The sequence below is a fragment of the Rhea pennata genome, chromosome 1 (assembly GCF_028389875.1).
Source record: "Rhea pennata isolate bPtePen1 chromosome 1, bPtePen1.pri, whole genome shotgun sequence".
NCBI lineage: Eukaryota > Metazoa > Chordata > Aves > Rheiformes > Rheidae > Rhea > Rhea pennata.
In genome coordinates this window covers 36,131,879-36,203,967 of record NC_084663.1, presented here as the reverse complement: position 1 = coordinate 36,203,967, position 72,089 = coordinate 36,131,879, and the positions used below count along the sequence as shown (strand labels likewise).

The 72,089-nt window shown below is 37.1% G+C and overlaps 1 protein-coding gene across 1 annotated transcript; it reads left to right on the top strand.

Moving 5' to 3' along the window:
* Positions 1–16,582: 16,582 nt before the first annotated feature.
* On the top strand, positions 16,583–69,013 carry TAFA2 (TAFA chemokine like family member 2). Its single transcript, XM_062566977.1, has 4 exons — positions 16,583–16,691; positions 45,489–45,641; positions 46,675–46,799; positions 69,002–69,013. The coding sequence occupies exons 1-4, from the start codon at positions 16,586–16,588 to the stop codon at positions 69,011–69,013; spliced, it is 396 nt and encodes a 131-aa protein (XP_062422961.1). The 5' UTR covers positions 16,583–16,585.
* The last annotated feature ends 3,076 nt before the right edge of the window (positions 69,014–72,089 follow it).

Genomic DNA, 72,089 nt, shown 5'->3' with positions numbered 1-72,089 from the left:
CTTTTCTGTGATGAAATTTAGCTAGATGATTCTTTTGCTCATGAGCTGTGAGACAGGCAGTTGCTTTCTACTGATTCTTCTATTGATAGAAAAATATTACTTCTGGAAATGTCAATTTGAAATGTTTCTAATCATTCTGATACTTTGATTTCTTGCTATGCATTATTAAACATGTAGTTAGGTTTTTTTTTGTACTTTTATTTACAGTAGAGCAATAAACCCCTTTTTTAGTACTTGAATGTTGCGAACGTTTAAGTTGTATCTCTAAACTTTGCTTTAGCTGTAGCAAACTAATTTTTATTTCTAAAGATACCCTAGAACTGGAATGCCTTCAACTGGAGAACCTGTAAAACTGCTCTAACTCAGAAACAGATTGTGACCAATAGCTGAACATGAAGTAAAACTGCATTTTATTTCTAAAACTCAACTGTTTCACAATGTAGATACCATATGCTGCAATATGTCTAGCCATTCACATGATTGCAAGCTAGCTGAAACTAAAGCACAGCTTCTGTGACAATATTTTATAATCACTTTTTCTGTGTAGATTTCAAGTGATGTATTTTTCGTAAATAGTCTTTAAGTTTTGTGTCACATATACTTGAAAATAACTTTGGAGTAATAAGAGTTATCATGTTTTGTATTCATGTATCAGAATAACATTTAAATACAATATTTAATATACAAAATGTTCTCAGGAATAAAATAAAATAGCTCAAATTTTGATAACACAATAAAATAAGTTACCTAAGGATAATTCAGTGGACTTCTATCAAGGATGCATTGAAGATTAGAGACAAGCTAGCCTTTATAAGGAATGATGCAATGGAATGATGCAATATGAAAAAATAATACAGGAGGAACACAGGAAGTTCCACATGAATATAAGGAAAAACTTCTTTACTATGAGGGTGACAGAGCACTGGCACAGGTTGCCCAGAGAGGTTGTGGATTCTCCTTCTCTGGAGATACTCAAAACCTGCCTGGGTACAATACTGTGCAACACGCTGTAGGTGACCCTACTTCAGCAGGGAGGTTGGACTAGATGATCTCCAGAGGTCCCTTCCAACCTCAAACCATTCCGTGACTCTATGATTCTGTGAATGCTAAGTTTGTGACATTTAGATGATGCTCTAAAAAAAATTTTAGCTTTATGATTTTTATGATTGACAGCCTACTACTAGGTTGTTGACCATATAAATTCTGTGAGTAGGGTGGCAAACCTAGAACACAGAAGCTGCCATGGAGAACAGGAGAGTTTCAGACTTTATTCATTAAACTGTTATACTAAATTGAATTGGGCTATGTAGAATTTTTGTCCTATAGGCACTTCTTGCTTCTTAATTTTTTTCTGTTACTGCAGTTGGAGATAAATACTTAAAATATCCTGAACTTTGATTGTACCAAAATACCATAATGTGGAAATGCTGAAGTGGTTTCAGGTTATCAGTCTCTATACTTGCCTCACCCCCTAGAGACTGTTTCCTGTGCTTCCATTGTCCCTCTCTTAAGGACTTTTTCTTCCAATAAGCATTATAGTTTTTTCCATGGGACTAAGCAGTCCTGATGCTGTGTTAGGATTCCACATCTGACTGCTGAAGCCCCTAGGGTAATGCACTGGCACAGACACACTGGTACACTACACTGGTACTACCACACACTGAGGGAGACACAGATGCATACTGGGGAAAGGGGAAAAGGAGAAAGGGCTAAAAAGATGAGGGTCTGTGGAAGCTCGAGATCACCCTGCAATGTCCTTTTGCTATAAAATAATTTTCATTCGATAAAACAGAAATAAAAATAATTATTTTCTTTTTTGTTGTTGATTAAATACATTTTTGTTTTGGTGCAATTTTTGTTTTCATAGAATAAAACATTTCACCCAAAACAAGCATTTTATTCCTTTTGCAAAGAGTATAAAATAGGAAAGCAACAGGCTATTCTTAGTTCTCTCAAAAAAAAATTAAAAAAAAAGAAAAAGAAAAGAAAAGAGAATAAACAGCTGCTCTGGTACAAAAGTTCTTCAAGATACAGGTCACCTGAGTTTAGATGTCTCTTGTAGCTGAAGGAATTTGTGCGTGCAATGCAGGTGTGAATGACTTGGTCCAAAGATTTTCACCTGATGCTTTTTCTATTTTTTATCAAACATAAACATGCTGGGAAAGAGTGACTGCAGTCTGGTGGGTGGGAGATTTACCTAGAATGTGTATTTTTGGTATGCTGCAATGAATAATGAAGAATTCAAGGGGCAGCATTTACTGGAGAAACTGGGAGTGCTCTTTATCCAAACAGACTGCAAGCTGATTGGGATAGTCTTTTGGGAGATGAAGGTTAATATTCCTTCAGGTAGATGATGTGACCTAAACCAGTATTCTCCATGTTCCAGATGGGTGACTTAAGTCTTGTCTTTAAATTAGAATTCTGTTGTCATGTCTTTCATTTTGTACATTTAGCTTACTTCTAATGAGCAAAATTATATTTTCTCAGAAAGTAAACTATAGAACTTTTCTCCTTCTATAAAGAAATAAATTCCACTTTCCTTTTAATACAATTCAGGAGCTTAAAATAAGAGTTAGCTTTTTTTTAGTTGGTTTGGGCTGAAGTTCCTTTCTGGATTTGAACTTTGCCAGAATGTTGTGGTTCTTTGATCTCAAGTTTTAATTTGGGCTCATTTTTATTGTTATCTTCTACTTTTCAGATCATTAGTGCATGTATACCTATAGACGTCACTCAAGCTAGAAGGTAACATTAATAAAACTTAGCATATAGCATTTTCATTTTTTAAATAGGCTTTGGCAACAATCACGTTTAGAGGAACATGGCAAAATAAAAAAAAAAATATACTGAGAACTAGAAAAGAACTTTTTCTGGTGTGGAAGCATCTTCTGATACTGCTTGCGGATGTGTATTTCTGAACTGCAGCAATTGTCAGAAACCTTCTGTTTATCTTTTGCCTCACATAAAAGGTTTTCGTTATAGCTAGATAAAGAATTGATATTTGATGAGCTTAGTCTGCCTGAGAGAATATTGCCAATACTTAGTAGTTTATGGGAGCAATACATTTTTGGTGAGTTGCTTTCCCACTACAGGCTGTTGTTTGTTCACATATGTGAACAAACATATTCTTTGTGCATCTTGCAGTTAATGAGATGATGAATGGTTTGAGATGACTGGTAACCTCTCAGGTCATAGCGCACAACTTAGGTTCACCAGCTCCATTAGTTCTTAGGTGAAATCCAATGAAAGTACAAGATTGGAAAATGATACCAGTCTCATTTAGTTGTGCAAAGAAGTGTCCTTAAGACGCTTATTTTCTTTCAGCTGGATTATGTTCCTTCCTGTTTTACTAAAGAAACCTGAATTGCCACCTTCAAAAATAATACATTAAACTGGGTGTACAAAGGCAGCCCAGCTACCACTGAAAGTACTGGAAGAAAATAACATTACAATTTCATGACTCTTATTTTTCAAGTTTAAATTATAGAAATATGTCCATGTGAATTCATTGTTGTTCCTGCCATTCACAGGAGCTTGAGCATAAAGCTGTAAAGCCATAAAGCCATAGCATTTGATTTGGACAGTGAAAACTATTGCTCTGTGATTCCAAGAGAAATGGAAGGAGCAACTTCCATTCTTCTATTAAAAAGGAAAAAAAAACAGTGAAAGAAACAGTCTTATTCAAATTAATAAAGAAATCTCAGTTAAAATCCTGTTTCAGGTAACAAACATTCACAATTATATTTTAAGTGACTGTAGTGATCACATTATATTCTGAACTTCTGAACTTTAATTTACTAGTAAAAAATCGTCTTCCTTTTTTTTTTTTTCAAAATGGCTGATAGATCTGATTTATAAGGATATATTTATTTTCTCTTATCTTGATTATTCCATTTATTTTAATGGTTTTTCATTTAAGGTACGTATAAGCATTTAAGGTCTGTGATAAGCACTTTTCATAGTTCAGGCTGCAATTTTGAATTCACTTGTGGGCTAACATGCCTTGACCTTAAAATACCAATTCCACATTTTTCTGTGAAATTTTGAAGATACAAAGATAAATGAGGGAAATATTCCCCTTTCCAGCATTTATGATTTATTTTATACAAATTCTTTCTATCCCCAGCTGGGCATTCAGGTTAATTAGACATGAACGACAATGATATAAGTGAATTTATCATAATTAATATAGCTATTCAGAATAAATTTCCATGCAGCATATGCAGATAATTTGAATAAAGAAGTATAAATTAAAAATATTGCTTCCACTGATTATCTTCAACCCCCAAATTTGGCAATACTTGCCAAATATGACTGTCCAGAACTATAGGTTCATCTTTCTCAACTTGTCAAAAATTTAAAATAATCTGTGAAAATAAACCCTGTTGTTTTGCAGCCTTTATAAATCACATTTTTCTGCAACTACAAAGTATAATTAAAATCACAGTTCTTATCTAATTATTGAGTTTTAGAGCTTTCAGAGAAACACTAAATATCAAAGGAATCAAGAAATCGCTGAGGGAAAGCTGCACGTGCTTTACTGTACAATAGGTTACTGAAAGGGAGGCCCATTGAGAGCAATCACAGCTAGAAATTATGCAAGAAAATATACAACATGCAAGCATCCTTCATTGCACCAGAGTCATAACAACAGTTGTCACCTTTTACTGGCACAGACTGTGGAAAATGGAAGGTGGATAGCTGTTACTGTGAAACAAAAAGGATTAATTGACACGGAAGGAAATACACTTGTTGGCTTCGATTGTGCTTTGGTTCTTGTCAAGTGAAAAAGACTGCAGTGATTTCTCAGAATTGTAACAACATATAATGAACTGCTGATGTTAGGGTCATGCATGTAGTTTCCTATGAGTCTGGAAAACACGTAATCCTTTCCTTTGGCGGTGAAAGCAGTATCTATAACTGTGCCATGACTGAAAAGGTATGAAAATATCATCGCATCAGTTTTTTCCTGCTATGTAATATATACAAATATTATACCTGTCTGTGTTCTAATAAATTTAAATACTCCCTGATTAAAATTAGACCTTGATTTCACAACAGCACCATTCTAAGCCTTTCTATCTTACTCTTTTTCTTTAGAAATTTGGATAATTTGCTGCTGCTTTGCATTTTTGTCTCTTCCTGTGTCATGCTAGCTAATTACTGTTCTTATTGAAAGACCCTCCTCAAGTCTTGTGCATTTAGGGAATAATACTCTCTCTTTGTATAGGAGAAACATGGAAATCCTTTATATAGATGGCAGTAGAAGAATTCTAGTAGTCTCTAGGACACTCATATGGTACCAAATTTAGATTGTTACTGACAGCAAAATAGGCTTTATTTGGCTTAGATCCTAGACAGTACCAATTAATTATTATACACTGAAGACTGAAAAAATCAAAAATAGCTCTATTTAATTATAAATACTGCAAACATTAGCTATAACCCTCTTCTTTTGAAACTAAATGCATAGAATCCTTGTGTCTAGCATTAGCCTTTTTAGTGCAATCATCACAAAAGTGTAGTGACATAACCCTCTTTGATAACAAAATACAAATGAAAGTAAATAATATTTTTGTTGCACTAAGCATGAATATGAATGCAAATGAAGAATTTGTTGGAACTAGTTAATCCTGCTGTAAATATAGTAACATCAGAGGATTTTCTCAGCCAAAGCTGTATTAAGGAACAACAACAAAAAAACCTTAGGTCAGATTTAATTTATTCTAATAAACTTCCAATTCAAGGACAGTTTGCATTGCTAGACTGGAGTAAAAGAATTTTAATCTAATTATGAACATGAGACTTTTTTTTGCTCTTGGGCTCAGCCCTCGTCTCAGGTCCGGTCTATAGGGTGCCACGGGGGCTCCCCGGGGCCGGCAGCAGTGGGGGCAGGATCCGTCCCGCCCCGGCACCGCCGCGGATCGGGACCAGGACCGGGGCCGGGTCCGCCCCGCCCGCAGCCGCCCGGCAGCGCTGCCCGCCGCGGCCGCCGGAGGAGCCGCCCGTGAGCTGCACCGGAGCCCCGCGGCCAAACCCCCGCGGGCGGGATATCCCCAGCGCCCATACGTCTTCTTGAAGGACTGTAATTTGTTAGGCTCTCCGTGGGGAACCTCTGCTCCCTGGCGACTCCTGGCCTGTGGTTCTGTGCTGTTCACCGGGATGTGTGGACCTGCACCTCCTGAGCCATGGTTTTGGGAGACACTGCGCTCCGGGAAAACCTGTCGGTAATACAGTGCCTGGGAAAGGCAGGCACGGAGCCAGGAAAGTATCCAGTTTCTGCCACTTTTACAATGAATTGCACTTTCCTTTTGACGATAGAGTTGCTTGTAGATTAGGCAGTGCTCAGCGTGAAAAAGGACAGCAAAGCTCTTGTCTTTAATTTTCTGTATTGAAAGACAAGGGATTTGCTGTGTTACAAAAGGAACAGTTTGCTGAGTAATTTAAAGTTATTTATTCTGTTCTTTATGTTCTGAACTAGGAGGATGTGCTGCAAGTAGCTGCTCCTTGATTTTGGCAAGCAAGCTGCCCTTCCCTTTGCTGTGGTGTCATATTAGGAATAGTGGCCCTAAAATGCAGATTGGCAGATCTAGGTTCCACTTCTGAGGACCTCATGAGTGACATACAAGTCCCTTTTCACCTGCCTTTGATGTGTACTGAAAATGCCTTTGAATTTAATTGTGACCAAAAAAGCAGCCTCTCTAGGTATAAAATACTGATAATAATTATCTCCTTCCTCATGAGACTGCAAAGCTGTGTCTACATCAGCAAATAGTTTGTTCCTACAGAAGCAATGTTGGTGCACAGTATATTCATTTGGTGGAGAAGGACGTTATTTTACACTATCTCCAGTCTTGTTCCTAGAACTAAACATCCTTGAGCAGTTAAGATGCATTGGGTCTCCTCTTGGAGCTCATCTTCAGGTTTATTTTCATACAAAAGGAATTCCGTTCATGTGCTCCAGAATATGTTCCATGATGTGAACCAAAGCACAGTAAATGGAGACAACTGGGAAATTGTTTCAAGAGTATAGTCTCGATCCAGACTTAAATGCTGACATAGATAGACTCCTAAGAGTCTCTGATCCAGGGCACCAGAGAAACATTATTATATTTATTGATTTGTGTTTTCATTCACATACCTTCTGCTGTTGTGTCACACTCACAAACCCCAAGCTACCTGTCATATAGCAGGAAGATGGGTAGAGACTTCTAGAAAGCACGGGTTAGGACTGGCTTTGAACTCCTGGCCATATTAAAAAATCATTGCAAGGCTGACATGATACATGCCAAAGTGTGTGCACTGTTGCTGGTGATACATTTCCCTGGATGAAATTTAGGACTACATGGCCAATTAATCTCTTACATAGGTGCTGGTACCCTTCAAAAAAGGTATTTGAAAGGAGGCTGGAAAATGTATTGTTTTCTTTTTTTCTTCCAGGGAGAATGCCATTTAGATATTTCTGCTATCCTTAAGCAAATCCTGATCTGACCTGAATTCAGTCCTAGCAAGCCACAGCAGGAATACTCTGAAGCTTTTTCAGTATCAACTGTTAATTAATATTTTCATCATTGTTTCATAACACTGATGAGGAAACAGAGATTGAGAGGAGAGTGCAAAATTGTGTGGCATGTAGAATAGTTCTCAAGACGGCATCAATTATTATAGTCTGTGTCACAGGTTAGGCAACATATCAGCACCGGACAGCCCACTATTTGGTAAAATCCTGTGCACGGATGGAATACTTATCTACCAGTAAGTTAAGAATTCAGATTTTCCTTGTGTGCCCGTGTGGGCACACCTCTGTCAAGTACAAGGCTCTGTATCTGCGGAGATGGCCTGATTTCATGTTCTGCTTCGCCACTAGTAGTTTAAGGTTGTTTGTGCAACCTGGCTTGTTTTCTATATCATCGCCCAGGCTGAAAGAACCCTTTCCCTATGCACTGGCCCCACAGTGGAGATTTTCATTATGTATTAAATCCACCATATGATATTTCGAAGGAGCCTGGCCCACCTTTGTCCCGGTCTGTTTTCTCTGAAAGTGATGCCTGTGGTGGTTGTGATGAACGAGTAGGTGTTAGGTCTTGCCATTAACAGGCAGCGTGTGTTCCAGTTGTGCTTCCACTGGGTTTGCTCCTTGTCAGCAGCTCTCGTGTCTTCCTAGTGCATTATGTGCGCTCTTAGGGTTATTTTGGTCACCACACAAGTTGGCTTCCCATTTTTCTGTGATTTTTGGTTTACACCTAAAACCTTATCTTAAAGTGTGGCCCCAAATGTGTAGGAATCAGGTATATAACATAGACTGGGCTCAGACAAACCTATTATTTGTTGGAACTGCTACTCTATTGCCAAATATAATTGTCATGAAAATAGCTGAGGGGAACTTAGTCTGAGTCTTGCTTCTCTGCTCATCCACAGAGATCTATCTCAGTGTTTCTTGTCTGAAAAACTCTTTGGAATACCAAAATTTAAATTGGGAAGTTCAAACCTAAAACTGTAGTGGTAGTGATCTGAGCAGTTCATATGGACAGACTACACTTCAGTGTGGCAAGATCATGTAATATAACCAAAGTAGTACATCCACATTCTTGCATACAGGTAGGATTGCCCAAATTAGTCCTCTAATATTCCTTGAAACACATTCTGTTTAGGATGGTAATCATTTGAAATGGATTTAGTAATAACAGAAATTTAATTCCATGAATTTACATACGTGAATACTTCAAATTTGGACTCAAATCCTTCTGTTTGTTTTCTTTTAAAACATCTAAAAATGTTTAATTAATTCTTGGAAGCACATAGTTTTTGTTTTCTATGTGTCCCCACCCCACCCCCCCCGAGGAATACAAGACTCCTTCATATCCTGATAATTTGTTTTCCATGGCTTTCATGAATATGATTGACCAGAATTGTACAGATAATTCTAGGTGACAGTTTAAGAAACTATACAATAGTTCTTTCCTGTCTTTTCAGATTAATTTATCTACAGGACTTACCTTTTTCACAGCCATGTCATATCACATTCATACTGATGGATCTCTAGTAATCAGAGTATAACCAAGTTACTCTTTACAACAGTTATTTCAAAAGATGAATTCCCAACTTGTTGCAGAAATATGATTAATCTCTGATACATCTTTTCAGTATTACTTGCTGTTATCGCACCTGGAACCACCTTTCAGTCTTGTAGTAATCCACAGTCTCCAGCTTAATGTATAAGTTCTGGAGTGGCACTGTAGGAAAAGCTTTATCTAAATCCAGACAAATTATATCTACTTCATTTCCTTGTCTAGAAAATCAGTTACCTTACCAAAAAAGCTGTCAAGTTAGTCTGGCACAATATACCATTGGAAAAACTGTACTACGTTTTATCCCGTGTTCTATTTACTTCTCTGTCTTTAATTTATCTTTTTCTTCAAAGATTGCTCTAAAGTGTTACAAACTAAAGGGTTTAAGGGGCTTAAGCTTGCCCAGATCATTTTTGTCCTTGCTTTAAATATGGGCACTTCAGCTGCCGCTCACAACTAATATTTGATACTCCCTCTGCCTTGATAGATTAGGAAGCTTATCTTTGCCACTGTAATGGCATTTATGGAATCACACTATACTTAGTGATTCAGGTCTCAATGAGACATTTTCTTCAAAGCCCATTGAACTGTTATCCCTGTTATTCTTTTTTTTTCCTTTCTGTTAAACTTTTGATAAGTTAGTAAGATATGAATGAAGAAATTTAAATAACCATCTGCAAAAGGATCACATGTAAGATATGAGCAAATACTACTACCGTGATGATTAAATGAATTGATAGTACCCCCTACAACTTAAAATCCCTTAAGCACAGGAGTACAGAAAGAAAGATTTCAAAGTGGCATAATAATATCAGAGGAAGTTATGTGAATTGGAGCCTAAGTTCTTTCTACTACTGAACTCCTAATCATGAGATTAAATATTTTACAAGTGTCTAGAACATCACTGGGCAAGATAAATATGCTAGAATTTTTTTGATTTTTAAATATTTTGTAATGCTTTATGTTAGGCACTTAAAAGCACACAGAAAAACCTGTATGTACAGGTCTGATGCTAGATTATTACTTTTAATTTTATACTTACATTTTCATAAATTCATAAAAGTACAGAATCTAATCCCCCATAAAAAGTTCTGATGTTTTCTTTTTGTGTTTTTGGTGATCTATCAGCATCAAAGTTCATCAGAAGAACACATTTTGGCCAGTCCTGATGAACTGACGAAGAAAGAAATTGTATATATACACAGTTAAATGTGTCTGTATTGTTTGAGCTGAAGCTGGCTAGGAGGATAGTGCACTTCTTGTTTACTCCTTCTGTGTTTTTTTTATTCCCTTCAGTTAGGTGTTGTATCTGAAAATTAATGAAGGTGAAAATTGCAGTCAATTGTGTCTACAAAGAATTGGTATTAATCTGGAAGCAAGGGAGATTAACACTGATAGTGGTTTAGAGGGAAAGCCATTCACCAGTACCATCTGAGTTTTCAAGGCAGTATCATCACAACTCTACCCTTTGGAAGAAAAAAAACATTTTGCCTAGAATCCCAGTAAAACATCTACAGATTTTAGCTGTGAGGCTGTATGAAGCTAGGTGCCTAAAGCATTTTATACTCTAGCAGTTTAAGAGCCGGGCTTATCAGATATTTGGAACAATAATATATATGTAAATTTTGCATCCAGCAGTGTGAGATACAGTAGGCATACGCAATTAACTGTATGTGCTTCTATCTGTAGTATATAAAGAAAAAGGTTTTTGTTTCTTGCATATTTTCATATATTTGTTTCTTTAAATTTTTTACATACTTGAGATATTTCCCTTTTCTAAAATTGTCTCTTCTTATAAAAGTTCACTCTCTAATATATTTTCAGGAAAATCCATGTTGCGTACATTGATCTCTGTTTAGGAAAGTTTGTGCTTAACTAAGTATGTTTGAAGTCACACTGACTCCAATAAAAGATAAGTGTGGTCTTGCGTGATAATCATATGCATAAGTACAGTCTTGAGGAAGGACTTGATGTCTTGAGTCTTCATGCAGTAACCTTTTAAAAACCCTCCTTATGGCATTGACCCTAAAATTCTGCATCCTGTGCCCACTGGTACACCGCTACTTTCAGTAGAAATGACAATATTACCCGTATTGATCTGCCAACAATCTTTCAATTATTTCTGACTATTTCCTGATAGCACATCTCAGCTTCCTGGTGCTACTTACTCTGCTATTAGAGAATCCAAACTGGTAAATGACAATTTTTTGAAAAAAAAGCCACCACTTTTGCTTTGCCATATAGAGATTTCCTGTGTGACTCCTATGCAAGACCTGTGTGTTTTACTAGGCTAAATGCCCATTTTCTTTCTTTTCTTACCCATCTAGATCAAACAAAGCAGCTTCTGAGAACAGGTCTGTATTTTTCCCCCAGCTTCGTTTCAGAACCAGAAGGCACTTTGTGTCTGCTACAGGCCGTGATGTATGAAGCAGAAAGAAGATTGATTTTCACAAGCTACCTTGCACCTGAAGTAATGAGAGTGGCAAATTACTTGTTCACTGAGCAAACATGACAGGAATGTCATAGAGGGAATTTATATATATGCAAACACATAAGGGTCACATAGGTGTTACTTTTACAAAGTGACCTTATCCACCAGAGGGGCACTTTTAAATCTGCATTAGCTTACACCGGAAAGGCTAAATAAAGCTGCAAATACCTGCATTGCCTGGGATGTAAAAACTAAGACAACTAATATATAATGTAAGAATCAACACAGCACAGAACATAATTTAGATAGCTGCATTATTTTCTGTACAAGGGACGGTCTGAAGTGATTGCTACTACTGATTTAGGGTTTCCCTCAAGTCAAAAATAATGTACCTATTGTAAAAAGAAAAGAAAGAGAAATTGATACTAATTTTCTATCATAAATTTTTGTGTTTCTTAAACATTTAGTAAGGATTCAGCAGAGAAATAGGCATATACATCTCTGTGAATATGTGCATTCACAGGATATATGTGTTTGCAGAAGGCAAATGGATCTTACTGACACTGAAAGTTTCTAAATATGTAAAGCAGGAACAAATGAATTCTAAAAAGGTTCACAGAGGCTGATGTTTGTTTAAAAAAAAAGGAAAAACAAAGAAAAATAACTATTTAACTCCTAGGAAACCAATGAGAATTTTATTTATATTTAAGCCCTTAAAAGAACAAAGGAAGCTATTATTTTTTTTACATTCTTTTCTTTCCTTCAACAGTAAAGATTACGTGTGGTTATGCTTCACTTAAAATAGGGCAGCAAGGCAATTTAATACTGATCACACAACATAAGGTAATTCCCATGTGATTCTCCTCTCTTTCTAAACTGTTGGGAAGGTGGCTGTTCTCAAGCGCAGCAGCACAGGGGGAGGAAAGTAGAAGCTGGGAAGCTCCTGCGACAGAGGCTCCTGCATCGTTGCAGCGAATATTGAGCGTGCACATCTGCATGTGCCAGGTTTAGTGCTGAATAGCTGGGCCCCTCCGCTGCTGGGAGGGCGCAGGAGGGCTATGAAGCAGCGATGGAGAGAGCTTGCACACACCTATTAGTATATTCATAGTTTGCTTTCCAGGAGCCACTGGGGACAGGGAGAAGCATTTCTGCTGACACACCAATCTGTGAAGCTTCTCTGCAGCATCAGATGTATTTTCTCCCTGAGAAAAAAAATCTTTTTTTTTTTTTTTTTTTTTTTTTAGCTATTTTTCTCTCTAATCTCGAAAATAGTGTAGCCCGTGATCCAAGAACACTGACGGGCTCATGGAGAACATGATAGTAGAAAGGAAAGTTCTGGAGCAAAAGCACTGAATTTGATGAATTTATTCACTGTGTGATGGTGTAAGTGAAGAGCTGGAAAAGCAGCGCAGTCGTCTCACTCAGCCACCACCTTCTTGGATTATGCTGCTGTCTTTTGTTTCATTTTGAATGTGTGCCTGAAACCACAGAAGAAGCTACCTTTCCTTTTCCTGTCCCCTAAGCACATTGAAAAATGAACTCAGACATGGCAGTCTCTCATTTCCTTGTTTGAGTGAGAATGCTAAGAAATCATATGATTCATTTCCAATATTTGCAGGTTAGAACTGAGGGAAATATTTTTTTTATTCATAAAATTTATGCTTTTGTGTAAAACTGATTTTCAAATGTGAACATTTCCTATCACATCGCTATTCTCAGTTTTCTTCACCTCTGTCCTATGTAGCATTATTGAAGGCTGTAAGGACCATAGTGAGGGAAAGGTTCTGAAGAAAAGTAGGAAAGGAAGATGTCTCACAGGGGAAACCATTCAAGTTAATAGCCATAGTTTGTCTGTGCAGCTATGCATCACCTTTAGGAAAAGCAGACCTCATTTCAGACCTCATTTGTTCTATTTAACACAGCCTGTTATGTTAGTGTGATAACAGTATGACACAGAGGAGCATTGGTAATGAACTGAATTTCTTGGATTCACTCACCTGGCGTGGATCAGAGTTGCAGCAGACTAATAGTTATTTTTCAAAGCTAAGGTCAAATGCTTTTTATTTTCAGTGCCTTCTTAGCGCTACATCTTGGACTACTTTGGAAACAGAAAACACTCAGCACCACAGTTTGGAAGTCCAGACAGTAAAGCGCACACTTAGAGACTGGCTGTGCCTCAAAACCTCAGTGATTTTTGGCATTTGTGGTCAATTCTTGTTATCTAGCCGGTTGCCTGCTTTGCTGCTGAGATGAGTCTGTCCCACCTCCTTGAGTCTCTCTGACCACAAACCTGCCATTTTTTATTTCCATGGCTGGGTTGCTCCAGTGAGGCTTCTGCCTGTGTACCAGCACTGCCAGAAGCGTTCTCCCTTTCTCAAGGAGCTTCATACCTGCTTTTTGTCCATGCAGCTGTCCTTCTGTGCCTGCACTGAGTGTTGTGAATGGCCAACACGCACAACCTCAGGTCTAGCGCTATGCTGCCTAATCAGTTTGAAACTTGCCATCATCTCCTGTTTTTTTCTTGTTCCAGCTGCTGCATGTTGTAAGTGGTTTAACTGCTGAGAGATTGGTTTTGTACTTCTGCTGATGGCCTCTGAGCCCCAATCTAGAACTGCTATTTCTGCTGACTTTTCTGTTAGCCTGTCCAATTGTGCCTAATAGGGGACAGCTAAAAGACAAAGTTATGATTTATGTTCTTCTAAAGGTAAATTCAATGAATAAGTAATGCAGAATAGTGCAATAGGCTTGTGGTGCAGAAAAGATATATTGTTTTTTCAGGACTGGAAAACCTGGTAACAGCAGCGATCCTGATTTGCCATGTCAGAGCTGAAACTCTTCCTTTTCTATACAGTACAGCTCTTTCTAGATTCAGCGGTGGCTTACTGCTCTCGGGTGCACTGGGCTATGGGCAGAGGTCTCCTCACTCTGCCACTACTCAGAGGGGCTGCTGTTCGCAGGCAGATAGGCTGGCTTTCTCTCTTTGCTGCTGCTGCTACTGCATTTCCTTGCATATTTGCATTTCTGCTGTGCATTTGCAGCCAGTCAAGTGAATCTGGCAACAGCAGAGAGTGCGGGAAGGAACTGCATTAGGGTCTACTTTGCTTAATGGTGCAAGTCCCCCTGGGTTTTGAATAGAGTTGGGTATGTGAGGAAGAAAGACTTGTTTTTAATGAGAAATGACTTGGCACCAGCATCATAACAGAAGTGTTGAAAGCATCTGGGAGTGAAAGAGTTAAATCATATCCTGTTCACAGAGAGGGCTGTGAAACAACATATGCTGAATGTGCACTTCAGTTTATTCTTTTTGTTCTTATTTGCGGTGACAAAGAATGTGTTTCCTTTTAGCTTTGAGTGCTTCATAACCCTGGAGTTGATGATGAATATACAGTTTACTCTAAAGGAAGTGGAATCGTAGTGCAAGAAGGCATGACTCGATATGATTCGCAGAGTGCTGTGACCTCTGCGGGGATTATTAATCAGTCAGACTTTCAGGGACATGTCTGCAATCTCAGATATAGCACTTGCTTACTCCTCTCTATTTTTTCCCTGATAACTGTGATATATGAACCTCTGGAAAACACTTCTGTCAAAGTATACTGGATTCTGTTTGCTCTGAAGTCAGATGTTAAGGAGTTTGGTACACTCCTCAGTGGGTTGTTAATTTGAGTCATAGTGTTTCGTTACACACAGCCTGGTGTGGAATCACCGGTATTTAACAAGCTCGCATCTATCTTCTGAAAAGTGAGGTTGACATTTTTGGGGGCAAAAGGTCTGATTATGAGTCTTGGGTGAGGGAAGAGGGGGCTACCTCACCAGGATGTCCTCTTAGAAAATATTTTGCTCAAAAGAAGGAAATTGCTCTGAAGGAATGAGATTTGGGACTTTGAACAGATTATTGGTTAATTCTGCATTATAGCACGGTTTGCCTTTCACAGATGTTGCTGCCCAAGATAATGTTGTACATGAGCAGAGCAGAAGAGAGAAAAAGAAATACTCTTTTTAATTCTTTCTGGCTTGTTATACATAACTTGATTGCATTTTTTTTTCTACTCAGAAGGAGAAAGCAGCCTAGCTTCAGGCATTGTAAAATAGCAATAATTTTGTTCAAGTGATTAAGTTTGCAGCTTTTGTAGTGTAAGTGATGTTCAATAGGCATCACCATCCTATTGACCTATCAGCAGAAACGTGACCATCCTGCAGAACTGTCTCTTAGCCAGCTGCCTAGGGCTTTTCTGTAGAGAATGAAAAGTGAGATAAGGTTTCATTATTACGCTTCTTGCCACCTCTGCAGAACTGTAATCCTTAAGCACTAGAGTTTGTGTTCCTGAACTTGTCTTTTTGGCAGGTGGAGAGGCATTTTGTCTTTGAAGGAGGTTGCTGAGAAATAATCCATGTGTTACCTTCATGGTGGTTTGGTGACACAGTGAAAACATCATTGAGCGAGATGAGGATAGCTGTGTGCAGTTTCCCTTGGTGCAGTAAATCAAATCTTTTCATCATGCTTTGGATAGACAGAAAAGGGTCTAGTGAATCTCCCTTATTTAAGGCCATATTTCCACACCTCTCATATCTCCCTAGATGGATTGTGCGTGTGGATGGGTTCATATATGTGCCAGAAGTCTATTCAAAACAATCATCTCCTTGTGACATATGGCTAGAATCCAAAAAGACCTGCAATCCCCAAAGCTAAAAACTTCACTGCATGGAGCCGAGGAGGACCACATTGACCATGGCTGGTCCCAAATGCACTAGTGGAGCTTCACTGCCCAGCAAACCCTTCCTCCTTGACAACTTTTCTATTGCTGCATTTCTTTGGAGGCTGCTGTGGTTATGAACACTGCTTGCACCCTGGAAGAAACCTGAAACAGGGAGGTTTCTTATTTACTCTAGACGTTGACTTAGAGTTTGGGGGAACGCAGACAGACCAGGGAAAGAGGTGACACTGATGCTGTATGTGACGTACCTCACTTAGAACTATGCAGAAATCAAGGTTTAGGGGTTGTCAACCAGGTACTTTTCAAAAGCACTGAATTCCCTTTAAGAAAAAAAAATAAAGAAATACTCATTTTTGTATATTTTTATTTTCAGGATGAATAAGAGATATTTACAGAAAGCAACAAAAGGAAAACTGCTAATAATAATATTTATTGTAACACTGTGGGGGAAATTAGCATCTGGTGCAAATCATCATAAAGGTAAGAAATTCTGCTCTGTTTTGTTATATTTTTGTATATGTGTCTCCTATCACCAAATTCAGAAGTATCCAGTTTATGGGACCTATTCTTCCTTATGCTTATTTGTGAATCCTGGTTCTAGTCCACAAATCAGTGTCAAGGGAGGAGAATTTTCAGTGAACCTTTTTTTTTTTAATTTCCCTGAGAATTTAAGTATTTCAGTCCAGTTTTCAGCATTGTCTGATTTTAGCAACTTTTTGGTCATTTTTTAATGCTTGTGCAGTTGAAATGACGGTAAAGTTGACAGTAAAAGAGGATGGTAAAGTTGAAAAAACAAATAATTAAAAACGCCTCTCTCCTAAAAAGAGATACCTCAAATAGTACCTATATGTGCTGCAGATGAATTCCTGGAATGAGTCGTGGAAGGAAATAGTCTTTAGTATCACGAATGCTGTATGTGGAAAGGCAACTTTGTGGAGAATGTGTGCTGAATACAGTTGTCTGTTTGATCACTAAAAAAAGACCTTTGCTTTCCAGTATTGCCTGTCACCTTGTGCATGCCAGTGCTTCGTCTAATACTGGACCAGCAATTCTAGTAACTTTCACAATGTGGAATTTGTTTCCTTCTGGCTGTTCCAGCCCCTAAAATGTGTACATACAAGGCTTGACAATGTCTAGATGCCTGTAAAAAGCTCTCCTTTCCTATTTTCTTTCCTCTTTTTGGTGTGTGGCTGTGTGTGGCTGTGGGCCCCTAATGCAAGGGACAAGCTCCCAAGATTCTTGAATTAATATCTTCTCATAGGCAACTATAACTTAAAATGTGATGTACAGTATAATTTGATTTTAAAATTCATTCCTCATCTTCGTCTCGTGTCTGTTGACTGTTCGCTCTCCTATTCCAAATGGAATAAGCTGTATCAGCTTCAGTAAATTAGGTGCGGGGTATGAACATTACTGAGTGCTAAGGAGTTAAATATCAGGGAATGATGCTAATAAAACAAGTCAGTCCATCTCTCTATGTTAATTTACATTTTATAATGTTCCCTCTCCTGTAGGATTTTCTGAGCAGTTATTTTATATACCTATCTGCTAGATGTTTTTCTGCTGTGTGGAGATATTTTTCTTAGAGATATCTCACCGGTTAAAGACTTCAGGATGCAGAGACTCGTTCCACAAAAATCTCTTGTGAGTTGTGATTTGGCTGCAGACAAAACAGGTTCTGATGTGATGCTGCAGGCCACTGGAGGTGGCCATCATGTCAGATGGGATCTGTGCTGCCACCCTTTACTCAGCCTGTTACCCCCTGGAACGAGGATATGGGTTTGTACTGTGGCTTTTGGTTTGGTACGTTCGTTGGAAAAGAGCCAAAGTATCGCAGCCTGGATTCAGACTTCTTTTGTATTTGATTATCTTTCTTTAAAAATCAAAAAGCCCATATCCAGATCATTTTCATTGCATCCACAAAGGCTGGCCAGGCTGTGTTTGCTTCAATCCAATTTAAACTTTGCCAAACTGTTTGCCCTTCTTTTTAAAAACTGATGAATAAAAGCTGTCACCTAGTATTTCATGGGAAAAAGATAATCTCAAGGACTTTTGAGGGAATTAGTGCTTCAAAATTGAGAATCAAATGATCCCCCACCAATTTTAGCTTTTTAGATGTATTCATGCAGAGGAAGCCCCAGCAGAGCTATACTATTTATTATCTGGACATTACTTGGCATTTTGAGCCCCAGCCTTAGAGCAGAAATAACTTGAAAAATATTAAATTTGATGTTTTTAGATTAAAAATATGCACACAAGCCCCCCTATAAAAACAGCTTACTAGCCCTAGGGACTTCTTTGCATTCCTATAGGGTTCTTCTTTTTCTTTAAGTTATAACTTTTCAGATCTTTAGCAAAAATATATGAAGAAGTCTTGCAGGGAACAATAAAAAGAAAAAACATGACTTGAGTGTTTAATTTAGAAAAGCAAGTATTGTACATGCTCAGGTTCTTTTAGAAAGAAAAAATATGCAGAAGGATTTTGGCTTGTGGATTTAGTAGGTCTGCAGAGCAGCTGCACTCTTCATATACGAGGGGATTTTTTTTAAGGCAGAAATCATAGTTAGGCAGCTCAGCTACCATTCATTTCAAAAGAAACTGAGGGTTTAACTTCTCATTGTGCCAAAGAAAATCTTCCCCCTACTCTACTAACAGAAAAGGAACTAAGGTACAGTCAAGAACTTGACACTCTTCACCTTTTAAAATACACCTTTTAAAATGCAACAACTTCCAAATACTGAGAAAAGTGAGAGTTTCTTCAGTGATAATGATCCCTTGCATCATTAATCTTCATTTACAGAAGTCTCTACCAACATACTGACATGACAAATTCTAATGACTTTGAAGGAGCCCCTACAATTTCATAGATCAATAATCTACATTTAAACAGATCTTTACTTTCCTATTGACTTAAGTCATATTATGCATGAGTTGCATCAATTCTTAAACCCTTTTCTTTTCTCTGAAGGCTACTGTAAAAGAAAAAAAAAAGAAAAAGAAGAAGGAAAGGTCATTAATGTGTGAAAAAATTGTTTAATGAGCATGCTGCTCTTCAGACAGACTTCAGCAGTGATTTAAACATCTGATTTTGACAAGACCATCTCTAGGTTTATTGCACTTATTTCAGGGATATGTCACAGATGAGAAATTCCAGGTCAGTAGCAAGAAAAACGAAGGTCCAGGCGAGGCATGTAGGACCAGACTCTGAGACCCAGGCTGAAGCCGCAACCACTAACGTTACAATTAAATAACGTTACTAACGTTGCATTTTAGATTAGCACTCTTTAGTGTCAGATGAGTGGTAGGTAGATCTATCCTTTCTGTTAAGAAGCCCGGTTTGGAGATGCTTACGTTCCCTTGTTACCTTGGCTGATTGTTACAGGTTCATCAGTCCGGACTAAAAGTCTAATCACCGAAAGAGATGAGAGCTCACAGACTTTAAAACAAAATGCAAAGCTCACAAGCTCACTTTTTCTCGCAGTAGGATTGTGAGTTGGCTTGTGTTGTCCATGTGTGTGTGTACACTCTTGTATTCCATTTATCCTATCTTCTAAAAAGAAACAGTAATTCTGCTTTTTCCTTTACACTTCTTTGGGGGGCTCTGGTACTACAGTGATGTGAGCCTTACCTGAGCCTGCGTGTCTACAAATCAGTCTGCAGTACTAGATACATTTGTGCCGCGGTAGCTGTGTACAAGACAAATAAAGAATGGAATATCAATCTCCAAAAGGATGTTGTCAAGGTTATGCATCTAAAAACTGATCTACCTCGAGGGTGGCTCTAACTGAAAGACTTTTACTCCAAGAAATCCATAAGGGCATTTTATTATCAGGCCGATCTTGATCCTTCTCCTCCTCACTAGCCCTTGGAAAACAAATAAACTTGTGCAAATATATAGTGTTCACTGACAGAGATGGCAGGCAGGCATCAGTTCAGCATCACTGCTTGTTTGCTATTTCTATCATAGGGAACATGAATTGATTTGGTGAACATTGTATCACAACTCATTTTTAAGGATTCAGCTAGAAGGAATGGTCCTTTTGAGAAAGAAATATACTGACAGCCCCTAATAGGCACTCTTTTTTAAGCAAAAGGCTACTGTGAGATGCAGTTCCTACCCTACAACTAAACACTCTCTCAGAATTAGGACTTTGAACATTTTTGATTAGGAAAGAGCTTTTTTTTACACTCATAATGCCATAAAGTGATCTAGCTAAAAAATTAACGATGGTTTTGAATCTGAGTGTAGTCTAATAAACTTCACAATGCAAAACAACAAAAATTTTATTGAATTTTAACACCACCGGACAATTTTCTAAAAATACTCCTAATCATGAACTCCTACTTTCCAGAAGAAATTTGTTACTCAACCAGAAATCACTCCAGGTAGATAAATAAAGCAATTGATGATTTTTGGACTTAATAGATGAAATTGATAATTTATTTTCATTAAAAAAATGTGCAAAGACTCATTCAGCTAATGTTGATCATATAGTTAAAACATTTTTTTTAAAAAAGTATGATTATACTCCTTTTAAACTTGCCATATTGTACATATACATGTAACTTGTAACATGTTGTACATGTACATATACAAGGTTTTTGATGAGACTGCAGTTAGTGTGTAGCCTGACTGCTAGTAGGCTTGGGTGTAAGATTTAGTCTCGGAAAACTCTGTATGCTTTTCTGATGTGGAATTGCTACTTCTCCATGTCTGTTGACTTGCAGTAAATTAGATAGAAGTTTGAGGAAATGTCTTACTATTCATAAGGAGAAAACGAATCTTGGTTCCTCCTTGCAGAGGAGCAGCTATTCTAAAGTCCAACTGAACAAAAGAGCAACTAAGCCTTTGCTGCTGCTAAAACGATGGCAGGAAGAGGATCTGAACAAAACGTCAGATGAACAAAGGTGAAATTTCACTCAAATTCCCACCTCCAGCCCCAGTGAGATAGTTAATAGAGACTGCTATTTAAAAGATAATATTTGGTATTACAACCGTATTGAAATAAATAAGGCCAGTTTGTGCGAGAAGATTATCCTTTCTAATTAGATTACCCTTCCTGCATACATCTGCCTCTCTTAGCTGCCTTGCTGGGGCAGGAGCACTGCTGATATCAGTGTTGTGATCAGGTGGGACATGGTCGCTACCACACCTGTGCCTGAAATTTGGGTGATATGAAGCAAGATACCCAACTGTGGCAGTAATGTGCTCCTGCTTTCAGGTGGTTATGATTTTGACTTGGGTGGACCTTCCTTCATTAGTGGTCATTCTCCCTGATCACAAGGTTTCTTTTGTTCTGTGAAAAGAGTACAAACAAGATGTGCAGGACAGTCATGACAGGTATAAGCAACTGGCCAAAAATGTTAAGTTTTTGTAGAACTGAGTCAGAATTGCAGTTTAGTTATATATAATATATATAATTATTATTCCTAAGCACCTTATTTTACCCTATATATAGTTAAAAATAGTACCTATCTTACAAGTATCTTTGAATGACTCATCATTGCAAGAAATCCATAAGGGATAAGGTCAGCCCTGCGTGACCCTCTGCACTGTGGAATTGATTTGTTCTGAAGAGAGTTAATATAGCACTTTGTTAAAAGGTGGGCAATGACCTGTGTGCGTTCTCTCAAAGCCCTCCTACCTGTTTCATGCACAAGGGGCAAAATTCGCTGGTGAGTTAGGACAGCTGCTTAGATGGCTTAATGGCTTATGCCGTATTCATTGCTCCTTTACATCTCTAGAGTGGCACAAGAGACTTGAGGCATACTAGTGTAATGCTTTGCAAACTGTCGGTGGTGTGAATTGTGCTTTAAAGATACAGTTAGTTGATCCTTTGACTCTTGCAATAGATTTTCTTCTAGCCAAACTTTCTTCTGTCAGTTATCCTCTGACTGACATTCATATAGCTACCTGTGTGTAACTCTATTATTATGCATGTGCTTCCATGTTCAGCACGGATGTTATTTAACATCTAGTACCAATATGCACTTCCTGGGCAAAATCTTATCATCAGAAGTATCATACATTACAAGCACGGGTACACGTACCTTGGAAGTTTAATAAAAATGATACCTAGGTGGAGAAGCTTCTCAGTGCTGATGAATAGTTCTGATTATTTGTCTTCCTGATTTGCTGTTTGCTGTACATTTTAAATCTGAAGCAGCAGAGTGGAAGAATGATTGTTTGCCTTGTGCTCACTGCTTGCTTCAAACCAAGTGAAACCATCTTGAGTGGTCTAGGAGAAAGGCTCCTGAGGGCATGTTTGGTCAGGTAGAAAAGGAGAGACCAGCTTGCAAGAAGCCTACAGCAAGAGCAAAGACTGGGAGACTGCTGAGAAGATCAATGAGCAGACAAGCAGCTAGGCTTAGGAAGTGATGGGAAAAAATGGATCTTAAGGAGCCAGAGGCAACTGTATGTGGGGTTTCTGGTCTGAGGGCAGCCTTGGACAGAAGAGCCAATGCCACATGCTCATAGAGGGCAGATTTGTTTACTGATTCTTCTATTTCTGTTCAGCTTTATTCTGCACCACTGAGTTTTCTCTGTTTTAGAGTATGTTTTTGAGTTTATATAATGATGATTTTGGATTCAAAGTCCTGCTGAGGTTTTGCCTCTACCTTTGTCCTTCCTATTGAAGATTTTTCACTACGTAGAATGCAACATTGATAAAGCAGAAATAGAGGATGTTTACATTAAATGTTAAAACCAATAATTGGTTCTTGGTGCAGAAGACAGAAACCAGATCAAAGAAATCTCTTCTTCCACCTAAGCGGTTTAACCACTAGATAACCATGCATTCCCTCTTGTTCTCCTTCCTTCCTGAAGGAGTCCTGCTGGAGGTAATGACATTCTTTGGGGACACAAGAAGTGCAGTTTGAGTCTCTCTGAGCTGAAGGGGGTATTGAATGTGAATCTCCTACTTTCATAATATGTACTCTAATGGAAAAGGTATGCAGCAACAGTACCATTACTTCATCAGTTTGAGCTTTTTTAAAGTGCCTATACCATAATATGTGGTAAGAGATCTGACCCTGTGGGTAAATCTTAGCTGTTCAACATGCATCTTGTGGATACGTGGGCCTATCAAAATGTGTAAAATTTGTTCTGCGTATTGCCAGGTTCTTGGCTAGTAGGAGAAAATCATCAAATATTTATGTGAGGGAAACTGCAAACAAGCACAGAAATATATGTGGAAGCTTTAGGAGCTACCAGGTGAAGCTGGGAGAACTCTAAGGGTCTGTCCAAATATTAGATGGAGGCATCCGTTCTTCTCTTGTTCTTCTCCTGTCAGTACTGTTTCTTCAAAATCTTTTGTCATATTTGTTAAATGTATTCAAACATGGATAATATTATCAGTTGTGGAAATTGTCCCAGAGATAGATTCTCTTAAACAAGAAAGCTTTGTCTGCAGCTTTCACAAACTTAATTCTGGGTGCAATTAATGTTTAAATATAGAAACAAAGGAATATGATAGTCATTTTACTAGGCAAGGGGAAGAAAGCTATTAGATGTGCTTATCTAGCTTCGGCATTAATTGAAAATTTCAGTTATATCAGGATCAGAACTTGATCCTCAAATTGCCATTTACTTGAAGATAAATTAGAACACCAGTCAGTCAAACACTTTCATATCAGTATCTGTCATTACAATCTAAAATGTTAATACAATATCTGTTAGAATTCAGTAGATAACATTTCATGGCCTTTTGCCAGACCATAATAAAAGAATTAATTCTCTCCTGTTGCCAAAATGCCAATAGCCATGATGGTTCAGTGGGACATAGGTGCAATCAAGAAAATAGCAGAGTTATGCCTGTTTATTCTCTGCCTTGCTGGCTCTGTCACAGTAAATAGTAATGCCTAGCTATTTTGTGCCTATTCTCATTGCCAGCTTGAGGATTAAATTTGCTGTCCATAAGGCACCCATGGAGAGAGATGGTGGAGAGCTGCAATAGGATATCATGCATTTTCCTTTATACTCATCAATTAAAAATATTTCTGTTTTGCAAGAATTATAATTTCTTGATGCTCTTCTAGGACAAATAAAAATGAATTGCATAAAATTATTTTGGGCCTAATCCTGTAATATCAGTGTGAAATTTTTATTACCTTTCCATGAATAAGTACATACAATCTCTTCTGTATACATTCAGAATTTGTGTTGCAGTGGACAAGGAGATGGTAGTGTAAAAGATTATAGTCTTGTAAAAGCTATATACTTAGTTTATTTTACAGTTAGAAATGCCAGACTTTTTAACATTTTTCAGTGCTTTTATTTATTAATAATGTTATTTTCCCTTGATGAGCTAGCTCAGCAGTCAGCAATATTACATTCTTTAGCTGATTTCCATATTGGAAGATTAAGCTTTCCCTTCCTTTTTGTTCAAAAAATATTGTAAGGCGTTAGGGCTGATAAAGCAGGGTGCTATGTTTATTCTGTTGTTACTTCCTCTCAGCATGAGTAAACATATTGGCAGGTCCATAATTTTGGAATAAGATCTACTTTTCCAATTTCATAATTTTTGGTTTAAAATTACTACTGTTGATTTGTTATGTATTCTAAATAATGCATTCAACTAGATTCCTTTATTCTCAAACCTGAGAAAAGAGAGTGCTTATGTTATGATGCCACAGTTTTGATTAAACCGATAAAAATAAATTGAAAAGTTTTTTAGCCCCCTAGGTAGTTATCCTCATTCAATTAGTCTCGTTTTAATGGCACCACTTTCTTGAAACTGATGATCAGAATTTTTCCTATTGTTTCGTTAATTTGTTACATGCTAAATTAATATGGAACATTCATTTGAATCTGAATACTAATTGTTATTGGAATTCATGTTGTTAGCATTTTCAGATTGAAAATATTATTTCTCTGGGTTGACAGTTATAGTATAAGTTTCTCATTTGCCTAAATATAAATTGTAACATAGATAATGTCTCAAATCAAATTTTCCTTAGAGTAGAAAAGGAAAGAGGTCGATGTTAGATGCAACTGTGATCAGGGCAGAAGAAAAAAAAGGAAGAGGAGCATATACCATGCATATGCTGGTATACACTGCACACCCATGTTAAATCATCCTACTCAAAGACAAGAGAGGTTAAGGCATTTGTGCTTCGAAAATTTCATCCCAATTGGAGATAATTTCTATAGCATCCAGAGGATATGTTAATCCACCTTTTGTCCGCATTAATTTTCTGCTGATGATGTCTAAAGTCTATGCCCTTCTCTCTTGACACTATTCACTGAATTTACTCTGTACCAGTGAAGTGATTACTTGTACAATGTCATATTTTAGAACAGATGCTCTTTAGTCATACAAGTGCTAAAGACACGTTCAGAAACAGACAGCTATTTTGGAGAATAGTTTAAGAAAAATCCTTTAGGTGCTTTTGGGTTGTGATCTATAAGGTTTCTTTCTGAACCGAAGTTTTTAATTATCTTTAGAGGTACAGGAGGAGGAGAGTTTTACCATTTTAATGCTCCTTAAGACAATCTTCACTGTAGTGGAGAGTCGTGAATGGGTCTCATCTGTTCTAAAAATCAGGGTGTAGGTCTGAGCCCAAGCTACACAAAACAACAGCCCCAAGACAGCATAAATGCTTGCCTGTCTCTGTGCATGCATAAATGCTTGCCTTTGCATGCAAAGCTATGAGGAACTTGGAAGAAAGAGAGAAGTGTAAAGTCATCAGTGATGAAATAACTTTTTGTGGATCTTTTCAGCATTTTTAAAATGCTTATTTATTTATGGGAGCTTTACAAAATACTGGGTGCTTTTCAAACATAACTGAAGACTCAAGGGATTTTTCACAACATCTGGTTTAGGCATCTCACTTGGATGCTCTGAAACACCCTTCAGAGTGCCTTTCTTGCACAGACTGGGAATTCAAGCTTTCAGTCTAGGTGCTCTGAATTGCACCTCAGTTTCCCAAAAGTATATAATGTGGATACTTCCCTGAATTCGTATACCGACGTGCTTGCAAACTATTGAAAACCTTTGGAACTTCTTTCTCCTGTTCCAGAGTCATAATGCCCAAATAAAATTGTAAAGATCTTATTTTATTGCTGCTGTTCATATGGAATCTAATCTTGCATTTCAGAAGTCAATGGAATTTTGTCTGTGATAGATTCATTTATATCTGTATGTCATTTCTGCAAATGTCATTTTGTTTTGTGAAAAAAAGTTTTGATTTTAAAGCTTGGATTTGGCACCTTTGTTCCCTATCTCCTTATTAAACTAAAATACACAAAAACACAAACATACAGAAGAATTTTTGAAAGCTACAGAGGGGTGTTACTGCATTTTGATCTTCCAATTAAAATGTGGAAACACCATTTGAAAGAGAGGTGACTGTGACCATGACTTCCTGATATAGATGGGAGCAAAGCTATGGAATACCTAGAGGAGAAGGTAGGCTGGCTTGGGATTTCAGATGACAGGAAGCAGGAAAATCATAAAAGAGCAGTCTGCTTTGTGTAGCCTTCTTTCACCAGGCAGAGCAAGAGCTCTCTCCGTAGTGGTGAGGAGGCTGAGGCAGGAGCTGCCAAGTCTGTCTTGTTCTTTTTTTCCCCATAGATTTGTATAACTCTTGTACTGAAATTGTTCTCAAGTAAATGTAATAGACTTAGAATTCCTTTCGCGAAGTGCTTCTGGCTTCAATATCAAGTGTCCTTGAATGACTGAAGCATAAAGCCGAGCGCGTGGGGTGTTCTGGGTGAATGCAGAGCTGCGGAATGGCTATGCCTGAAAAAGTTTCCTAAGACAAACGCTAATCTTGGGTGCATTGTGTCATCGGATTTTCAGCTTGAACTGGTTCAGCTGAGTCTTTGCTCCAGGAATATGTATGAGGTGAGAGGTAGGGCTTGCAGGGGGCTGACTGAGTTGCGGTGGGGTTCAGCATTATTCTGGATCCTGAATTTGAACCCAAGTCTACAGGTCTGATGAGAGGGGAGCAGGGACAGATCAGTTAAGCCTGTGATACAATCTCAGTGAAAAGAGTGACTCATAGAAAAGACTGAAAACAGCATCAGATTCATTCAGTGAGCTGAAAGGCTAAGGAAGGTGAAACTTGAAAAAAAGAAAAAAGACAAAGGGCGGATATTATTGCAGTTATTGCAGTTATTGTAGTTATGAGCAACAAAATGCAAGGATTAAAAGGTAAAAATTTAGTTTAAGGCTTTGCTTGATTTTGATATGCTAATGTAACTTTACTAGCAATAGACTACGAGGGCTAAGCTTTCAGCTGAGCTGCATTGGCATGTGTCAGATTAACTGTGGAAACTTTGTGAAATGGAACCCAGAAGGTATGCTGAATGCTAGGCACCACAGAGTGAAAAGTAAATATACTTTGAATGACTGAATGTTGAGAAAATAAAGCATCCAGAAGAAATGGGAAATTTGGATTCTTAATTGCATCATTCACCCCAGAACATCTGCCAGAGATATTAAGAGCAAATATAACTGTATGTGAGAGAATATATAACTTTATATAGGGAAGGAGGAAGGATAATATTGTGCCATCTTGTTACGCTGTGGCACACTGTGCATATGAAGGCTGTGTAAATCTCTTCTCTTTCTAGTTTTGGTTAAAAGCATTTCAGGAAAATAAAGGGACAGTTTCCATGCCTATATTTACTTTTTCTTACTTCTGTAATATGGGAAAATCCAGACAAGGCTTGTCTGTCATTGGAATATAATCCACATTTTCTCATATTTTGTCCCTCGCCATAATGCTACTGAAGAGGTGGGTTGCAAAAGACAAAGGGCATCGTTTAGAGGTTATGTCCTGCAAACAGCTGAGAACAGAATTAATCCTTCAGCTTACTTAGGCCACTCCTGTCGATAGTATAGCTTAGAAGAGCATGAAGACTCCTTTGCTCTTTGCTGTCACACCAGCCCTGGGTGACTGCCGGTATGCAGTGTGGTCAGGCTCAGCCTCATGGCCATACCTTTAACGTGCCTAATGTTTAGATAAGAAGATGAGATGGGATGTAGATAGCTAAAAAGTTCTCACTGAGGAACTAGGAGGATCCCCGGTAAGCCAGTGCATTAAGACAGCGTTCACCAGCCTTATTGCACGCCTTTCTTGACTTTCCGATTTTTGTTTTCCATCATAAGACTTTGTTTTCTGCTTAAGGTCAGTACATATTTCCCATCCCTTTTCTATCATATTTGTCCTTACATTTTTTCTGGGCTTACTCTGAAAAACGGCTTATGTAGAGGGAAAATGTTAAAGAACTCAACTACCAAAGATTAAGTAGGTACACCATACTTTACAAGTCTAAAATAAACCCTACATTTTAGAGAAAAAGAAAGAATTTTTAAGCTGGTGTCTTTTTAAATTTTCTTTTAAAAAGTAAATACCAGATGGACTAGTGCAAATTATTGCCTATAAAAATGCCATATTCTAGAACAGCTGTTCTTTAGTTAAAGTGCCGAAGAAATATTCAGAATAAGTCAGCTATTTTTGGATATGGCAAAACACAAAAATCTTGTAATTATTTTGAATTAAGATTGCTTTTAATAGAATATCAATGTTTTATGTCCATTTAAAACTTGAGTTTACAGCAGAAAGTTAGAGGAAAATTCAATTATAGTAATCTGAAGGAAACATGAAAATGGTATTTTTAAATCATACTTTCATTTTTTTTCATGTGTTTTATTTCATGAAGGGCCAAATTTTACCCTCATTAATATTTTTTCATCTTTTTGAAATAAACAATGGTAGACTGTTGGGTACTATTGACAGTAAATACTGAAAGTACTTCTAGAAATAATTAATTTGCTTAAACAAATATCTTCCTCAAGTTTAGTTCTTGCCTCCGCTTTCAAACATAACTCAGTCTAATAAGTGTTATTTAACCTGTATATGTAATAACTCTTGCGAAGAACCCACATTTACAACTATCATGAGAATTTGGTCCTGAGCTAAACAGTGATATAAGGAAAAAAATGTGAAAAACTCCACTCATCAGCCTGATCTTGGCTGCCAGAAAAACTTTCTCCAAAATCTGTTCTATTGTCTGAACAGATCTGTGGGAGTGATTTTAACCTAATTTGCTCTTCTGCTTAGTGCTGGGAATACAATAGTCTACACTTAAACCGCATTATGACCCACACTAAAAAACATGAGAAATTGCCAAATTATGGCTCATCCTAAATACAGTCACTGTATCCTGTAGGAGAGGAGTGTTAAACTATAAAATATCATTCCATTTCCCAAAACCAAGATCATCTATGGGCAACAATCTCAACAGTTTTTAATGAAGATTTTATGTTTGGTATTTCTTTTGTACCTTTTTTATTTTATGAACAAATCGTCTAGTTTAATATCTAGAAAAAATAATAATTAAAGAAGAGAGATGGGAAACATGAGATTTCTTTCTTACAGACAACCTTCAGAAAATATTTGGGACTCTTTCTGTGTCTCTTTAATAAAGTGAATTGTCTACAATAAGGAAGTAAATAGTGATATATTTTAAATCCAAGAAATCTATCTGAGTCCTCTAAGTTTCTTTTTTTTTCTTTTGAAGGAGAAAGTTCACTATATAAAGAGAGCTTTGAAAATCAGTCTAGATATGCTGCTGCCCTAACAGGTAGCATTTTAAAAGCTCTGAAATAGTAGCTAAGGGAGTATATCTCTCAAATATCCTTCTGCATCTTCCTTTGACTTTAGTGTTATATTTGGCCCTGAATGTCACCCTGCTGCTGAGTCCTGGCAAACATCTGAGATCTTAGAGGTCAACTTTGCAGTGAAGGAAAAATCAGTGGATATATTCTAGATATATTCTAGATATATTCTAACTTGTTTCAGTTATTTACATACATCAATCCTGGCACATGCATGGTCATATAGCAGTGACCTTTTAGGCATGTTTCATTAGTGTAGTAATGCCAGATTCTCATGGGGTTTAATCTGCCAAAAGAAATAACTAACTGGAGACCAAGTCAAGAGCAAATTAATGTCTCTGCTGATGTAGCTCTTTTTGTTAGGGGTTTGTAGATCAAACCTAGGTCCCTGAGGGAGGAGTCTAATCTTGCTCACCTAAAAATTAGGTGCAAATACTCATCTATTCTCCCTGTAAACTCAAGAGATGTCTGTGAGCTGGGGGTGATTCTTCCTGTCCCAGAATAAGTAACTAAAATTGCTGGGCTGTATTTCTTTCTCAGGGTGCTTCTTGCTCTGCCTCTATATTGATTGCACAGGGACGGCTGGTTAGGTCAAATGTCAAAGCTGCAGATATCCAAGCTGTGGTGACGTGTGTCTTTGAGAAAACATTGCTTTCTTTTAGATGTTATAGTAAAATCATAAACGATGGTTTAAAGATCAGAAAGTGAGTAAAAATGCTAAGTTGTGTTGCTGTGTTTAAGCTGTGGCTCCTGCCACATTCTTACATTCTGTCTGTGATTGTATATGTAGGTATCTATGCATATATATATATATATAATACCTGATATAAACAAACGGAGATTAAACTGCAACAGTGTCTTCAGTTTGCAGGTTTGCAGATGCTGTTATGCATTATTTTTGAAGATCTGGACCTTACATGTGCCATGGACAAATTTGGTTTCTGTTCACTCAAGTGACAGCACATTCATATAGCATGTGTATTGTTGGACTCTAAAAATGCCTATTTGGAAAGGAAGTGTTGTTGAGCATACCACTCCCTTGAAAAGGTGATAAGGAGGATCAGAAATAATCAGCTAACTTCCATATTATGCAGCATATTTACAAAACTAATCATCCAAGTGAAGAGCAGTCACTAGCCATAAATATCAGAGTAGTTCTGTGTGAAATAACGGGTAACGCACAGTGTCCATTTACTTCTTCGCTGTGGTTTTTGCTCCTTAGAAGGAGTTCCTAGTTGTAATATAACTCATAGGCAGTGCAGTACTTTGACATAAAGAAATAGCTGCTGAAGCAAGGCTGTCCCAGTGAAACCTGGAAGGGCTAGCTCTCTCTGGCTGCATATTCCGTTTCTGATTTCCCCATTTTTTTTTTATTTTGTTTTACAATGCTCTGCTAACTACAGATGCACCTGGAGGATGTGCGCTAAGGTTGTTCTCAAGATTTCACTGACTTGTGACCCCGATGAAGATAAAACTCCCGCTAGATTTGTGTATGCCATCAGACAAGGCATCTCATGAATGGGGTTCTGTCAAGTCCTACAGTGCCTCCTTTGCTGCTCAGCTTCTTAAGGTGGTGAATTGAAGGGGAAGGCAATTCTTGTTTTGTTGACAGCCTTTCACCCCCAAAGGAAAATTGCGCTTGGCTCCCTTCAGAGCATATCAGTGCCACAGACCTGGACAGTTATTTATCATTGCTTTTTTCCGTTGTGGATATAAGAGCTAAAGCAGTAAAAATATTGGTAGTGAGTCAGTATAGATAGATACTCCTAAGGAGCTATGCGTAATTGCTTGGTTCCACATAACGGTTTGATCTAACCTTGAAAAGAGACTATGAATATTTATAAATGACCAACTCTTCTGTTGTCATTTATGACACGTTATTAGGCACTGCAAGACATATACACTGTACTATATGTACTGTACATGACATTCAGCTTCATACTCAGGACTTTGGAAGAGTCATATGTTAGCTATACCACAGATAATAATTGCTTATCAAATTACTGCTCTACCAGTATTTAAATCAAATTCAGACTGTTCAATGGGATCTGAGACCTGATGTTTTGAGGTTCTAATAGTGACCTCTATGATGAAAATCATATGTTAAAGTATCAAAAAGATCAAAGAATACAGAACCATAAAAATGTGTACAGTTTGTATACAGAAACTGTCATTTGATGTGCAAATGGTAATTTGCTTATACATTAAGTACTTCATTGCAAGTTCTGATTAGCAACTTTTGAATAAAAATTTCACCATTTTTTCCTTATATTTTCTTAAATTACTTCCTTAAGGTCCACTCCTTTCATCTTTCCCCTCGCCCCTTCACATTGGTAAGAAATATCTGAGAATTATGGGCACATTTTCAGTCTCTCCCTTTGCCACAAGCAGTCTCTTTGGCACTGATACCTCAGAGGATTCTTCGTTCCCAGTCTTTGAGGGAGCATTGCGCTGGGTCCCGTGAGAGGAGGGAGCAGCTGGGTGGTGAGCAGTGTGACAGAGGAGGGGCTGGCGAGAGGGAGGGAAGCTTGTCTTCCTTGAAGGTGGTGCCTTCACCACCCCTTTCAGCAGCAGCAGAATGCAGCAAGGCATCGTAGCCTTCCTCCTGCTCCATGGCATGGATGATTGGCAGGTCTGTGAGTTTCCTGTTCGGTGCAGGAGATTTGACCAAGCTAGGTAAATGTAAAATTAATTTCCTTACATTCTGCTCCAAGTTTACTTTTAGTAGTGCTGGAAGCCCATGCCCAGAGACTGCACAGAGAAGTTCTCTATGTTCTGCACTGGCCCCTCAGCAGCTACCTGGACATATGCAGTGCTTGGCTTATTCCTTGGAAGAGCAGCAACCAGAAGAAGACATGAGTTGGCCTGGCATGGTCTCTTGCATTCATCTCAGCTTGACAGGGTCCTAGGTGCAATGTACGAGCTGCTGTAGAGATAGAGGGTAAAATAACAAGCATGAAGCAATATCCTCATTCTTTGAAAAAAAACAGTACAATTATAATTTCTTTCTCTATACTTTAATTTTTAATAGGTTTCTCTTGAAGGCATGGATTGCTTCAGATGCTTTCATTACCTGATAATTTTTGTAAAATACACTTATAGAGTTCTGGGAATTGTGATATTTTTGCTGCTTCTGACTTTGGGTAACAATGAGAGAGAGATTTATTCTTCCTAACAACAGGATGTAACCTTCTGTTAACCAGAGTTCCTTCAGAAACAAGTGCCAGGGAGTCTGCTAGAAGCATTGTAAAAGATACCAGTTCAGCAAGCAGAGATATTTGAAAATACTATATACTGAGGATCCTTGAGCAAAAATACTCTTGATTGCACAGCCCTGTATGGTCCTCTTGCCAGTTTCTCCTCTTTTATTTTGCTTGTTGAAAAGTGCTTTCTTTTTCTCTTTCTTGAAGAATAGCCAGTTTCTTCCCAGACCATCCAGCTCATAGACTCTGTCTTGTCTAGATACTTATTGATTCATCATGCCTATAGCTTAGAGACTTGCTATTTATATGGAATCAATAATGTAGAGGGAAGGTTGTAGCAAGGGAGATCATTCTAAAAGAGGGGATTTCACAGGACTAGACATGTGCCTTGTTAGCAGTTTTTTTTCTAAAGGCCTGAGTTAAGTTCCTCCCCTGACTCTGCACTTCAAAGAGCTTGCCTGGGGCTCTACAGAAAGAAGCTGAAACTTAAAATTAAGATCTTTCTTTCAGATGGTGAACTGTGCACTGGGACATCCTACAGAGTTTCTCTTAGCACATTTAGGGAAGTCTGAAGTATTGTGGGGAAGTCCTAGAAGGCAGGGGTGGGAAAAGACAGGAAAAAGAAGTGTTAATGTAGTTTTCATCAAGGGAGGTATGCATATATGCACTTGCAGTTCATGGAATATTTTGAGGCAGATATCTTATATTTTGCTTTAATTGACAGGTTAAATGGAAATGCATTAGAGAGCTGCAAAAATGGTATGTGATGTACTGGAAAAAATGCATTATAGAATTAAAGAAGCTTTAAATTAGTTCAGATTTCCCATTCTACCTAGATATGAAAACAGATAAGGCAAAGCAGAACAGAGCCAAAACAAACTCTAAAAGAAAAAAATTAGCACACTCACTAAAACTCTATGTATGAAAAACAAGCAAACAAGCAACCAACAAAAATCCAAACAGTTTTAAATGTGGAAATGTGGAATTTAAAAAATTAAAGGTTTTATATAGATAATTTTAGTTAAATTTCATCACATATGTGTGTATTGAATGAAAAATATTTACAGTATTGTATGGTATATTTTTGTTTAAATAGCCTTTAGAGAGGATTGGGTGCACACATTTACGTAACTGCTTTTCTGCATGGAAGATGGATATATGATGGGTCTGTATTGTGAATTTTATGTTTTGAAAAATTCTACAGAATAGGAATCTTGAAGCTGGCAGGATTTTCAGAAGTTCAACTTGACCTCATTGAGTGGATTATTTAAGGTCATCACTAAAGTCCCAAAGTTTCTGATACAGAATATATTCTAGATTTAATCAGCTTAATTGTTCTTCAGTACAGATGTTGCCTATTTAAACAACTGATGTTCAGGTACCTCCTTAGAAAAAAATATTTGTGCTGACAACTTTGAAATTTGTTACTTTCTCTTTATTCTTTTCTTCTGGAATTTATTAAAGAGATTCCAAATAAATCTGGGGAGCTGTTGCTCTTCTAACTTTAGAGAATCTTATTGGGGGTTAATAGGATGTGCTAAGCATCTTTTATAAAAAGACATAAAGACTTTGATACTCAAATTCATGGTAATATTTAGATGCTTAAATATGAACTGAACTTCAAATTATTGAGGTATACTAGCTAAATACCTTTCTGAACATCAACTAATCCTTAATTGTGGAAACAAGATCAAATATAAGCAACTAGTTGTGTGTTGAGATGAAAAAAAAGCCCAGGTCCCAGCAGTATCTTTCTTTGGGAAAAGCACAGTTGCCCTTCCCTAGACTTCAGCTGCTCACCTTGAGCCTACTGAGGTGCTTGAGCTATTTTCTAATAAGCATGAGAAGCCTGGAAGCTGATCAAAAGGACTATTGAATTTACTTCACCACCTTGTTACACTAAAACTATTTTATACAGACTCCCGTACACAGTACTTTTCTTAAGATGTTACTTTAGGTGAGGGCAACATGCCAGAGGGTCATTCAGATACTGGAGGGTTGGTGAAAGCTTTCTTTTCCTTTCTGATGCATGAGTGAAATCATGTTAATTTGTCATCTAGTAAAATGTGCCCTGCAACCATCTGGGTCAGCTGGAAAGAAAAGAAGATTAATGATGAGAGTCATCTAAGGAAACAGGGGAAACATATTTCCCATAAATTGTGTAAACTACAAGCTTCTGAAGCACTGAGACAGAGGAAAAAAATATGGGTTTTTTTGTAGTCTGTCAGATGCTGAAGACTGCTCTGAGACATGTGCTACTGCTTCTTGCTGAGTTGAGATATTTGGCAGAAGGCCCATAGAGAGAGTAAGAGAGAATAAAAAGTCTTTGTGCCAAATGTTCTTTTGAGTGCCTGAGAGCTGGATTGGTCTTTTTTTCTCTGGGAAATCATATAATTAGTAATCTCAAACCTCAGACTGTTAATTTACAAAATGCCTGCACACTTTACTGTATCGTTTGCTTAACATGTTTGATAACAACCTCAGAGATAGTGGGGCTTTTGACTTCTTGTAGTATTTATAAACCATGTCTCAGCCTGAGTGTTTTTATGTTGGTTCTACATCAGATTGTCTGGTGGATGGTGTCAGCCTACAGCAACTCAGAAAAAATGCAGCAAGCCTCTGAAAAACAGTGACTCACCTCCCTTTCTGGTCCACAAGGGAGCATGCAACCTTCGCAGATGTCAGTGCTTGTCCCTGTCTGCTCGACTGCTTAGCAAATGGGAAAGCTGTGATGCTGCATTTCCACCCGTGGCCACCCTGCCCTGCATCTCTACTCGGCTCCCACAGTGGGGTCCAAATAGCGACCCTGCCCTAGACCCCGACAGGGGCAGTTCAGCTCGTTGATAGGGCTGGGCAAACGTGCAGATACCTTTTCTGCTTTATCTGTTCCAGTGGGTGGGCATGTAAAGATCTGCAGGGTCCCAGATGATCAGTGCCTTTCCTCCTCCTAAATCTCACCTCTGAGCTCTCTGTGGTTGCATAAGGGGGCAATCGCCTGCTTTCAAAACTGAAAGTGGGACCCAGGGAGGGAAACAGTGTAGGCCGAGAGGGGATCATTTGAAAAAAAAAGGGAAATTATCCTTCAGGCTGCCTGACAATTCTACTGTGAGTTCCTGTGTCTTCAGTTAAAACTTTGCTATGAATCTGTCATTTGTAGCTACTGCCACAAGAAGGCCCTGACTTTAGTTAGAGAGGAGATAAGCTTATTTGACTAACAGTGGCTTATTCCTGCCAAAAGGCTGATTGAATAAAATTAGCCTCAGTAAGGCCATGAGGATAAATCAGATGGCTCCAAGCTCTCCAGGTCCAAGAGATTCTACGTGAAGTGCTCCATCTGTGGTTTTATGTTTGTAAAGATCGCATGCCCAGCTGGGACCATGCCAGCTTCTTGTGCTATACAGTATGCTTTTTTCTCACTCAGTGGAGATAACTCAATCCTCCAGTCCATTTCAGTGCTTAGATGATGCCATGGGAATATCTAAGGCTTGATCTCACTGGGTCATTAGCGAGCTCTTCTCTGGGGGAATGCTTACATTGTAGTTTTCCTTTTTTTTTTTTTTTTTTTCCAAAAGGGAAAAAGTCTTCCCAGACAGATGGCTATAACTGGTAGCTGGCAAACAAGCTGATGCATGAGATCTTTCTTTGGCACTGTGCAGAAAGGTATGCTTGGCAATGTGACTGTGGCAAGCCATTCATTAGCTCTGTTTTTAAAGGCTACCAGAGATGCTGTCAGCACAGTGTTGTCATATGAACTCTGCTTACCATCCTTCATCCAAGGGGACTAAGTGGGTTAATTGCATGGTAGAGGCAGCCCTATGAGAGGAGCTAGGCTAACATCTGCAGGATAAATACTTATCAAGAATTACTCTTGTAATTTTAGAATGGCGCTCTCAGGAGAAAAAATACCACACTGAATCCAAAAAGGCTGACAGAGGCTGCATTTAGCAGGATCTTTTGTGTATGTATTACCTACAGGTGGCAGTACAAAAGTAATCTATCCAAGCAGTCAGCTCTGGTGTTTAACAATTCACCTGAGAACCTGTCCCAGGATACAAGACCCAATAGAACAAAAGAGAACTGAATAGCAATGCTGTACTTTTAAGTAAAATTAATGGAACTTGTTCCCCACCGCTGTAAGCAGAGTGTAGCGTGCCTTCTGCCTGTTTGGACTTTATAACTGTCCAAGGTGACCAAGCAACTTTTAATAGCAATAGCATCTATGCAAGGTATGAAAATACGAATGCAGTAAATAAGATGTCAAAGGGCTGATCTGAAGGGGAAGGACTTGCCCACATCACAGCACTCTCCAAATCAAGCCAAAAAAGAGGTCTGCGTGGCCTACGGCCTTGGGGTGGGCCATTTGAACAGTGCAGCTCTCCTGTCTGACCCGCTGCAGTGCTTCAGTGTGTGCGTCTCTATAGCTATTGATCCTGGTAAACCACCTAATATGAGAGGATTATCCTGACAGTCTGTGTACGTTTCTTAAGAGCAAAGGTTGAAGGTTAAATGTTATTTTGCCAAATGTTGTCTCTGTCTTCCTTGCTTATTTCTTTTTTCCAGAAGATTTCTAATGCTCATATCTGTTAAAGGTTGCTGAATCCGGTAGCTGAATAGATGCGAGGCTGCTGCATCTCCTTATGCCTAGGTTCTGCCAGTAGCGATGCTGAGCATGTATGCGTTATGGACACGTGCAGATGAACACACAGGCACACAGACACTCAGGCACACAGTACAAAAGAGGCAAGCCCCACAGTTCAGTGAAGACAAAACACCAAGCCTTTCCTGGCATTAAAACACAGCAGTCACACAAACATGACAAGCAGCACAGACGGCACAATCCTGTGTCTCCTCTCCAGGACTAAACTCTGCTAGGGGAGAGAGATATGTATGTATATGTATGTATATACATGTACACACGCACACAATGTGTATCACTCTAGTAGCTGGTCTTAGACACTTAGCTTAACTAGTAGTTGGTCCCAGATGTGCTAGTGTCCCCAGCTGCATTCATTTGGATCAGTGAGCTGTGAGGTCTGTGCTCCCAGTCCAGATGCTGGCAATTAGATCCTTTACTTTACACCAACTAGTCCAGTTAGAACTTCCCTAGTATTCATGCATACCCCCTCGGGATAGAGAGTTCACGCACAAAAAAGATAGCTAGAAATAGGATATAATGAGAATATAGCTTGCAGTGATCAAGCACAGGGCTCAGCCAGACAAGTGTACTGACCAGCTCCTGTTTACACTAGACTGGCCCCTTTTGTCCTTCCCCTTTTATTTTCCCATACTTCTTCCTCCTTAATCCACCCTGATCCTCACCCTTCCCTATGCTTTGTCCTTCCATCTCATAATGAATCTCACACATTCCCTCAACTCCCTTAAACTATCCAATAATAAATTTTGCACAGTCCCCAAGCTCTATCCCCCCTGCAGCCCATAGTAGGTTCTATACCCTTCTAGGCAATAGGGGTCCAAATAGGGTCTAATACCCCCATCTGGTCTACAAGATGTTCTGGGGATGGAGTTTTGTGGGGCGTCTCACCTTGGTGGTTTTCCCATCAGGGGCAAGGACTCATTGCTGCCTTTTGTTAGCTCTCTACCCACTCAATATGGGACTGCCCAAAGCTAACTAATTTAAAGCAGATTTTCTGTTGCTCTCTCAAGGGCCATTGCACTGGTCCAGGGCTACTGGAGTGAAACCTGTCTCTGCCAGATTCCCCCTCTCTGCTGATATTTCCCCTACATTTGCCATGGGGTGAGATTTCATCAGCTTATCAGGGCCAGACTCAATTCCTATGGTGACTACCCACAGCCATTCTCCAGTGGAAGAACAGACATTTTTCTTTCTAACATTGCAAAGCTAAGGTGAGGGTAATTGTCACATGTTCAGTATTTGGTATTTGGAAAGGTAACGATCAAGAGACTCAAAGAACAGCATTTGTCTATGGAAATTTTTCTCTTTTCAAAGGAAAATTTGGTATTTGTTTTGAATTTTGTACTAGTTTTGAATTACATGAATGTTTGAATGCACATGACATCGATGAAATAAATATCTAAGTAACTATTTAAGCAGTCATGTGAAATATAGTAATAGAATGGAATAAGACAAGACAAAATTATCATTTTTTTCCTGCTGATTCTACAGTGCTACTCCAAGTGTCATCTGGAAAGTAAAGCAGCATGAGTGCCCTTCTTGAGATGCACCACAACCATAGCATGCTTCATTGTTACCAGTAAGGACACAGGAAAAAACAAAACAAAATAAGTAGATTTTTTTTCAGATTAAATTAAATATTTTGTTTTGAGAATTTTTAACATTGAAAAAGTCCTTTAAATATGTTTTAACATTTTCAGATATATTGTTAAGACATAAAAATCATTTTTTTAAATGTAGAAACAGTTATTTTTTACCTCTTCTCAGGATGTTAAGTTTTTGGTTCAATATGTTACCAAATTTGACTAGAATTCACAAATAGTTACATTTCTTGGATACTACTTTCATAGCAAATGAACCATTTATTAAAATGACAGCTCTAATGACAATTTAAAACATGATTTAGTAATCTTACTTCATCGTATTTTTTCAGCCACATAGCTGGAATATAAGTCATCATTCAATCCATCACTATAACAGGTACAGTATGTGCAATCATCAGAATAAGTACCTCAGATACAAATTCAGATACTACTATTGATAATGCAAAATTTTAACTCTGTCATTGAAATTCTGATCCCAAACTGTTCAACCCAAAGTCATTGGATTCAAAGAGCTTTTTATCAGATCCTTAAAATGTCGTCTTCTAAAGTTCATGCCAATGTAAATATACTAGCGTTTCTTTGGGAATCAGTGATTCGCTGCACGCCAGAGGTAATGAGATTATGACTCGTATGGGGAACTCTCTCTGCTTTTTCTGACTTTTGTGGTGCCAGTACTCCATCTGGTCTGTGGAGCAAAAGTGAAGGTGTACTTTGTTTTCAGTTCATGCAAGCAGACCTGAAGCTTGTATGCCCAAAAGCTCCTCTGATTTTTTCCACTTGCAGTAATGAATGGTCTAATAAAAAATTTTGCCTTTGACTTCATATTTCTTCTGTTTTTAGATTATCACAACTACAGCAATATCACCATCAGTGTTTATAGAGTTTGATTAAATTAAATTCACTTCCTTCCTCACTTGCAATCGGGTGGATATTAAAGAAGGATATTGAAATTAATCGAACGTGGGAACTGGTCAATATATTTCTTTTTGTATGTCTTTATCTATCCTTTAACAGGGAAAGCTTTCAAATCCTAGTTTAGCTGTGGTTGCATAAGATTTTGATTGCTTAGATGTGGCAGCTACTAACACTTATTAAACTATTGAAAAACTGTGCAACAGTACTCTGTGTGTATGAGAGAGAGAGATTTTGCAAGTTGATTTGTATGCTAAGACTGATGTGACATGTTGAAATTGCTGAAGTACAGAGGAAGGATATCGCACCATTGTTTTCCATGTCAATCTGTATGAACAAAGCAAATAGTCTGTGCAAAAAAGAAAACTCACTTTTTTTTCTAGGTCACTTAGCAGTAGTACAGTGATTTAGAACCAAATTTGGAAAATGGTATCTTCAAACCACTAATTTGATTTATTTTTCTCATATCAATGACTTCTTCCTCCCCTCCCACGTGTTTAAATATTGTGATGTAGAATATTCACTAATCACTCAGGCAAAAGGATGAAGCAGGTTGATAATCTGCTGAAATATTATGTGCTTTCCCTTGCAGATGGTTACTAAAAAAAGTAGTTCCATTATAGTCTTAAAGTAATTACTCATGTGGTTAAGGTTTACATGAATAAAGACTACTTATGTGAATATTTGAAAGACTGGGTTGCTATAATATTTCATATGGGACATCTTGCTGATTATACCCAAGATGACAAAGATGCCAAAGTCTATATAATATTAGATGTAATTTGGATTGAAATTCAAATTTGGATTTAAATTCATGGCTAAAAGATATTTCTGCTCATCTGTTTGATGCTGATCTGTTGCTTCTTGTTTCAACTAACGGTCTGATTTGTGAAGAGCTTTAAAAAACATGCAGACATGTGCAAATAAAGCTTTGCACACTTTAAATAATCTCTCTGATCACAGAGCAATTACCTAGAATATATAAAAAAAAGATAAATACGTGGCATGTGAGACTGCAGACCTGCAGTGCTTGTAAGCCGACGTAGAAACTAGTTTCTACAGAAGGAAGTGATGGTGCTCCCTGTCTCTGTGCCCAAAGCTTCAGGCTCCTGCTGCTGCTATCTGGCTCCTACTACTTCTCCATAGTCTCTGCACCTGGCCAGTTGTAGGAGCTTAACCTGTGGAGATGTAACCCTGCAAGAAAATGTGGATATTTTTTAACCAGTCTAAATCCCTGGCTTACTGTAAGGACCATCAAAGGGCAGTGTCAATGCAAGAAAGGGATGAAAAAGTATGTGAAGAGAGACAGGCATTCTCCTTTTTTAGTAGGTATTATTAGTTTAGCTGTATCACCCAACTGCTGTACCTGGGTCTTCACAGAGAGTATATGATAGGGCTTCATTTTGGACACATTTTTTTCTCATTCTGTGTACAGTGGCTACTACGATGATGAGGAGCCTGGGGCCTGAGGACAGACAGAATCTGTGACTTAATTTCGTGTAGTCCATGGCAACATGATCTTTTCCTCATTGTTAATGGCCAGTGTCTATGTTAACGCATGGCTTATTCAACTTTCAGCAAGGGACATATTCAAATGGCCTAGAAGATAGGTATCAGAACTGAACATGAATATTTAAGTGACATTGTTAAGAAATGGTGATCAGATCTTTTTAATAGTGGAATTCAGAAGACCACTTTTCCTTGACTTAATGTTAGATTTATGTATAGCACTGTATCTATGCTAAATGAATTATATTCACATTTGCGAGTTGCACAATACTAATCTTGAATAATAACTTCCCTTCCAGACCCTCTGGTCTGTAACAAAATTCCCACAGAAGTAAAGGAGTAAGGGCTATAAATTATCATGAAGGCCAAGTGTCCTGAATGAATGAGAAGAGACAGAAATTCTATACATTTTAAGTTTTTTGGGGTATACATATTCGTTAAGCACAATCTGATATAAAGAATAATAATTAATAATTACTTAGCTTTTTTTTTTTTCCCCTGGTGCATAGTTGCAGACACTTAAGTTTTCAGTGTACCTATATCATACTTATTTCTGTGATAGTCATTGACCATTTCACTACATGAAAAATGCTCTAAAAGTGACAGGTTAATTACAGGATATACCATTAACGAGCAAGATATGATTATTTCTGTTTTCTAAGTTGTGCTAGTATTACAGAGCTACATCTTCTGAAACTGTTATAAATAACTATTGGAGAAACTGCACAGTCTGTACACATAGATGCCTCAGAGTCTCTTTCTTCAGTCCTTTTTCATGTTGATTTCAGTGAGGATTACTTGCATTAGTAGAGACTGCAGGATTGAGTGTTTGCAGTGGTTTTGAATAATGAATTTCTTTAGGATTCCAGAAATGACATTCAATTCCTCAAATATTTTCTGCAAAGCAAGCAGCATACTTTGAAGCCTGTACTAAGAGAAGAAGAAACAAACTCAAAATGTGAATCTCATAAAGTACTATTTCATTTTGGAATGGTTCAGTGGTTTAATGAAGTTAATTTGTATTAGGTTGTGGGAAATCCTTTATCTACTGTATAGAGGCTTTCATTTCACATGAATGTGACAGATATTGTACTTACTGCATTGGAACTTAATTATTTGATAGCATAAGGAGCTGAAATCCCTACATTTCCTCTCAAGGAATATTTATAGCATCCTCTAGATGGTGAATAGAAACTAGAGGATAGGTGGCCTAGATTTTCGATATTTGAGGTATCTTAATATACTTTCCTAGGTTGTTTTGTTATTGTATCTAGAAAACTTCAGAGCAGGTTTATTAAAGATTCCCCAAATACTATCAATAGTATGTCTTTTTTTATTTCATCCAGTTTTTCATGTCTTCACCCTTTGAAATGCTTTGCCCTACTGTACATGAGTATAAGTGACCATTTCATTTAATTACACTGTTTTCCCATAGAAGTCTTAAAACACCTAATTACCTAATTACCATGAAGTGAGACTTTCAAAAGTTTTGTTTCAGTATGAACTTTTCCCTCAAAACATTTTAAAACAACACTTCTAACTGGCTTCCATTCCAGATGGCTATAGGAGCACATAATTAGTACTTTATTTTCTCTTAGCAGGTATATTATGGCATTTCTGGAGACCTGGTGGAGCTGTGTAAAGCTATTTAATAAGAGATTGAGGAGACAAAATTTCAGGATCAGGGGGACAGATCAGCATACAAATAAGGAATGAAAACTAGTATAGAAAAAAATTAAGTGAGAACAAGTTCACAGCCTACCACTAAATTTAGTTGCTTTTGTAGATTCAATGTCTGTTTTTTTATATACCTCTCATTGTGCAGAAATCAGAGAATTTGTGTTAGCATATGTGGGTATAAAATGCATAATTGCCTATCAAAATAAAAATTAATGCAAATTTACAAAAGCAGAATCTATTTCTTCGTGTATATGTTATTCATAAATATAACCTAGAATCATTTTTACCATATTAACAAATAAATTTACCTTAAAAAATGATAAAAGTTATATTGAGAAAATGAATGCAATTATTAAAATTGTCCCATTGGAAGATCAAACTATGTAACCATTTCGAATATAAATAAAGCTAATTTTTATAGCAGAAAACACCGATAGCTGTAAAAGTATTTATTTAGCCTCTCTCAAAAGTATGAACATATCAGATACTGCAGAGTTCAGACAGATAACATGAACTGCTTTCCTCTTCATCTATTGCATTAGAAAAGCTCAATTGTTAAAAAAAAAAAATACATGCCAAAGGAGAATTTTTTTCTCCTAGATTTCTGATTTATGTATCACATTTCAGTATATCTCAATGTGACAGGTCGTGGGTTAAGTGGTCACATTGTGTTATGTCATTCCAGCTGTAGGACAGCATGATATGAAAGAGCGTAATCTAACCTGACATAGTACGATGCAGCAAGTGATTACAAAGATCACAGACTTTGTTCTAGTCAAAACTGCATAATTGCTTGAATTAAAATTTTAGTAGCAAATTTTAAAATTTGCTGATGAGAACTCAGATCATGGTTTTGCTCTAATTGGCTCGGCAGACACCTGTGGCTTTTGTCTTTGGCACATTCTTGGGGTGCTCAAGGATATTCTCCATCCTCAGTCCGTTGGAGAGCTGAGAGTGTGCAGTAACAACAGAGTGGGTACAACGATTAGTGCTGGGCCCCTGCAAGCCCTTCAGTAGGGCCTTCTCCATGTGGATACTCTCACGCCTTGCCTTTAAGGATATAAAAGAAGCTGAAGCATATAGTGCACAGGCTTTGCAAAAAGGTTTCACACTGTTAAGCAGCTGAGGAAATAGAGGAACTTAGATATCCTCTTAAAACATCTTTTGCTTTCCATGATTCAGTTTCTTTCCTTTACTAGATTGTACGTTAATACCTGATAAAAGTTCACATTTCTTTTTCTCTTCCTTCAGATGGAAATGAACTATCCTCACCAATATCTGGACTGGCTTTTCTTTTTCTTTAGTGAGCAGTGAAAGTTCTGTTAAAATGATTTTTTTTCTAAATTCCAGCACATTTGTTAACTGGCTGCTGAACCATAAGGATAGTTTGCATTTGCTTTCCCCTCTTACCAAATTGGCCCTCTCATAGGGAATATTTGGATATTGAATAATGGATAATGAAAATTGTTCCGTTGCCCCTTGTGTTTGAAAAGTGTTGATTTCCATGTTCCCAGACTTTATTTTCAGTGCCCAGTTTAAATGTGATTCTTCAGTAGTTTTTATTTCTGCTTTTCATTTGAGGGCTATCCCTATACATTTCCAACTTTTTTGTCCATCCTCAGGAAGATAGTGGGATGTCAAAATCTACATCTGTCCTGGACATATATTCTGAAGACATATTCTGATAACATATGAAAGTATGTGGATTTTAAAGTTGATATACTTCTATTTCAGGGTTTCTCCCTCAGAAAAAAACAATGGCAGAGATATGTAGCTGTTTATGACAGTATGGAAATTAACATAGCTTCGGTGTTAACTTTATATTGCTTATACTTACTGGTTCACTGGAACAGTCCCATACTTCTCCAATTACTCCTCTTTACCCAGCATTTTCTGCCTGAGTTAGCTACACTACATTTGGAAAAGAAATCAGCTTTACATTCTAGTGTTAGTACCATTGTAATTTTAGTTTCATGCATGGCAAATTGCCCTATAGGGCTAAGTTTAATGTATCTTTAATTAAAAAAACAAACAGTATGATGCTACCTAGCAGTGTTATCAAATTACGCATCTTCTTATTTGCACAGCTCACCATGTTAAAACTGGGACCTGTGAAGTGGTGGCGCTCCACAGATGTTGTAATAAGAACAAGATAGAAGAAAGGTCACAGACGGTGAAGTGCTCCTGCTTCCCTGGGCAGGTAGCAGGTACCACCCGGGCAGCTCCTTCTTGTGTTGATGGTGCGACTTCTTCTACTGCTTCCTTTTGCTATATTTTCCTAGGGGTTTTGCCAGGCTGAGTCATCAGTTAGAACCACACTATTACACTTAAAGTATTTAATATATGAGTAAGAAGGCTTCTGCATTCTGAAGCGCATGCCCAAGGTGAATGGGAGGCAGATAGGAAAAATAATTATTTGCTATTACTCTGTGGAAATGCTAAGCAAAATTATTAGAACCCAGTGAAGGAGACCTCTTGAGAAGTTAAATTTGGTCTACAAAATTTGGCAACTAACAGAATGCCCTCAGTGTTGTATCAAATTCACTTAATTAATTAAGTGTTTGTGCAAAATCTACATCAGCATATCATTTTCATATGCTGTAGACTTACTTTAGATATTTATTTTTAACATAGAGAAAGAAACAAAGAAATATACCATAATTCTGGCTCATTTTTAGTCTTTTTATACTAACACTTTTTAGACAACTTTCTGTTCACAGTACACTATTGATGTTTTCCTTACAAATGTGGCATAGGTCCACACTTTTTACTTGGGAAAATACTGGCTCATTTTTCATATCTCTTTCTCTGAAAGAGGAGTAGGACTGATTCATCCTTTATATGATCTCTTTACTGTTGATGTGTTGTTGGCTGTCAAAGGAGCTTGAATATGTCATCTTTGGGGAATAAATTTAATCAGCCAATACACTGTACAGTAGTTCAGGCAACTCAAAAGAAGCGTTTGCTTAAAACTTAAATCTGGCTGAGCAATTAAAAATGAGGATTGGAAAAGAATGCTGTGAAATTAATTCCAAAAATGCAGTAAAAAAAAAAAAAACAGTAAAGAGATCAACTTGGATGCAGACAGCACCTTGTACATACTGCGGCTTATTTTGTTATGAAGATTCTGAGCTGGCTGCAAATCATGGAGAAGCTGTCGGTCAATATATTACTGAAATTGTCCTGTAAAATAAAAAAGATGATGCAACATAATGACATATTAACGTACCCATTTGAAGAACAAGCAGATATGTTTGTTTTCTTCTCTTATAGCTTCAATAGTGGAGCAGAAGTGGTGGTGCCACATGCAGCCATGTCTTGAAGGGGAAGAATGTAAAGTTCTTCCAGATCGGAAGGGGTGGAGCTGTTCCTCTGGGAATAAAGTGAAAACAACTAGGGTAGGTATGATACCAACCTGACATGTTACCAACAGGTACAAAAAGCACCTGGGTGCACTCAGAAGACAACAGTTTAGAAGAATAAAGAATGAGGGAAGAGAGTCATAATGAGATTGGACTTTGTGGTCTTGCATACTTTTCTCAGTATACTTTGCAATTGCTTGATCATGGTAAGCAGTACACCAGACACTCTCAGGTGAGCAGCAGAGACAGTAGAGTTGACTGCTTTCTCAGCTACGAGCAATAATCACATGTATTGCATTTTGGTATGTATTTCACTATGCAACCACTTGCGCAAAGACATTCGTTTACAGGATAGAAGACAAATGAATTATTGTCAGCAACATGGAATTACCATGTTTCTACGCTGAAACTGCTGAACATGGTAAGTAAGCACTTAATATTTCGTTACTGAATGATGTTCTGGTTCTTTCTGTCCTGTGTAAGTAAGATTTACTGCAAAATTTTGACTGAGTTTCAGTACATTCCTTTTCTCCTTTTGACACTTCTTATATTATTGGTTCAAAATTAGATTAAGAGAAATCCATCTAACATTCATCATATACAGTGCCTGAAAACAGAGTAAACCTGTTGTAATCTCAACTTTCTAGTGGCTAACAGAAACAAAAGAATAACAAATTCCTCAGATAATTCTAAGCATTAATTGCTCACACTTCCTAAAACTACAGCTTTGGAATCTCTACAGGGTCAATATAGTTCTTCGTCTAAATAGAACAGATTAAAAATCTGTCTGAAGAAGCACATGCATGTGTGCAAGCATAAGCAACTTCACCCCCACACTTCACCAGACGTACACAATGACTATTTTGCTCATGGATATTTAATGATTGTTTGTGATATCAGGCCATAATGGCCTAGTATGGTATTTACTCTGTGTAGGTGGGTTTGTGTGTCTATGTCATTTGAATGAAATCTTTGTGTAGGCACTAAATCTGTGTTACTCCCTGACTGTAGTGCACTGCAGTGTATATGGACTGAATTATACTCCTTTTTTTTTTTTTTTTTTTTTTTCACACAGAGCTCTGCATATCTCAGTTTCTGTATGTATGAGGCTTTAAAACTTTTTGACATTTTTTCAAGGAAGAGTACTTCCTCCAAGTTGGATATGCCATTCCACTTCTGAATCCTCTCTTGAATATATTTCTTATGAAGCTAACCTTGCCTGAATGCTGCCCGCACCTAACTTTGAACATGCCAATGCAAACTGGATTATATACATGTAAAATATGTGTGTGTATAACATAACCGATAGGAATTAGATAAAATTTAATAGTGGTGGAGTAGGAAGAAAAGGAATTGTGAGAGAGTGTTTGGAAATATTAATTTTATTAAGTCTTTTCTTCTTTTCTTTTAATTTTCTTTACCGTTTCTTCCTGATAAATTGCCATCTTCTACTTTTGTGTAAATTGTCTCATTTAGATCCTGTGATCTGAGGGCTGGGATGTGTAGAGATGTATGTATAGCACTACACATATTTGTCCTGGTTACAACTGCATTTATACACATGGTACTATTAGCCTTAAAGCATATATGCCATTTCATATTTAATGTGAGTGCTTAAAAAGCAGTAATTCATAATGTGGGTCTGGATTGCTCTACTGTAGCAAAAGAGGTCACAAAAGCAAGAGATTTCAATAAGAATCTCCTTAAAGAGATTTCGTTGTCAACATATCTTTGTCAAAAGATGGACTTTTCTCCATTGGTTGAGATTATGAAGTTCTGTCAGCCTTTAGGAAGAGGCAGAAGTCTAGAGCCCTTGTCCTAAAGGGCTCGTGGCTCTGTGGCAGGACTGGTTCTTTATGGGATGCAGCCTTCTCTTGTCCTCCATGGTGGCAATCCTCAGGAGCAACTTCATGGCTCTTCAGAAGAAATGCTATGGAAAAGCCAGTCCTTTGCTTTATGTGCCGTCATATCATTCAGTACAGTGTTCACAACAGCCTGCTTGCACTCTCACTGGAAGGAGAATAATTAATCTCCTGAAATTCCTTCTATTTATTCTGCCTTCTAGTTTGTTCAGATACTGCCTGTTACCCCTTCTCCCCTCATTTCCCACACATCTGCAAAGCTATTTTGAGAAAATACTAAAGTTTAATTGAAATTTCGGGCTGACAATTGGTCTCAGTCACTGGAGGCAGGTGGTAGGGGAATGAAGATCTGTCATGCAGGAGGCTGAGAATTTAATAGACATTGTTCTGATGCTCAGAAAAATATACATTGCTACTAGGAAGATGAGTGATTCTTTGTGTTAAGAGAGTAGCTTATTATCAAAAAACAAGTACTTTTCCCTAATATGTAGTGACTACATTGTTTTTGTAGCTCCTCTTCTGTTCCCCAAAGGCTAAAAATAAAAGAAAGAATTCTAAAGCTCCCTGTGTTTTCAAACACCCTTTGAGACAAATGATAAAGAACTGTACAGAAAGTCAGTGTTAAGAATCATGAATAATAAGCCCTGATTGTCAAATTAAATAACCCATATGTGGTTATCATGTATAATGTAAAAGCATAAAGAAACAAAGGGAGCTGAACCGTTTGGGTGATTTAAGTGTACTGCGGAAAATCCTTGTGAAAGTTTTCCTGAAAGGCCTAAAAAAGTATTAGCTCTGTATTCACCTCTAAATATCTTCTGTAAGTTTGTCTTCTTCATGTATAGAGAAAATAACCCAATTAACTGCTGAAGTGCTACCTCCACTTCTACAGGAGAGCAGATTCAAAAGCAGCACCTACATTTCGACATCTCAGGCTGTTCGTAGTTGAGTATTACATTAAAGATAAAACCAGTAACAGGAAGGAAGTATTTTAGCATATTTAATCACTTTGCTGTAGAGACTGATGATACTGAATCCTTGATACTTACAATATCATTCACTAAGCAAAAAGGACAGATGAATAATGAGAGAAAACTAATTGATTTTTAAAAATGCGGTCTACTTGAGGTTTTGCATTTTGTTCAGATGTAGGGATATAATAAGGTTAGGCATGAATAATGAATTAGAAAGAGTGTGGATGTTGTGGTTCACAGAATTCAAATGTTAAGAACAGTGAGGTGGAAATTATTTACCCTAGGAGTGCAAAAACAAGTATTCTGGAAAGATTTTTACAGTGGAACTCCATTTCCTAATTTGCCTGCATATAGTTTATAGTGGGAGAGGAACATTAGGAATTAATCACAGAAAAGCAATGAATACAGGGGAGGAAAAGTGGGGGTTTGTGAACTGATCATGACTAAACTTGTATCAGTTTTGAATTGTTTATTTTGGATCTATGTAGCCTGCAGGAGGGCTAGGAGAGACACTAGGAATGACAGTTTAGCTAAAACAATAAATTTTTTGACTTCACATAAAAGTATGTTTGCTGTCCTATAAAAGAGGATGTTCAGAAACACTTTAGTAGGATTATGAAATGGTTAAGTGAATAGCTGAGATTTACTAGGAACACTGTTGCATTCACCTCCAATGGAGACACTGTTGTGAGTGGAAGTGGTTGAATTCTTCTTTTTATGCCTAGCCTCAATGCTTTGATAAATAAAAACAATTTTTTTGTCATGTTACCCCTTGTAATCTGATGAAAAAATTGTGAAAAAGGAGAAAATAAAAAACTGTTTACCTTTCAAAGTTTTTTTCCTACAACCTTCTAATACAGTTACTTTCATTCAAAATTTTCTCTTGATCGTGTTTCCTTTTGTTTTTGCAAAACAAAGAAAATGTCTTTTAAAAACAAGGGAATTTTCCCATTATTTAGAAAACCCCAAATATGGTCAGTATTATCAATGCAATTGACAATTACATTTTTTATTATATTTGGACTATTCCAAGAAAAAAAATCCACAATCTCCTTTTAAAATAAATTCATATGTAAAATAAATGTATATAATGCCACAGTAAAGTCAGCCACAGATGAGATTATTTTCTTATCAAAAAGAGTATGTTGGAATACTGAATATTGGATTCAAAAAGATGCTTCCAAGAAGGGGCAAGGAATGTTGATTTGAAACTACTCCATCAAAATATAAATACAGCATAGTATGGCTGGGAAAATAGGCTGTGAATAATTAAACTGAGACATATTAATTAATATGGCATGATTATGCCAATGACTGTTTTATCCTATTGCTTAGCAGTTAGTGAGAAGAATGTATATTATACAATTTCATGTAATCTTCCTTCCTTTGATCGTAGTGTTATATGTAACTGCGATCTTCTTTTGTGTAATACCTTTTGTGGTAATCATTGTTTAAAAGTGAGGGAAAAGAAACACAAGTAATGAGAGTGAAGATCTTTCCACCATGTGTTAGCCTGGCAAAGTTTGCAGGTTCACTATAAGATACTCATTTAAAAATTAGATTCTTCAGGATGTTTTATATTCGTTAGTAGATCCTTATGAGATGTAAACTACCATATCTGTAAAAAGCTGTATACTATTCAAAAAAAAGGAATGTTTAACAGGGGAAATATGAATGTGTAGATGTTTATCATAAGACATTGTACAATGGCTTAGAGGCTTATGTGTCATGTGTTATATTGTTGCAAATTTGTGGGTATTTCGGTCAAGGTTCGGCCAAAACTAAAGGCTTTGAGATAGATGCTCAAAGCTTCATAGAAATTAAATTAAAAAACTATTATATTTGCAGGTTTCCAAAAACTATGACCTTTAAGGCATTTCAAAAGTATATCTGAATGCAAATTGTACATTTAAATTCTTTCCTACCTTTTAAGTACTATTTTATTCCTGCATAGAGATAAGGAGAAAAAAAGAGGAGAAGCAAAATGACAACACATTTATCATTTTCAATGAAGAAACTGTTTCCGTAACTTCTTTTATGTCCTGGCAAATTTAGAAGAACGTATTTATTAGAGGAGTACTTTAGATTTAGTTTAGGAGTAGAGGTCTCTGGAGAGCAGGGTTTCAAAGGCAAACTCATAGAGGTCAGGCTTTACTTGTATAGTTAAGAAAAGCACATTGCCCGTTGTCTTTATAATATGGGCTTACTTTAAATAAGAGTGCCAGAAGCTACATGTAGCCTGTGACGGCGCATGCTGCAGCTCCTGGGGTTCTGGTTCCCCACACACTCAGCCTGCAAACGGCTTGGGGCATGCAATGGTCCTTGGGCAGCCTGTAGACCTGAGTGTTTTTCCTGCAGAAACTAGAGTGCAGGAAAATATGGGAAATAGTGTGTGCTGTATCTTATCTTGAGATCTTAGAGCTACAAAGTAGTGCAAAAATGTGCATCCAAGCCCAAGGAAGCCTTGGAAATGCTCCTGGGCTGCAATGGCCTGAGATCTGTTCAGAGAAATTGAGTTGATATTTTATCAAGATATAGGGAAAATATATTTTCCATGTGAAATAGTAACTTGTCCTTAAGCTTTTAATTTGATTTGGGCAGCTTGTGGAATAATCTAGAATTTAACACTAAGTAATGTACTAAGATCTGGTTAAAATATCAAGTGCAATTTACCTGATTTTACTTGATTTAGGATTCTCTAAAATAAGATGACTCAGTCGATGCTCTGGGCTCTCTTTGTAGTTTGGAGGGAATTGGTCTTTTCTAGAGGACAATTCGTCTTGTCCTAGGATTAGTTAGATGAAATACCTTCTGGAGGTGCTTATTTCTCCCCGAAGCAGTAAAGGAAATCTATGATGATTATCTTAGCATCTAACATCTAGAAGCTTAATGTGGAAGGGGAAGATGGTGGGTAGTAAACTTCAGTCTCTTTGACATGATCTTAGAAAAGACTCCTCATTCTTTGTCAGTTTGGGAAGCTTTAGACTTAGACTACCAACAAAGGCAACATAATGTAAGAAAAGTTTCATTAGTGTTCATGTTCTGAAGTTACACAACTGCAGACTAAATAGGTTAATCATACTGTGATGACCAACGTACCTGATAATCTAACTTTCTGCAGAAATTGGCAACCAATTGAGTTGACTCATTGGTATAATAATAATAATAATGAAATAGATATTAATCACAAAGACCTAAAGTATTGCATACTGGCAGTTGATTATTAATCTCAGATCTTTAGATGGTGCAAGTGAACAAAATAATATTTTCTTATTACCAAGTGCTAGTACTATTTTTATTTAGATTGTAAAAGTCACATTTTGGAAATGTATGTCCAACTTATGGAAGTGGCAGCTATCCCCTTTTGAGGGATAGAAGGAACTGGACTTGTCACTCTGAAAACTGGCTATTATTTTTTAATGTATAGGGAAAAGACAATCCAGAAGGGAAAGAAATCAATATTTAATATATTACTATGTAACTATATTCCAAACCAATATTAGAAATAGACTACCGTGAAAAAAATAAAATAAATATTTCAGAGACAGAGAGATATAAAAGAGAAATATTACTGGGCCAGAAATAAATCCGTATTGAGTATATTTATCTACATTCCAAATCCAAATCTGCTTTCCAAATCAATACAAGAGATAGATGACTAGTGTGAAAAATAACAGGAATATTGCCAGGATGGAGAGAAATCCATACTCAGAGTGTTTATCTACATTCCAGAACAATATTGGAGAGAGCCTGAAGTCAGATATTTGTAATATTCTGTTTAATATAATTTCGCATTATGGCATCCAGAGTTTAAATAAGCTAAAAATTGAATGTCATTCTTGGAAGAGGAGAAGGTAGACCATCCAAACACACCAACTGGCCGTGTGTGAAGCCAAATGGTGAATTCTACTACTCTGAGTCAATGCAGTCCTGTTGCTATTGATACTGTTTATATTTTTATCCTATATTCCTCTTTCTCACTTAGAGATGCTGGATTGTTTTTAAATTAATTACAGCTGCTGATAGCAGAGGCAGTAATTTTATTTTTTAATTTATCAAATGTGTTGTTCATAACTCTTTCAGCACAGAAGAATGAAAGTACTTCCATTAGATTTCTTTTAGCTGTGCTTTGCTAAGGAGGCCAGAGGAAGAGAGCTAAAGCCAATGGTAATTACCAAGATTCTCAGCACCAGGAGTCAGCATTAAGGATGTCCCAACTGCTACATGTGCTGTCAAAATCGCAATAAGACAACACAATAAAAAGGGATAAAATATGTTGCTGGATAAGAAAAGAAAAGGAAATTTATTGTGAAAGTAAGCCTGATATTAGCATCAGCAGCGCAGCTATGTTAGGTGTTGTTCTGTGCTTCTTTGTATCAGCAGCAGATGCAGTGGCACTTTAACCAGCAGCAGAAGGAGAAAGTGGAATGAGTATTGCTGTTTGTCCTGCCAAGGTTGGGAAGAAATATTGTCATTGTGGTAGCCTCTTCTCTCGCTTCTTTATTTCTCTTCCTTCTTCCAGGCTTTTCAGAAACAACCGTAGTGATGATGTATAATTAGAATAATCAAAATTTCATAGTATGAGCATTATATGTAGTACTTTCTAGAATGTTTCTGGTAGGCCAGATGTATGGTAGTTGTGGTCTGTCCATGCTAATATGGCTATGCATTTCTCACATGACATTTTTCATTGTAAAACTACTACTGACCTCCATCACATGAAACCGTTCTCCTTTTGCTTTGACTGTTGTGAAACTTGACATACTGACAGTGCAAAACATTGATCTGCCAGGTGTTAGTAGTAAATAATTACAGAAATAGCTTCTCCTAATATTGTTTAAGTACTAAATAAACCAATTCATTATAAAACTACTTCTCTTTGGAGCCTCTGTCTATAGACTCTTCACCTAGTACCTTAATTTCTGGTGAAGATTTATAGGAACAATACGCATATGCGTACAGTGTCTAGCAACACTTTGTGGTTTATGAAAAATGATGTGGTCACAGTACAAGCAAGTGTACAGACTATAGTAAAATATTAGCCGTGGAAAAGAGAGATTGTACTGTACGACAATCTCTCCATTGCTTTGGACTCTCTTTCCAAGCCTATGGCTAATCTTCACTAGAAGAAATTTGCAGCTGTCTCGACATGTTTCTCATTGCTACCTCAGAGACCCGCTGTATCCAATCTGTCATTAAAATAGCAGTATATATGTATTTAAACATTTTCACAGTATGTACACATTTTTATAAAAATATATACACATTATAGGGGGCAGCTCAACTGGGAATGGAAATAGGATGAAATTTCCTGGGTCAAGTTAGCTTCTTCTGTTAGTCAGAAATTATTGCCCTGATCTACCATCATAATTCTTTCATATTGAAACTTTCTATTTCTTTGTTGGACATTTAAACACTACTCTTTGGGGACATTTAGGCACTTTGATGAAAATAGCTAGCATCCCTTGCCAACCCATGTTGCAGTTTTCTAAGTGTACCTCTGAACGAAGTTTGAATGGCTCATCAATATTCAGGGGCTATGCAATTCACTGAATCTCAAAAAAATAGCTGATATTTACCAAATTTACTTCTTTACTGTGAAGTGTGCATAGCTAGTTCCAGCCTTTGAAAAAGTTCCTGTCACAAGTCTATTTATTATGGGAGTTTAGCCCTACAGTTTAATGATAATCATTTATAGGTCACAGAAATCTAGACTGGTCACAGTCTTTGTGCCAAAGGCAGACTTTTACAAAAAAATCATAAGTCAAGGGGCCTAATAATCAAAAGGACTAAAAGAAGAAGGGAATCAAGGCAGTGGGAGTATTCTATCATGCTATGCAGATGCTCTGAAGCAGAAGTAACAGTTCAGTACTAAACTTCTACATTACCACATGACCCTAAATGCAGAAAATCCAAATCATGTGTGAAATTAAATACAAAGTTCTTTAGAGATATACTTGAATGCCAGAAAAGCAAAAATTACCATTCCAGTGCTGTCTAGCTGACATGCTGAACCTGATTTCCAACTTGGTCTTAATTTGTTCTTTCATTTCATACTCACCATAAATATATATGCTATAAATATAGCATAAATATGGATTGACTTTAGGAATTTTTGTTCTGATTGTCAGGTGGAACAAGGATCTCATTCCAAATCCTTTGAACTTTGGAAAACAAGAAGTCTCTTGGACTCCAAAAGATTTTGAAATAGGCCCATAAAAGCATGAAAGTTGAAAAAAATATGGGCATTTTGACTTTTAATTGTGAAATATTATAGGCAAATTCACAGAATGCAAAGTGCAGAAAAATTTTCTAGGAAGGTCAAGATAACCCAAACATTCAACACCCAAGCAAATTTTCAATATCAAATTTTATTTCATTTAGTTCTGGCTTTCAGAGTCTTATGGATACTGATATTAAAGACTGAAAAGAAGAAAGAAGGGACTTGTTAATATTACTTGAAAGAAAATGATTTCTAGACACAGGATTGCATTATTATTTTTTTAATTAGAAGCTTTTGCCTAGAAGTTTTACAATTTGCCCTGACTAGTTTTCACCCCTAGCTGCATATCCTTGCGATTACAGTAGGTCTTGATACTAGCTATTCAGAAGGGTCCCTCTTTATTTATTTTATTTTTTTTTATGAGAAGACATAATGTACAAATCATGAGAAATGAAATGTATTGTTTGTGTATTTTTACGAAGGAATAGCTTTTCCTAAGGTAAGATTGCATCCATTGTAAAATATTATGTTATTTTCTGCAGAACCTGAAAACTGATGGGATTACTCCGAAATCAAAAGAAAATATTTCTGTAATGTTCAAAGAAAAACATAAATGGATTTCAGTTGCATGTCATTAATTGGTGATTTTTACAAGCATTACTTTCTTCCACATGAAAATCACTCCATCAGTCCAGCCAAGAGGTTTTCTGCCTTTGTCCCAAAGGATTCCACTTGTGATTTTCCTTTTCTTTTTTTCTTTTGAGTTTTACCTTTTCTGGCATGTTTGAGGTACTGCCCTCATGTCTGGAGAATATTTTCAGCTTCTATGATGGAAAGTAAAATGGGTTCTGAAGGCTCTTTGTAAATTTTTGGTTTCTTCCACTTCTCCATTAAGTGGAAAAGGCCCAACACTGAAAAAAAAAAAAAAAAAGGAGGTTTCTGCTCTCATTTGCAACTCCATTTTCTACCAATCTCTTGCCCTTTTGCAGGTATAATAGGACAGTTCTTTGAATATTCAGTGGTCCTTTTTATTTTTCTCAGGAAATCCTAATGAGCTTCTAACACCTCATTAGCTACAGCATAGGAATGACATACAAATGCCAGAATCATGCTAGCATGCTCTAAAACTAGAGCTGCTTCTTGTCTCACTTCCCCTGTGATCTCTGAGGGCTTCTTTGGATCAGTTCTGCAAGTCAGTCATGATACCTTTCAGCTGAGAGAGACTTAGGCATTCTGAAATCTCACATTATCACAACCTAAATAGTAGCCTCTTTCCATGGGTTTTTGGCACAGGGAAGAGAGGAAATGGGTAATGGATACTATCAATCAGAGAATGTCAGTCATACTGACATTCAAAGTTACTCACAACAATCCAGGTTACTCACAGTTGCCAGTGAAGGAGTGAAAAACTCTAAAACTAATTGGAATTAGATTCCTCAGCTGTTCTTCCTTGAAGAACAAAGTGAATGTGCTAGTAGATCTTGTTTCTCCTTAAGAATAATGGTGATTGTCCTGTCCTCTCTGAGAACTGCTCAAAATGAAGCAAAAAAAAAAAAAAAAAAAAAAAAAAAGTTTCAGGCAAGAATAAGTGGAAGATTGATGCGTAAGACTACATTAAAAAAGAAGAGGAGCAACATGAAACCATTTGCGTAAAACTTCCAAAATTGTTCATGCTTCCATAAGTTGTAGCGTACTATTTTTTCCACGTTGGTGAAGACTAGGTTCATCTTAGGAAAAACACTGCTGTTGTAAATAGGCTCCAAAAGACTTTATATATTCTGTAAAATGGACTGAACTTTCCTCCACTGATTAGCATCTGCAGATGATGTCTTCAGAGATCCCACAGTCCTGACTGTCATTCAGCCTATAATGAGGAATCTCATAGAACTTTTAACACTGAGATACCAGGTAAAGCTATAGAATATCTGTTTTGCTGTGGCTTCTCTATATGATGTGGCCTGCTTGGATGATATGACTTGCAGCATGGATATGTTCTCAAGGAGACAATGGACTGTGTCTAACCAACCTGTATCTACAAACTCAGTATGAATAATAGATTCAAGTATTGTGATAGAGCTGCATTTTTAAGAAGTCCCAAACATTTTTGCTTCTTCCAGTTTTAGAATGCCAGAAAATATCTTGCTGATGCCAGCCAGAAGAACAACAGCTTTTTCCTTCATCATGACTTAAAGCTTTTTGGCTCAGGAACATGTTCCTGCCAAAAGAAGACTGAAGGGTTTTACCCCTTCTTGTGCTGTTACCAATTTAGGCATATTCATCACAGAAAAATCTCAGTAATTGGCATTCTAGAATTTTGAGATCATGCTGTCCTGCCTCCTTGTCATCTTTTCTGAGTGACCTTAGAAAAGGAGAGCAAACCAAATTTATCGTCTTCAAGGCATCATTCTAATTCCATTAGTCAATAATTTTTGTTCAATAATTTCAAAGTCCAAAACAGGAGCAGGACAGTGCAACTTGCCAGAGTTGAAACAGACTACTTGAAAAGCCAATTTATTTTGGAGAATAGTTCAAGAGATTGCCATTCAAGAGTCCTTTTTCTCCATCTTGACCTTAAATCACAGCATCATTAATACTTACATCCCTGAAATTTGAAGACAATAACCTTCAGAGCCTTTCAGCCTTTCCTTCGTTTCTCCATATTTTAAAACATCAGCATCTAGTTACGATTAGCTATTCTGGTTCAGTCATACATATCTTGCCCTGGGATATGTCCTGGTCAGAAGACAACGAGAAGAAGCAAGTATGAGGAGGAATGGCAATATTCTTAAAGAAATAGAAGTTAAATTGAATAGTAAAGTAGATTATCAATACGTTTTCTGTAGTTCATTTTTCTTGTAGAAAAGATACGTCTTTTCTGTGTACTGTGAAATCCAAAATCGTCTCAAGATGATTCTCAGGGAACAGGGGTTAAAGAAAGTTCTAACTTCCCCATGGAAATCTCTGTAAAACTCAAGCAAGAAGACATTAGTACTAAGTTAAGCAGTAATGGTGGTGACTTGTATCAGTTTATCATGGTTCAAAAAATCTAGATAGATAGATCATGGTAGACGCCAGGGAATGGCATCAAGCTACTATTTTCTGCAGTAAAGCACATTGTATTGTGCTATGACAACCATTTCCAAGAATGCTACAGGAACCCATGACCATATATGTCAGAAACACATAAAGAGTGAAATTTTGTCTCTACTGCTCACAACTTCAAAGATGGATGATGGATTTGCTCTCTGTTTTGTTTTCTGTTATGCTTCTTGAGCTAACAGTACTGGCTTTTCTCTTTCCTTCTTTTTCTGTAGGGACCAAGATGACTAGACCTATTAGTTGGAATGAGCAACCATAATCTGGACTACTTCATAGTGATCCAGACTTTACATATTTTTCCCTAAGCAGTGAGGAATCCTCCTAATTGCTCATCTAAGCTAGCTTTTAGGTGAATAGCCCTTCAGTCTTTCTTTTCCCTACTTTATTAAAACTTGAGATAGGGTGACAGGGATTTTTTCTGTAATATTCCAGATCTTCCATCTTTCATCTTTTTTCCTTTGTGTATTAGAGTGATGGTGTGATTGGTACTCATACTGGAGAAAATTAAAATTAGATGCTCTTAAAATAATTTTATGTTCTCTAAGTGAGTACCCACTACTCTGTCAGCCCCCACTACTTTGTTTAGGATTTTTCCAAGCATAATGAAGTCTTTTCTTCCTTTGGAGATGCTAAACGGATCAAAAAAGAGAGGAAAATGATCAAAACGTTTCAAGTTGATGACTGATTCATTGTTTTTAAACACTTTTTTCCTGCCAGGATATTGCTCTACTGCTTTCTAACATGTTTTGTAGTTCTGTTATATTCCCTCAGCTATGACAGTATTGCTGGAGCCAAATGTGAGTGCACTATCTCAAAAAGCCAGCAGTGGGAGCTGGTAAGAAAGTGGGGAAAAATCATCAGAGGAATCTCTGAAGCTTGGGACAAAGGCAGAAAATACATCAGTACTGCACTAACAGAGCAGCAGGTACCCTCATAGAGAAGATAAAATTACAGGTAAGGAAAGAATTATGTTTCTATTTTGGTCTCGTCCAAATGGCTTATCACTCTCTCTTCAAAATCCCTCGAAAAATAGTGCATTACAAACATATGAAGCAAATAGATCAAAGATGTAATGATTTTTTTTACTGGGGATAACTAGAAGCTCAGTCTTATCCTTGTCTCTGGAAAAATACATTAAAATATCAAATACATTATGTCTATTAGCCAATTTAAAACCTTAACCTAGTTTTAAAACACCTAGGTTTTTTTTTGTTTTTTTGTTTGTTTTTAGAATATTAGACAAAGGAAATCACTTCTTAGAGGTTTACCTTTCCAATAAGAATAACTATAGTTTTTTCTTTAGGTAAGTGAGGTGGGATTAAGCTGAAAAGGTAAGGACTGTGTTCCCATCTCTGCCTCTCCTTTTACTTTCTCACAGTTGACAGGGTAGTATGACTCTTTATTTAGCTTCCGTTTCCCCATCTTTCTAAAGGAAAGAGGCTACCTTTATCTCCCATTTGAGATGACTAGATGGAAGAAGTGCTGTACAAGTGAAGAAAATTACAGTTATTTAATTAACTGTCTTGCAGTCTTTTATGTTGTGATGCTTCAGCCCCAATATGGAGTTGTGATCACCACAAAAACTACAAGAGGATATTCTTGCCTGAATTTCTACAGTTATTACCTGTCACAGAGAGTAAATTAAGGTTTATGTTTAACTCTTTTTTACTTAAAACTCTATTGTCTAAAAATGTTGAATTTTTGTAGTGTTAAAACAGTTCTACCATAAACATTTCTCTGCTAAGTCATGGAAGCGCTGAGACATTCTAGGTATCGTCCTGAATAATGTGCATTCTAGTGGCATCCCTTTGGAAGAGAATAATAACGAAGTACATTGGAAAGCCTAATGAATTAGATTTAGGCTTGACATAACTCATATGTCTTCATCAAAGATACACTATGATAATTGTTCTAGTGAGTTGTGGTCAATTAAATTCATTTTGTAAACTATAGAATTCAAGGAAATATGAATCCAGACCCATCCTTATTTATTTTATAGTATTTAAATGTGCAGAGACTTTATAAAAGCAACAAGTTACTGAAGTTATGAGCCACAGCCTAATCTTGTAATAGATGTTTCTAATGATCTAAATTAAAAAGTCTAAAGAAAGATAAAATAAAATAAAAATAAAAATCTTTTCATAGCATTGTTTAAATAAAAATAAGCAAACTTTTGAAAAGCTGTGCACTCCTTTTTGAAAATGATCATTATCAGCATGTCCAAAGCCAGTACCATACGTATAAATAAGGAACTAGCTGCATAAGTTCAGTGTTGTCTTTTGAAATGTGTCATCTGTTATTTTATGGTAGTTCCAATAACCTACTAACAATAGTAATAATTCTAAGTAGAGTTCTCATTAGAATGCTTCCGTCTTTCAAACTTTACACCATTGTTGTGTTTTTACTTTAAACGTATATAGGAAGAACACATCGATTCTTTCATTTAGCTGAAAACAAATTCTGACTTTATGCCTTTTTTCTATACCACAGGTCTATCCATGGACTGATTTTCAAAGAGCTTTGCAAATATTGTTTATCATAATTAAAGATTGTTGATATGCTTGGACAAAATTTGTTTTTGGTGACAGATTAATGAGTTTTTGGTGTCAAATCAATGAGTTTGTTAAACTTGAATATGTTTAAACATTTCCCTTGAGATTACTGTTATTGTGTGTTCGTTTTTTTTTTTTTTTTTTTTTTTTTTTTCCTGAAAACATGCTCTTTGGTAAGAGAAGTTGCTCTGATTGTAAAATACGTTCTGTACTTTTCCTTGTAAGTTAAAGAAAATTCCATCAATCCCTGTTTCGTTTTCTGTAACTAATTCGGTAACAGTGTAGTACTTGACATGTGTTTGTTTCTTAGGCAAACGTGTAAAACTCTTCAAGTCCGAATGGAGAAGTAGAAAAAGGAGGTTTCTGCTGTGCCTGATGACAATTTTTGATTTTTCCACACACACAAAATATTCTGGCTCCACGTTGGAGCACTAGTTGTGATGAATCCTAATCTTGGTCGGATTCTAAGGAAGGGCCAGACGTTCGTTGAGGAACAAAGAGTCAAACTACTCCAGAAAATGTGTTCCAGCCCTGGTTTATTACTCACAGAGCAGCAGGTGTGTACAAATACAGGTTTACACAGTATTAACAGGAATTGTTGTACCTAACTCTTCATTGTAGTTACTTAGTTTGCTGCAGATGCCCAGGAATCGTGCCTTATTTGAGCAGAGCTTCAGGAGGTTGGTGCAAGAGATTCTGCACTGCGCTGCTAAGCAGCCTCGGTGTGTCAATCAGATGCTTCTGGGAGCCTTTAAAGGTCATTCTTCACTCACTCTCCTTTCAAAGGTAGACCCAATTCATGACCTAAGTATACTCACTGTTGCAGGAAAGCTCTGGAGAGGTGAACAGAGCTTAAAAAGAAGTACGTCTTGGTATGTCCACTTAGGTGTTGTTTATAGTCATAGCTCAAAGCTCAGCATTGTGTACTGGATTTATCAAAACTCAGGAAACAGTTGGAAAAAGGGAATTTCCACTATATTCTTAAGATATGGTAGATATCTTAAAACCATGTTTAAGATGCAAGACTGCCATTTTCAGAAATGTATGTCATGCTGTCAAATGTTTTTTGCTTTCTATTTTTCTAGTCCCACATTTAAGATCATTTGGCATGTGCCTGTCAGAAATGGAGCAAGTGGAAAGCACAATTTACATTTTATTGCCCTCTTAGTTTTTACTTATTAACACTGATTTTATAGGCCTGCATTCTTTAACATCAAAAATCTCCCACTGAAATTGTTAAGAGTAGTGGGTAAACTTGGAATACAGAATTATACCTCGAATTGAATTGTGTGAACTTTTTCAATATGTTTGTTTCATCCTTAATGCAATTCCTAAGCACAGGAGTTAGCACAAATATAATTCTGATAAGTCATAGTGTGATAAAAGTATTAAAAAATTAGAAGCTTTAGAATCTTGTTTTATCAAAAACATCAAAAACTTTTGAATCATTGAACTGTATTGGGAAATGTTCAGTTTAATTAATAAAATGAGTTAGAAATGATAACTAAAGGACAGATCTGAGGATCTAGAATTCTAAATTGCTCTGTTATCAGCTTGGGAACTTGCTTAAAGTAACAGTTTTCATACTGAAATACCTAAAGTATAATTAAAGAAAAATTTACAGCTCTTGAGCCTTATTTTCAGAAGCAAGGTAGGGTCAAAGTTTTATGGGCAGGAATGAAACATTTAAAGACTTTTGAAAAACTTGTCTGTCAGTACATAAACCTCACTGAAAGGACTCTGTATAATTATTAAATATCTATTTTCAAAACTACTCACAGATCACTCAAATTTTGCCTGCTGTCATTAGCCCAAGTCAAATAGCAGTATGTAATATTGAAACGGCAGCCTATTTCTCAACTCACAGTTCTCTGCTACAGTTATTTGCATCAAGCTTATCCTGGAAATACGTTTCAATGCCTGTAACCTTTCCCAAAACTTTGCAAGAGTTTCTTGTGCACTTAGAAACTTAGTTATCAACCACAGACACCCAAATCCACATCTATTACTGTAGAGTGACTATGAATCCTATTAAAGAAGTGTCCCTAACAGCTCTTTGCTCCAGCTTCTCCACTTTAGAAAATACAGAATTCTCAAGCTTTGAGGATATCGTGAGCCTGTCTTTGTTAATGTTTGCAAAACACTTTTGAGAATTACAGCTGGAAAGTATTAGAGAAGTACAAAATCATTGTATTTTATGAGCAAGCACTTTCCAAGATTGCAAGTTGATCTGTTTCAGTGGATAAACTTGCACAAGCAGCAATGCAAACTGTCACTTGCTTTCACAAACCACATATGAATGATAGTGCCTGGCAAACACACTGTACAGATTTTGAAATTCAAAAAGATAGTGTGCTTCCATCTGTTCAAAAGATTCATTTGCAGTCTAGACCTTTATTTGCAGAGGGCAAGAGAGGAAAGAAAGCCGCTGACAGATGTTTGGTTCTGGTTATGTGGACCCTTCTGTTTCTGCACTGTGATACTCGTGTTAGGTTTTCAGCACCAGAACAAAGTTATTTCTCTCACAGAAATGCACAACCGGCATAGCCCTCTTCAGTTGCTCTTTCCTTCTCTACTAGGAAAGATTTGCTAAAGAATTACTTTGTTCACTCAGTTTTATTAACTTCATGGTGCTCTGTTGATGCATGCTATGAGAATCTAAAAATAAAGGCAGAAAGTGGAAGGAATTGTGTTATGTACGAATATGTACAAATAAGGGTTGTATTGGCTGATCTGTACATCTTGAAGACAGTAGCCATCCACAGCTAAGCATTTTCATGTGTCTTTTTCATAAAGCATTATCAAAGAGAATCTTATAGCATTCCTTGTTTTAGCTTATCTAAGGCTGTCCATTGAAAAGATTTGTAGGACTCTTCTTATTTTTTAAGAAATCCCCTCATCATTATTGTTTTTGATAGGCCATTAAAAACTGACAGAAGAAAGCTTTGGGTTCCAAGGTATTTTCTTTGTCTCACAAACTTCCACTTAGCTCAGGATGAGTTATTAATTATTTTTAAATTCTTTCTGTCTTGTGTATCTCTGAAAAAGGACAGCTTTGAAGATTCTTGAGTATTCTGAGATATTCTGAGACAGTGCTTAGGCTATCACCATGCGCACAATCCTGTATGTTTGACAGAGCAATTCTTATTTAAGAGAGAAGACCAGCATTAAGTTCCTCCTGTTTCATGTATTTATTTATATTCTTCGGTGAACACCTGGATCAGAAGGTCCACCATACCTCTGAGTCTAATGTAGAGGGAAAAAAACATGGCTTAAAAATTTCCCTCAGTGTGCATTTGCATTAATACATGATCCCAGTGGCATTATAATGGACTTCTCCCCAACACTCCCTCCGCTAATTCTATTGTTTGCTGGACAAGGGCATCTGTTCAATTGCAGGTTCCTAACTTTCAAGTACTTGACTTTGCAAACTGAAGAGTGTGTTTTAATATGGATTTTGTGCATCGTCTGTCTGAACATAGAAAAAAATCAAAAGAGCTGCCAGGCAAAAAATTAGTAATGTATGAAGATGTATTATGAAATATTCCAGCACATGCTGATTTCAATATATTGTACATTGTTATCTATTTTCTTCTAACATCATTAAAAAGTAATTACAGTAATTAGGTGCCTCATTTACAAATATAAACTATTCTGTAGTTAGCAAATCCATAGTGGTGTATTTGTCAGTGAAGAAATAGAAGATATGTGTTATACCTAATCTTGACCCTGTAAGTCTGACGCTTGGAGCAAGGAGAGGTGTACTACTATTTAGAGAATATTCAATCAGCCATTCTTTATAGACTTAATTTTGCTCCCTTCCTCTACTTACGTGGAAAGAAGTCTTCAAGAAAAGTATCAGGCTGGGTTTTCTATGGGAAGGTATTCGGACAGGAGAGAGGGTGCCCTCCCTGGTATTCATCAGCTGTGGGGGTTTCACAGATGAGGACATTTTTCACCCGTTGTCAGCACCACTCAAATGAAGGCTGTCCAGAAAAAACTCTTGAGCTAGTAGCCTTTCTAGTAGATTGCCTCTGAGGTCTCTTCATCGCTGGACACTCTGGGTTACACTGGCAAAAGTGTTCTACTCAAAAGCTGAATCAGTTTAACGAGTTAAAAAAAGAAAGAAAAAAATGTGGAAAACTGCAGTTGTATTTAATTATATATTGTTGTTTTAAAATACAACAAATGAGTTCACATACAATTACAGCCAATTTACAGCAGCCACTCACCAATTTAAATTAAAAAGTCTGCAACTGCAGAGTAATTATGCTTTAATTGCACATTTAGTAGAAGAAAGTGAGGAGAGTCTAATGCGTTGTATTTATGATATAACAACCATGTGAAAAAATATATTAACATAAAGGAAGCAATTATGCTCCAAGTATGAACAAATTAATTCAAATCAATACCTAGAATACTTAAGGTGTTAGGTCTTTTTTCCATTTGTATTGCTCAGCAGCAGCAAAGTTAATTTTCATACATATTAATTATTAACTGAAAAATTGATGAGACCTGATTTGCTTCCATTCAGGATTCACTGTTCTCTTAGGATTTTAGAGATCAGAACATACTGCTATCAGTCCCTTTTTGCCTATTAAGGCCATTGACACAGTATCTTGCTTCCTAGCTGCTCAAAATGCACAGCTTTTATTATAGCCAGAATTAAGCATTTCTGAAAATAACATCGCTAGATATTAGCTAAAATTTCACTGCTTCTTTATGAAATTGCCTTTTCGTCTAAGAGGTCCATTCTCTCCTTAATGTGTGTGGATATATAACTTGCATTAATGCTAATGGCTGGTGTGTGCTTGCTTAACAAGTATTACCTTTCGGCGTAGAGGCAAATGTGGACCACTATGTGTGTTCCTCAGTGTTAGTGTGTGTGACCTGTGAGTTAAAAGGAAAGAAAAAGACAGCAGGGGGAATAATACAAGTTCAGGCAAGGGGAAGCGGTTAAAAACTCCAATCATGTAATCGTAAAAGAGAGGCCTGTGCAGCTTGTTTTCCTATACAGTCTGTATAAACATGATGAGCTGTGTATATGGTTAGACATCCACTATGGAGCAAAGATTTGAACAACTAACTGAAACTGTTTTTCTTCGTATCACCTGTTTATTCTGTGTAACAGTGCATGCTGCTTGTATATGGACTTTCTCACCATGCAGTTGTAGAGCTGCATTGGGGGCAGTTTAGGCCTGCAGATTATGATTTTACTGAATTTCCTCCTGACTTCACTGAGGAGAACACATTTGCACTTGCAAACAGCCATGTAACTGAGCACTCATGTATGTGTGAAAATGCTAGCTCCAGTTTATCACTGTAGCCGATGTGTTGAGGTGGGTGAACTGGATATTATAGAAATAATAGACTTCCTTGTCACATTTCTACTAGTTTCAAAAGATTTTGGTTTGTAAGCCTAACAATACAGAATCACCTTATCTACAACTTTGGGCTTAGTTTAATGCATGTGAGAAGTTGTGGTGTCATATGGGCAAACTGAATATCATCACAGATAATCTCATGTGAATTTTGCCAGAAAATCTGTCTCTTGGGAATATTTTCTGCCATTTTGCAACTCTGAGCCAGTTTAAATGGTGACCCACGAGGGAAGAAAGTGCTGCCACAAGGATATTTCTCTTCCTCTAGCAGGATGTGCTAGCCTGCTGTGCCAGGCAGCTTGATTCAGCTATACAGTTTGGTTCAGCAGTAGCTTGAAGATTACCTGTGTTGTGAACTCTGAGGGCTAAAAGACCCCTGTATATGCTGCCTTTACTTTATGTGACTGGAAAGCTGCCAGTCTGTCTTTTCAGAAGCAAAGGTTTACTCAGTGTGTTTGTAGGCAGAGCAGATAATTCATGTGAGTCACTGAGGCTGCGCTTGTTCAGTTGTGCCTCTGAGGGACCTTCCTCTGCTTCTGCTTTGGTTCTGGTCTACTCCGTGGTGCAAAAATGTAAGATGCTTTTACCCTGCATGCATATGGCCTCTTTGGGAATCTCGCATCATTTGATCAGTCTTTGGTGCACTTTGCATCAGTTGATTTACTAGAGTTTTATATGTGTATATCAAGTGAAGCTAATAAAAGTCCATCTGTAGATAGGTTCAGGAGATGTGTGTTTTACAATATGCGGCACAGGAGCACCGGGGTCCATGAGTAGAATTCCAGCGTGTTATAATAACACAAAGAATAAATAATGATAAGGTGCTGTGTCAGCCTTTTGAGCTTTGGTGCATAGCATAGAAATATGTTGCCTGATTTTTAAATTAATTCTTCATTATATTTTCAGGCAATCTTACACTACAGAAGAGGTCACATGAGACTGTTTCCAACAGCAAGAACAAAATAAAATAAGAGCAGTGTAATAAATAAACCTGTGTATCATAAAAATCACAAAGCACAATTTTATTATTGCCTTCTTAAGTGCAATTCCTAGAAACTACTTGGTGGAGAAGGCAAACTAAAGTAATGAACTCCTAGAACAGTCCTTTTAATATTCTGCTCAATGTTCCTGTTCCGCAGAGCTGACAAGAGCAGTATGCAAATAGTTTTGCTGAGGGCAAAAGAATGTTTCATCATTAAGGAGCATGACCCTTCTCTCTGTGATCAAAATGAAAAACATATGCCCCTTGATGCCAGAAAGTGTTATTGTGACCGATCCAATGGGTTGTTCCTCAAGAGCTGGGATGGTGTCCCCTGATACAATTTGATATTAAAATGTTACATAATCATTAATTGTATCCACTGACACAGCAGAAATATTCCTTAAAGTTATACTTCTTTGGTATGACAGATTTTTTTTTTCCTTTTCATGTTTAAAATCCAAATCAGACACAGAGGAAGTCCAATTATGGTGAAATACTTTGTCTCTTGCTCTTTTGCTGTGGTCCTTCTGTTCCACACTTGTTTTATGTTAGCCTGGGTGAAACCACTCCAAGTGAACTTTTTGATCGTTATTTTATCCCTTGTGAATAACAGGGTATAGATCTATCTCATGTTTATGTATACATGCTCTTTGTCCTGTTTCCTCATTTGCTTATTGCTGCTAAAATGTATTTAGCCCTTAACAGGACATTGCGTTTTAAAGTAGCATGCAAAGAAAAGAAGAATACATCTCCAGTTGCAGTCAATATTTAACTCAATTGCTAACATTTTAAAAGCATAGTTGTTAAGATACAAGTGTTCTAACACTGAAAAAGATGAACATAATACTGACTGTTTTCTTGAATCCAGCACTTTTAACTTTTGTGGACTGGTAATCTGTGACTTTCAGATTTTTCTTATGAAATTTTTAAGCATGGTCGTATTTCAGTTTCTCCTTATCAGGTCCTATTCCAACAAAGCACTTCAACACACAATCTAAGCCAGGGAGCAACCAATCTAATACTACTGGGTATTTTTCACTTGTTTAAAAACACGTGAGAGAGCTTTGCTGGACAGAGATCTTGTATTTCAATCTCAGTTTCCAGTACTTCAAAAATAGATCCTCTATGTAAAGTTTTGATTTTCTGATTTTCTTTTTCTTTACAGGTAACTCGATAGCTAAAGACAAATCAAGTCAACCTCGAGGCTGATAACATTAAACACATCACACAGGGAATTTCATTCCTCCATGCAATTCTTGAAGTGAAATTTTATATTTTTGGGGTGTATCCTTCAGAATCAATTGTTTCAGTGAGAAACTGGCTTGTAATCAGCAACAGCCTCAAGACCAGAAATACTGGAAAGTTACTGTGAACTTCTGTGTCACAAAGATTTCAACTGACTGAACTGTGTACACGTGTAAAATTGCACTTGTGGAGGAATTTGCAGCTGTAATCGCAAGGGGCGATATTCAAAAGGTGTGGAAAGACAGCAGTCTTTCAGATTCTCCGTTCCAGACTGGTCGCTTTTCGTCTTGATCAAGTCAGCCTCCAAAATGTACTGGTTCCTTCTCTCTAAAATGAACCCTGGTCCAGCATTAAGAATGCTGGTGGACTGCATACTACTTTAATTAAATTTCTGTTGCAGAAATTGTCCTCTGGCATGGCGCAGTTCTAGACGTTTTTATTTGTGTTCTAATCTTGAAGCTCTGAAAGGTACATATTTCAACATCTTGAAGTTACTTTTGTTATAGGAATGGAAATATATATCCATTGTTAATAATTACTGTTGACAAGTAATAGTTATCTGAATACATCAGTCATATTAGAATGTATAGTCAGATTGACATGTTTCCCTAAGGCTAACCAACTACTGCAGCTCTTTGGCAGTTAAAAAAGTTGTGGTCAAAACTCAATTACCACTTCCATTATAAGGCATTTTATACCTTTAAGATATACATTTCCATTTAGTTTGAAGGAGATGGATGTTCCTGCTATGTACTTCACTCTCCTAACCTTTAATTCTTTGAAATTCATGGTAAAAGGTCAATGACACTCTTTTATCTCTTTTTATAAAGGTAGACAGGGAGTATGCATATGAGTTTTGCAATTCTGAAATTGGACGGTACTCATTCATATTTTTTTTTTATTAAAAATAAAATCTCCTGCTTGAACCCAAGTACTGTTGGATGCTTATGTAGATGTCTGCTCACACTGTTTGCTATAAAGGAAAAAGCGCTTACAGTCATCCAGTTCAGATTTTCTGATCCTTGCCAAAATCATTATCTCATGACAACATTTACTTTTTATTTTCTATTTCAGTAGCAATTTTTTGAACTTCGTGATGTGCTGTTCCATGAAAAAAATCCTCAATATTTAAAGGCCTTAAGCATCTATGAGCTTTTTTCTAAGTTATTACAGAATGTATAATTTTATAGTCCATTTAATGTATATTGTACCATCTGTAATATAGATACAACAGAGAGCTGGCAATTCCTTTTAGTGACACTGCACAAGCATCCTGACTGGAGAGGGTGAGAGAGTTCTGACTATTTGCTTTGGTGCACTGAAGTGAAAACCACACACACTTGATGGTAGTCAAAAATATATGGGGGCAAACTTATTTAAATGTCCTGTGTGGTTACCAGACTCTCAGCGAAAGAGGGAAACCCTGTTACCATTACAAGCCATTGACATGGCTAAGGAGTTATAAATTAAGTTCCATGATGGATGAACACCCTGGAGTGCTCTGTCTGTCACAGTATCCCCTGCTGTTCCAAAACCATTTCATTGCCTCTGCTGTATTATTGCACAGGAGAGCTTAAAATAAATGATTGTTGGGAATAAAATTGAGATGTATATTTTATCATTCTGCTGAGGAATAATCAAAGATGTTGGCAGAGAAAGATACTCTTTTCTGATTAAAATTTAATTAGGATAAACTGTAGCAGCAATTAGGTATCACAGTATTTTTGGCTGGAATAATATTGTTTGGATTTGTGCTAACAGGAGGGCGAGGTGGTAGCATCTTAAAGGGATTCTATGTTTGGGACAGTGCACAGTATAAATGTGCTATTTTGTAAAATCTGAATATGGCCTCTCTTTGGTCAAAAATCTGCATCATGCTTCTCAATATTTGTTTTTTTTTTTTTTGTTTCTTTGTTCTTAAACCAACATGGATAAAACTGTATTATATACAAGTGTAACACATGCATATCAATAAGTGAAAATAAATGGATTTTCAAATATACTGAATAGATTATCTGCAGTAGATTAATGTTGTGAATATTCATAACAAGTGAATAAAATTGTGATATAAAATGGAGTCTGCTGTACAGATGTGTGCTTTGAAGATTTCTGTTCTGTTTACCCATGGAACAACAGATTTGTCTTCAATGAACAAGAATCACAAGGGTTATAATAATTTTGTATTTCTTCAGTAGAACCAGGAATATCTTTGACCATTTTGAGAGGTTCTTTTCCAAAAAAGAGAAAATGATGTATGGCACAACTGTTCTAGCAATGTCTTGGGAAATTCTGGTGGCCATACTGTTGTTTTTAGATGAGGCTGAATAAAAATGTTGCTTTTCTTCACAGAAAGGAATCCTGAAAAAATCTGATTTAGATCTTCTAACTGGTAGCGGAATATTGTAGACATTCCTGAAGTGGTAACTTTCCAGTTTAATTTGTTGAATTTCTGTCTGGGAGCAAGCTGGGAACCATAGTTCAACTCTCTCTAGTACTCCTTCTGTCTCTGAAAACGGAGTTCAGGTGACTAGATTAGGTACAGAAATTCATGTTGTAGGCATATGGAGATGAATCCTGCCTCAGCTGCTTCTTGATTCCTTATATGCTCATTGCCAGATCTTTTGATGTACCCAACTCCATCTGATTACAAAGGTGATCAGGCTTATGATCAGAGGGAAATCACATTACCTTTTGAAATCACTAATCTTCAAGAACTCTGAATCACAGGAGAAAACACAGTCCCAGTCTGTGGTTCTGTATGGCAGTACACTGGCAGTGAAAGAAAGCTCACTGTTTGGTTCAAATCCTCCAAAATGAGATGTACTGGGCCAGTTCAATGAAACAAGAAGGAAATCCAATGTAAGTCTTAATGAAAGAAATTTCCTAACTAGATCTAATAAACATAAAATAGAGCTTAAAAATCTTTCAAGCCTAATCGTGGTTGTATCTGGCCTATTGGTCATGGTAAGTAAGAGCTAACCTCTGAGATAGTGCTCCTGCAGATCCAA

Bases quoted from the DNA above. Each gene is read 5' to 3' on its own strand.
- TAFA2 (XM_062566977.1), top strand. From the start codon at position 16,586: ATGAATAAGAGATATTTACAGAAAGCAACAAAAGGAAAACTGCTAATA. The intron at 16,692-45,488 runs GTAAGAAATTCT...TTATTTGCACAG, and splicing joins TGGTGCAAATCATCATAAAG to CTCACCATGTTAAAACTGGG. The intron at 45,642-46,674 runs GTGCGACTTCTT...CTTCTCTTATAG, and splicing joins AGCTCCTTCTTGTGTTGATG to CTTCAATAGTGGAGCAGAAG.